Genomic DNA, 72089 nt, shown 5'->3' on the forward strand with positions numbered 1-72089 from the left:
CTTTCATCATTACAGGCTGCCAGCCACAATTAAGGTGAAGACAATTCTACACTAACCAAGAACACATGCCCATGGAATGACCAGAGTGGCCTTTGATAAAGGGGTTCCAGTGTGTGTGATCCAGGAAGTGGACAGTAAAGATTGTCTGCTTAACAAAGACCTTGCTATCGGGGGGTGGGGGGATGTGCCTGGGCTGTGGGATGGAAATCCTGTGAAATCAGATTGTTATGATCATTATACAACTACAGATGTGATAAATTCATTTGAGTAATAAAAAAAATGAGAAAAAGAAGACCTTGCTACCTTACACCTTAGACAATGAACATTCAATGTTAAATTTCCCAACCATGGATTAGCAGTTGTCCATGATTTGAAGATACTTAGATCCAATTTCTTCTCCCCTCATGCCCTCCAGTGTTAGGCAATATTCCAGTCTTTTCTACCTCATTTTCTAAGAAAAGGTGGTGACTGTTTCTCTTATAATGTTCTCCCCACAAATCTGGAGGATCTGTGTAATGTTGTCATGCCTGTGATTATTGATCCTAGACAATAATACTCTTGATGACAATATATCAAATAGAGCTTTGATCCAGTTGGAAATATTTTAGTGTTAATTAGTGGTCATCATTTCATGGAAAAGACATTGTAGACTCACGAGCCTGGATTTGATCTCAACTCAATATTCATGGTCTAATATATGTAGAAATCTTATGAAAATTACTCAATTTCTCCAAACTTCCACTTTCTTCATTTGACAAGTAGTCATAATAATACCAAGGCTATAGGGTAATCAAAAGAATCTATAGTATCTACAAAATGTTTCTTAAAAGGAAGACTTCATAATAGCTACCCAATAAATGATGGTTTCTTTTTTCTAAACACTTTATTGGAATATAGTTGATTTACAATGTTGTGTTTCCAGTTTATAGAAAATTAAATCAGTTATTACATGTACATCCATTATTTTTAAGATTCTTTTCCCATATAGGTTATTATAGAATATTGAGTAGCATTCCCCCTTCTATACAGTAGGTCCTTGTTAGTTATCTATTTTGTATGTAGTAATGTGTATATGTTAATCCTAAACTCCCAGTGTATCCTTCCCCACAATGTAACCATAAGTTTGATTGTGAGATCTCTGAGTCTGTTGTAAATGTTTCTTTTCTTCCATTAGTAAATGTAACAACTACAAAAAAATTTTTTTGCAGTTTTAACATGTATGGATCCATTTTTTTTAAATGTGTAAGATATTTTACTAGTGGCTCAGAGGTTTTCTTCTTTGTGGTCAATGCAAGCATGTCCTCAAAATGGCAGTTTCTATCAGTTGAAAAAACTGTCTTTTCACTGAAAACCACAGAATAGAGAGGTATTGAATGAAGCACAGTTAGAAATAATGGGAAATAATATTCAGCAAATATTTGCTATTAGCATTGGAAAGGGATAATTATATTTTGTTACCTGCTCTATTGTATTTCTTTTGATATGATTGATTTAAAATTAATTTATTTCATACTCTAAGCAGCAATTTACTCTTGCAGAGGTATTGTAATCAAGTCATCTTATGTTGCATCATTTACCTTATTACTAACATTGCCTAATAATTTTCCATTTGAAAAATGCATACCATCAATAGTGACACAGTACTGGAACATGACTTGATGTTCCAATGCCAAGGTGGATTTTAGATCACAGACAATAAGATTAGTGCTCACCTGACAGGTAAGCCCAATAAATTTTGACAAGAAACTCACTAAGAATAAATACATGACCCCACATTTATTCTATTCTGACTATAAATATATTTTTTAAGAATATAGAACACTTTCCTTGACAACATCCTTGACGTTTTAGCTACTAGTTTATAAATCATATAGAAATTTAACAGAGTTACAGTACTAAAGTGCCTGTGTACCGTGTAGAAATGGAACATCCAAACCGAAGATAATAGTTATACAAAATAACATTATTGTAATTTCTTAGAACTTTTTTCCAGTATATAAGAAACTTCCAGAATCAATCAGGCAAGAAACAGAACTCATTCTCACTCTCACTCAATGACTTAGATATATTTTTCCCTTCCTCTTTAGGCATTTCAGTTAATTGAACACTACTTAGTACATTTAGAAATAGGATGCTATTGACTAACACAAACTCATTCTTTAAATCAACATGTATGGGAGTTCCCTTCATGTCTCAGTGGTTAGTGAATGCAACTAGGATCTGTGAGGCTGCAACTTCGATCCCTGGACTTGATCAGTGGGTTAAGCATCCACGTTACCATGAGCTGTGGTGTAGGCCAGCAGCTATACTTCCTATTTGATCCCTAGTGTGGGAACTTCCATATGCCACAGGTGCAGCCCTAAAAAGCAATATATACATGCATGCATACATACATACAAACATACATGCAATAAGTATCTATATGTAAAAGAATGCATAAGCTTTAAATGCACTGCCACATTTTAATATACTTTTCCTCACAGAAGAAAATGCAAGACTTCTGGGTCAGAGAAATATTTCACTTAATACTCATGTAGAAATGAAGCAGTCAGAGAGATGCCTTGCACTAGTTCCCCAAGTCCCAGTTCCCACAAGGTGGTGTCAGGAGGACCAGATGTTTACATGCATTTGCAGCTGGTTGAACCACAAAAGAGAAACTCCAAAATTTGAGACTTGGAATTTACATAAGACAGGCACTGTGCCCATATTCCAATCAGAAGATAGAGAGAGAGACCTTAAACAGAGTCTTGGGTCTTCCTATAGTGGCTCCACAGGTTAAGAACCCAACATAGCATCTGTGAGGACCCAGGTTTGATCCCTGGCCTTGCTCAGTAGGTTAAGTATCCCACATTGCCACAAGCTTTGGCATAGGTCACAGATGCAGCTCAGATCCAGCATTGCTATGGCGGTGGTATAGGCCTCAGCTGCAGCTATGATTGGATCCCTAGCCTGGGAACTTCCCTATGCCACAGGTGTGAGCCTAATTAAAAAAAAAAAAAAAAGCAAACAAAAACTACAACAATAACAACAAACAACAACAACAAAACCAGACTGTCTAAGAAGATAGGGGAAGGTCTTTAGGTTAATATCTTTCAATGTAAGCAAATGTATACAGATGAGAGGGAGAAGGAAGATGGGCTCCGAGTCTCTAGTATTCAAGGTCATTCCTATTCAAACCTCCCCTTTGTTCAGAAGATCCAGACATTACAAACCTGAAATATTCATGGAGATTTGTCTCTCAAGTTTCCCATCTTTCATAAGAAGACAAAGCCTTCCAAAATGAAGCCTTTCCTTTCCTCTTCTTTCTGTGCAGCAATTGCACATACTCCCTGGAGATGCAAATACCATTTGGTAACCACGAGGCTGCAAGCATGTGGGCAAAAGTCAACACACTAGGGATGACCTAAGAAAAAGGTAAAACAAGTTTGAACATGTCACTGTGTCGCTAAGCATCTGAATTAATGTGAGCTACTGTCTGCTTCTGGATTTAATATTATGTGAGTAAAACAAACTCTTATTTGTTTAAGGTATATTAATTTGAGTTTCCTGTTACTTGCAACTGAACACACTTCTAAATCATGAACAAGCAATGTCTTTACCCTAAGTAAACCCATGGAAATTCTGACAATAGAACATTTAGGAAGTACTTATGATTCTTATGAATTCTACATTTAATCCTTACAAACACTAGAGGTGTGTAATTTCCTTGGTTTCACAACTGAGGCAATTTATTTATGTTTTGGCTATGCCTGCCTCAAGCAGAAGTTCCCGGCCAGGCATCAAACTCTTGCCACAGCAATGACCTGAGCTGCAGCAGTGACAATGCATGATCCTTAACCTACTAGGCCACCAGGAACTCCAAGGCAATTTGGTCTTAGCAATATAGGTAACAAGATTTGGAGGAGGATAAAACATGTAAACATGTCAATTCCATATTTTTACCCACCCTACCATATAAAGGCATCTCCTGCCTCCATCACTTTAGAAAAGATGTGAGTAACAAGGGAGAAATAAAAACCTGTGCTCCAGGCTTTGTCATAATACCCCCCCACCATTAACAAATCCTCTTCTCTGTGGTTGCTCCTTTAGACTCACTTACCTTCTGAGTAGCAGTTTAGTTACTGTAGCTCATTGGCCCCTTTGAAAAGTTATCACCACCAGGTAATATATGCAGAAAATACGATCATCCTGAGGCAATGCCATGACCCAGGGGAGTGACACCATTTGTTGGAATATCAAGCTGGTGATGGATTTAGATGTGTTTTGGTCACCTCTAAATCCATAGGACACAAGCAATCGTTCTTTGAATTTGCACAGAAAAATCCATTGGTCCTTATGAACTGAGTGAAGCATTGAATCACCTGTCTCTATATAATTTGATTTCCTACAGGAAACATCTTTCATTACAACAAGAATCTAATCTTTATACTGTATAAAAGCTCTCTAATCCCACTGGGAATTGGGGTGGTCACATATTTCAACAATACAACAGAATGTCAGTGAAACAAAAGAATCAGTCTGTTCAATTTATTCATTGGTTAAACCAATATAGCAGCAGATGAGGTGGATATCGAGAATATTTTTATTTGCTGAAATGTGTGAAGAGTGAGGTGACACAAATGAAAAATACTTAGATACCAGTGATTTTATCCGATGCTTATCTTGGTTATCCAGCCAAAGTCCATGAATCAGTTCTGCCTGGCACATTCAACTAGAATAGTGTTTATATTAAGGGCCTTTTATACTTGTTTGTTTTGTCTTGTTTTTAATTTCTATTATGAACCAGTAGTTTTATAAATGCAATAAATATGAAGTTCTAAAAAACCGAAATTAAAAACCGTAAGCCCCCAATTTTTAATACTATTCTCAGTAGACAAATATCAATAAACGTAGAGCAAACAAAGAGAAAAAGGAATTTCAGGGGGTTCTCTGATGGCATAGCAGGTTGAGGCTCCTGTGTTCTCACCACTGTGGCTCTAGTTGCTGCTGTGCAGCATAGGTTCAATCCCTTGCCCAAGAATTCCCACATACTGCCTGTGTGGTGAAAAGGAAAAAAAAAAAAAAACCCAACAAAAAACAAGAGAGAACCTGAAATAAACATTGCAACTCTCATTTAAAAAGAAAAGTAATTTCAGTATCATTAACATTGTTCATTTAAAGTGTTCGTAAGGGCAATTAATAGAGAAAAATGATATTACACATAACTTTTTGTCATCCTACAACCCAATTAACCAGAAGTTATAAATGAAGTACTAATCCCCCGAGATTAAACACACACAAACACACACACACACACCTATCCTTTGAATGAACACTATGTATATCAATATGTGATGTGACAAGCAAACCTGCTAAATAGTCTAAGTTAGATTGACAACAAAGCCATTTTTTGATAATGTTTATAAGCTCCATTTTTTGTTCTGTTTTAAAAATCATTAATTCTAGAAAATCAGTCTTGCAGCAGTATATCGACGGGAGCTAAGAAAAGATTTTTAAAGCAATTTCAGTAAGCTCAAGATGTTCATATTTAGCTTTCATACAACACAAAGCAAGTGATTTGGTATTTTAAAAAAATTATTTTTATTCCTATATCAGGAATAAAATTATTTTATTCTTATAAATCCAATAATTTATTCTGTAAAATCTTGGTTAAACTTAAATGACTTTTAATGAAAAAAAATGGACTCAGTTTTTCATATACTTGTTAGCTACAGTCAACAAATCCATCTGCAAATATTGCACACAGTAACGAGCTCCTATTGTGTGTAATCACTGCAGAGTTTGTGCCACAAGTGTCTTACAAGCAAGAACTACAATACCTGAAGTTGTCTGGGTTTGTTCAAGCAATGAGTCCACTGGTCCTAAGTCAGACGTCCTAGTAATATCAAATTGCTACTAAAGTTTCTAAATTCTTCTGTTAAATCTTCTATTTATTTGTCAGTAGACCACTGCCAACTCCACATCCACACTGAGAAGCCCTGACTAGAGAGTTCAATGGTCTGGCCAAAACCTATACTTTATGGATGTGAAGAATAGATAGGCTGTGACTTGCAGCACCAATCATCTGTATTTTCTGCAACCACTCCCTCATTTTCCTCGAGATGCACCCCTTTTTTCTTCTTCTTCTTCTTCTTCTTCTTCTTCTTCTTCTTCTTCTTCTTCTTCTTCTTCTTCTTCTTCTTCTTCTTCTCCTTCTCCTTCTCCTTCTCCTTCTCCTTCTCCTTCTCCTTCTTCTTCTTTTTCTTCTTCTTCTTCTGCTGTTGCTTCTTCTTTTCTTCTTTTTCTTCTTCTTCCTTCTTCTTCTTCTTCTTCTTCTTCTTCTTCTTCTTCTTCTTCTTCTTCTTCTTCTTCTTCTTCTTCTTCTTCTCCTTCTCCTTCTCCTTCTCCTTCTCCTTCTCCTTCTCCTTCTCCTTCTCCTTCTCCTTCTCCTTCTTCTCCCTCTCCCTCTCCCTCTCCCTCTCCCTCTCCCTCTCCCTCTCCTTCTCCTTCTCCTTCTCCTTCTCCTTCTCCTTCTTCTCCTCCTCCTTCTCTTTTAATTTAGGGACTCACCTCATGGCATATAGAAATTTCCAGGATAGGGGTTAAATAAGAGCTGCAGCTGCTGATGTACAGCACAGCCACAGCAATGCCAGATCTGAGCCTTGTCTGTGACCTACACCACAGCTCACAGCAACACAGGATCATTAACCCACTGAGCAGAGCCAGGGATCAAACCTTCAACCTCATGGATATCAGTTGAGTTCATTAGCACTAAGCCACAATCAGAATTCCTCTCCTTTCTTCTTATGTCAACTTTCCTTCATCTATATCTTACTCCCATAAAAACCATTTCTACTATTTGCACTAGTATTTTAAATGTTGAACTTTGAATGAGGGACCATGCATTTCAGCAGGAGAATGGGAAACTAGGACTAAGGAAATGACTCATATTTACAGATCATGAGGTGGCAGCAGACAAGATAAGCATGATGAAGACCAGCCATTCTCTCCAACCAGGTGAAGCTATCTTGGCTTTCTTTGATGGTTGCTGCCAGAGAATGGTCCCTTTACAGTCATCCTGGTGAAGATTTAGATTTCTAGATACAAGATAAGAAAACTAGTTTTTTATTGTTATTTCTTTTTCTTGGTTTATTATTCACCCTTCAATTAATGTTGTCCTTCTAAATACTCTCACTGAGCCATCAGACTCCTATTGCAGAATTTGAGCTCTTTATGTTCATGACCTTTAATACTAGCTGGATAATTGAATTGACTGGGGGCTCCACAAAACTTGCTGTGCAAAATGAGTAGGTTCTTATTTTATTACTTTACCTTCTAGATAATGGAATAACACTGCCCTTATCATCACAGGGTTTATAACACCCTATGGCATGTCTTGTCCTTTTAACTGCTAACTCTGAGCTACTTGAGTAATTTAAGCCAGATAGAGGTACAACTGTTTGGTTCCGGTATAACTTTTATTTCACTGTATATTTATCTCTTTGAAATAAATATTCAACCACCGCAGTGCTGGAGTACAATGGTGAGAGTCCTGGTAGATGGAAAAACACAAATCATCATTCACAATATTCAGAAACAAAGCCAAATACCCTGGCAAAGATTTGGTGTCCCTGTGACCTCAGCTTGACAAATGCAGGGTTTAGCCCTGTGGAAATCTCCTCTCTACAATTGTTTTCTTTGTGTGGAGTGATTTGAGCCATCCTGAAGATGACATTATTGATCTTAATTAGCCTGAGCTTCAGAATTATCTAATTGAAAAGGAAGGTAGGCCAGGTTTATACTCACTCATAATTATTCCTTCAGGACTCCTCACATTCTGTAGTATATCTGTAAGTCCAACCTTTTTATCCTTATTTTCTGTGTTGCAAAGGTGTTATCATAGTGTTTAAAAGGCAGTCTCATTATTTGACAGGATGTACCTTGCTCAAGCTAGCTAGTTCTATGGCTCCTGAGAAACCAATGTGCTTTATTTCTTTTGTTTCAAGGTTAAAAATGCACTGTGAAGTAGACATTTGCATTTATTTTCATGAACACAATCCTGGAATAAATTACCTCATATCTGTGAGGTGCAGATGGGACTCCTGGCTTCAAAAACGTTCTTAGAATGCTTCTCTGGAAGCAAATAAATTGTAGTTATTTTACATATGATTCTTTTGCATAAGACATTCATGAAGGTATTAGTTATAAAGGTGTTATAGTTTAATGTTTTTGTATTTATTGTGTATATAATTGTAATCTTCATAGGAACAGTTAATAATTTTATCAAGAAAGTACTATTTTCTGCATATTTTTATACAATGTTGTTTTAATCATAGAAAGTTCATTTCATGAAAGACTATCAATGCAAGATATTTGAGAGGGAAGGTGTATAGCTACTCAATTATAAAAATAAATGAAGCATTCAAAGAACAAGTACTTCTCTTTTATGTATTAGCAAGCCTAATAATCAAGTGTCCACATTAAGTTCTCTATTTATCTAGAATTTTCCACCTCTAAAATACTGAGCCACATAGATGATAAAGACATCTTCCTAGTATAAGAAAATAAAAGATAAAATGGAAGAATAGCTCTCATTAGAATAGGTCAGAAAAAGCAAATGGGAAAATTCATTGATGTTCAATATTAAATCTCCTCCAAGCTATAAATTTATAATTTAGGACTTCAATTAAAATTACTCCACTACTATGATTCTTTAACTTTTGTCACTCTACCCCTATTAACCATTAGTCCTAGGGATTTTTAATCAATGTTAATGGGACAATAAAAAAGGGAAAGTGTAATATAGAAATTTGTATCCTTCTTTCTTCAGAATTGGGAAGCCAAAAATGTACTGTCACCAAGGTGAATCAGGGAATCTCAGGATTTACAAGAGTTGGTAAAGTAGAATAACATTGAATAAAAGGAAGTTCCTCAGAAGAAGATGGCAGTAAACTAACATACCAGACCTCAACTCTTCCATGAAATAAAACAAGTAGGATTAACAAACATTTATAACAGCTATGTGCAAAAGAATGAAATGGTACCACTTACTTACAGCATATACCAAAATAAGCTCAAAAGGGATCAAAGACTTAAACGAAGGACCTGAGATCATAAAAAACTTGGAAGAAAACATAGGCAGTACCTTCTGCATCAGTCTTAGTATTTTTTTGGATCAGTCTCTTTGGGCAAAGTCAACAAAAGCAAAAATTAACCAATGGGACCACATCAAATTAAGAAGCTTTTGCAGTGAAGGAAATCATTAACAAAATAAAAAAGAAGGCTTCTGAATCAGAGAAAATATTTGCAAATGATGTATCTGATAAGGTGTTAACATCCAAGATATACATAGCATTCATACAACTCAATAGCAAAAAAATACATAGGCAAATGAAGAAAGGGGCAGAAGACCTGAATAGTCATCTTTCCAAGAAGACATACTGATGAAAAGACGCTCAACATCATTAGTCATCAGGGAAATAACAATCAAAACCACAAAATCACCTCACACCTGTTAGGATGGTTATTATCAAAAAGATAATGAAAAACAGGTGTTGGCACGGATGAGGAGAAAACAGGACACTTATGTATTGTTGGTGGGAATGTAAACTGGTAGAGTCACTATGGAAAGGAGTATAGAATTTCCTCAAAAAATTAAAAAGAGAACTACCTTATGATTTAGCAATTTCACTTCTGGATATTTATCCAAAGAAAACAAAAACGCTAATTTAAAAAGACACAATGCATCTCTATGTTCATCTCAGCATTATTCATAATAGCCAATGTGAGAAATCAACTTGAGTGTTTGTCAATAGATGAGTAAAGATGTATATATATATGTTTGTAATATTACTCAGCTATAAAAAAGAATGAAATCTTGCCACTTGTGACAATATGAATGGACCTAGATGATATTATACTAAGTGAAATAAGTCAGAGAAAGACAAATACCTTATGATTTCATTTATATGTGGAATCTAAAAAACAAAACAAATAAACCAAAACACAAAACAGAAACAGACACATTGATACAGAGAACAAACTAGTGCTTGCTGAAGAGCAAAGAATTTGTGCAAAATAAATGAAGAGGATTATAAACTTTAGGAGTTCCCACATGACTCGGTGGGTTAAAGATCCTGTGTTTTCTCTGTAGCAACTCAGGTCACTGCTGTTTGATCCCTGGCCTGGAAACGTCCACATGCCAGGGGGCAGCAGAGACAACAAAAAGAAGAGGTATAGACTTTCATTTGTAAAATAAATAAGTCACAGTGATGTAATGTACAGTATAGGGAACATAGTTAATAGTATTACAATAAATTTTCGTGGCAACATATGGTTATACACTTATTGCAGTGATCAATGCATAAAGTATATAAATATCGAATTACTATATTTTACTTCTGAACCTAGTATAATATGGTACGCCAACTCTAATTCTATAAAAATTATATATATAACAAGAAATTACTTATATATATAATTTTATAAATGTATATAACAAGAAATTCTACCCAGTAACATTACTTTACAGATATCTTTTTAAATTCCAACAAATGATCCATTAAATCAATTAATAACAGGGTATTTCACTAAGTAACTAAAAGTGAAAAATTCAGGTCAAGTTAAATGTATGCTTTTATTTTGCAAATAACTTGATGAGAGACAAAAGCTGTGCAGGTAGAACAATAACTTTGGGAATATTAATTCTGGTGCTGTCACGATACAGAAAAGGAGATTCAGGATATATGATGGCTAAATTTCTAAGTAATAGCACAGGCAGAGCTAGCTCACCAATCTATGACTCTTATAGTCCTATTTTCTCTGTTTTGTTTTCTCTTTAATCTCTGTTCTCCAATAAATTAGAAAAAAAATGACTAACTCGTGGACTTAACGTTTTAATCACCGCCACTCCCTCTCAGCCATGATTTAGATGCAACAGTGAAAGGGAAAAGGAAATATCATTAAGTATTTACTGCATGCAGATACTACACTAAGTACTCTTTCACATATTTTACATTATTAAACAATTACATCACCCTGAAAGTTAGGTATATTCCAATTTTTTTTCATTACTGAAGAAAATGAGACTCAGCTAAATTAAACTGTATTTTCCCAAATTATAAAGGTAGTAAATCTTGAACTGGAAATTCAATTTAAGGTCTGGCTGAATACAAAATGATTAAGATTTCCACTAAAAAAGGGGAGGCAGGCTAATACCTGGATCAGGCTTTGTACATTGATCTGGAATCTGAAAAACAATTTCATGGTTCTTTCAAAGACAAATGTCCTTGGTCTTTTTTTTTTTTTTTCCCTCGTAGACATTTATTTTCTTTCTCAATGAATTTATTACATTTATAATTGTACAATGATCATCACAATCCAATTTTATATGATTTCCATCCCACAACCCCAGGGCATTCCCCCACCCGCAAACTGTCTCCTCCAGAGACCATAAGTTTTTCAAAGGCTGTGAGTCAGCATCTGTTCTGCAAATAAGTTCAGTCTGTCCTTTTTTCAGATTCCACATGTCAGTGAAAGCATTTGATGTTGGTGTCTCATTGTATGGCTGACTTCATTTAGCATGATAATTTCTAGGTCCATCTATGTTGCTAAAAATGCTGATATTTCACTTAATAGCTGAGTAATATTCCATTGTGTATATGTACCATCTTCTTGATCCACTCCTCTGTCAATGGACATTTAGGTTGTTTCCATGTCTTGGCTGCTGCAAATAGTGCTGCAATAAACATTGGAGTACATGTGTCTTTTCAAGTCATGGTTTTCTCTGCATAGATGCCCAGGAGTGGGATTGCTGGATCAAATGGTAGTTCTATTTTTAGTTTTCTGAGAAAACCCCACACTGTTTTCTACAGTGGTTTCACCAATTAACAATCCCACCAAGAGTGTAATGGGGTTCCTTTTTCTCCACACCCTCTCCAGCACTTACTGTTTGTAGACTTTTGGATGATGGCCATTCTGGCTGGTGTAAGGTGGTACCTCATAGTGGTTTTGATTTGCATTTCTCTAATAATGAGTGACGCTGAACATCTTTTCATGCATTTTTTTGGCCATGTATTATCTTCTTTGGAGAACTGTCTGTATAGATCTTCTCCCCATTTTTGGATGGGGTTGTATGTTTTTTTGGTATTGAGCTGCAGAAGGTACTCATAAATTTTGGAGATTAATCCCTTGTCAGTTGATTCATTTGCAAAGAATTTCTCCCATTCTGTGGGTTGTCTTCTCCTTTTGTCTGGGGTTACCTTTGCTGTGCAGACATTTTTAAGTTTAATTAGGTCCCATTTGTTTATTTTTGTTTTTACTGTCATTACTCTAAGAGGTGGATCTGAGAAGATGTTGCTGTCATGTATGTCAGAGAGTGTTTGGCCTATGTTTTCCTCTAAGAGTTTTATAGTGTCTGGTCTAATATCTAGGTCTTTAATCCATTTGGAGTTTATTTTTGTGTATGGTGTTAGGGAATGTTCTATCTTCATTTTTTCCTTGTGCCTGTTCTGTTTTCCCAGCACCACTTATGAACAGGCTGTCTTTTCTCCATTGTATATTCTTGCCTCCTTTGTCATAGATTAGTTGGCTATAGGTGCGTGGGTTTAGTTCTGGGCTTTCTATCCTGTTCCACTGATCTATGTTTCTGTCTTTGTGCCAGTAGCATACGGTTTTGATGATTGTTGCTTTGTCTGAAGTCCGGAAGCCTGATTCCTCCAGCTCCATTTATCTTTTTCAGGATGTCTTTGGCTATTCTGGGTCTTTCAGGCTTCCAAACTTTAAAATATTGTTTGAGTTCTGCGAAAAATGTCCTTGGTAATTTGATAGGGATTTCATTGAATCTGTAGATTGCCTTAGGTCATATGGTCATTTTGATAACATTAACTCTTCCAATCCAAGAGCATGGTATATCTTTCCATCCATTTGTGGCATCTTTGATTTCTTTCCTTAGTGTCTTATAGTTTTCAGAGTACAGGTCTATTGTCTCTTTAGGTAGGTTTACTCCTAGGTATTTTATTCTTTTGGATGTGATGGTCACTGGGATTGCTCCCCTAGTTTCTCTTTCTGATGTTTCATTTTTAGTATATAGAAATGCCATTGATTTCTGTGTATTAATTTTGTGTCCTGCGACTTTGCCAAATTCATGGATGAGCCCCAACAGTTTCCTGGTAGAGTCTTTAGGATTCTTTAGGTGTAGTATCATGTCATCTGCAAATAGTGATAGTTTTACTTCTTCCTTTCCAATTTGGATTCCTTTTATTTCTTTTTCTTCCTGATTGCCCTGGCAAGGACTTCCAAGATTATGTTGAAGAGTAGTGGCAAGAGCGGACATCCTTGTCTTGTTCCTGATCTCAGTGGGAATCCTTCCAGTTTTTCCCCTTGGAGAATGATGTTCACTGAGGGTTTGTCATATGTGGCCTTTATGATGTTGAGGTAGGTTCCCGCTATGCCCACTTTCTGAAGGGGTTTTATCAGAAATGAGTGTTGGATTTTGTCAAAGGCTTTTTCCGCATCTATTGAGAGGATCATATGGTTTTTCTTCTTCAGTTTGTTAATGTGGTATATCGCACTGATGGATTTGTGGATATTGAAGAACCCTTGCATCCCTGGGATAAATCCCACTTGATCACGATGTATAATCTGTTTAATGTATTTTTGGATGCTGTTTGCTGGTATTTTGTTGAGGATTTTTGCATCAATGTTCATCAGTGAAACTGGCCTGTAGTTTTCTTTCTTTTGTTTTGTGTGTGTGGTATCTTTGTCTGGTTTTGGTATTGGGTGATGGTGGCCTCATAGAATGAAGTTGGAAGTGTCTGTTCCTCTGAAATTTTGGGGAATAGTTTTCAGAAGGATAGGTGTTAGCTCTTCTCTAAATGTTTGATAGAATTTACCTGTGAAGCCATCTGGTCCTGGACTTTTGTTTGTTGGAAGTTTTTTAATCACAGTTTCAATTTCTGTTCTTGTGATTGGTCCATTCATCTTTTCTATTTCGTCTTGGTTTAGTCTTAGAAGATTGTACCTTTCTAAGAATTTGTCCATTTCTTCTAGGTTTTCTGTTTTATTGGCATATTGTTGCATATAGTAGTCTCTTATGATCCTTTGTATTTCTGTGATGTCTATTGTTACTTTTCCTTTTTCATTTCTAATTTTACTGACTTGAGTCCTCTCTATTTTTTTTCTTGGTAAGTCTGGCTAAGGGTTTATCACTTGTGTTGATCTTTTCAAAGAACCAGCTTTTTGTTTCATTGATCTTTTCTATGGTTTTCTTTGTTTCTATTTCACTGATTTCTACTCTGATCTTTATGATTTCTTTCCTCCTACTAACTTTAGGGGTCTTGTCTGTTCTTCTCTTTTGAGCTGCTCTAGATGTAAAGTTAGCTTGTTTATTTGAGCTTTTTCTTGTTTCCTGAGGTTGGCTTGTATTGCTATAAACTTTCCTCTTAGAATGGCTTTTGCTGTATCCCATAGGTTTTGGAGGGTCCTCTTTGTAGTCATTTGTTTCTAGGTATTTTTTAACTTCCTCCTTGATTTCTTCAGTGATCCATTGGTTAGTAGCATGTTGTTGAGTCTCCACGTGTTTGTGTTTTTTGCAGTTTTTTCTTGTTGATTTCCAGTCGCATAGTCTTGTGGTTGGAAAAGATGCTTGATATGCATTCAATTTTCTTAAAGTAATGGAGGTTGGATTTTTAGCCCAGGATGTGATCAGTCTTAGAGGATGTTCCATGTGCACTTGAGAAGAATGTGTATTCTGCTGCTTTTGGATGGAATGTCCTGTAAATATCTATTAAGTCCTTCTGATCCAATGTGTCATTCAGGGCCTGTGTTTCCTTATTTATTTTCTATCTGGATGATTTGTCCATTGCTGTAAGTGGGGTGTTAAAATCCCCCACCATAATTGTGCTATTGTCAATTTGTCCTTTTCAGGTTGTTAGCAGGTCTATAGATTGTGTCCTTTTCAGGTCTATAGATTGTGGTGAACCTATGTTGGGTACATAGATGTTTAAAATTGTTATATCCTCTTCTTGGATTGATCCTTTGATCATTAGGTAGTGACCTTCCTTGTGCCTTAAAATAGTCTTCATTTTAAAGTCTATTTTTTCTGATATGAGCATTGCTACTCCAGCTTTCTTTTGATTCCAATTTGCATGAAATATTTTCTTCCATCCTCTCGCTTTCAATTTGTATGTGGCCCTCGAAGTGAAGTGGGTCTCTTGAAGACAGCATATATATGGGTCTTGTTTTTGTATCCATTCAGCCAGCCTGTGTCTCTTTGTTGGGGCATTTAGTCCATTAACATTTAAGGTAATTATTAATATGTATGTTCCTATTGCCTTTATATTAACTGCTTTGGATTTGTTTTTGTTGCTCTTTTTTCTCCCCTTCTTCTCTTGTTCTCACCTCTTGCAGTTTGATGACTATCTTTAGTGTTGTATTTTCATTCATTTTTCTTGTTTGTGTATCAATTGTAGATTTTTGGTTTGCAGTCATTCTGAAGTTTCGATATGAGTCTATATGTATATGAAATTGTTTTAAGTTGTTGTTCTCTTAATTGCAAGCGCATCTCCAGTGTCCTGCATTCGTACCCTCCCCTTCTCATTTCTGATTTTGGTGGCATAATTGTATGTGGATGATATCATATCTTTACTGTATATATACCTTTACTGGTGAGCCTTGTCATTTGTGGAGGTTTTGTTTCCTGTTGCTGATCTTTTCTTTTCTGCCTAGAGAAGTTCCTTTAGTATTTGTTGTAGGGCTGGTTTAGTGTTGCTGAATTCTCTTAGCTTTTGCTTATCTGTGAAGCTTTTGATTTCTCCTTCAAATCTGAATGAGAGCCTTGCTGGGTAGAGTCATCTTGGTTGGAGGTTTTTTCCTTTCATCATGTTAAGTATATCATGCCACTCTCTTCTGGCCTGCAGAGTTTCTGCTGAAAAAATCTGCTGATAACCTTATTGGAGTTCCCTTCTAAGTGACTTGTTTCTTTTCCCTAGCTGTTTTCAATATTTTCTCTTCGTCTTTAATTTTGGTCAGTTTGATTAATATGTGTCTCGGTGGATTCCTCCTTGGGTTTATTTTATATGGTACTCGTTGGGCTTCCTGGATTGGAGTGAGTGGTTCCATTCCCATGTTAGGGAAGTTTTTGGCTATTATTTCTTGGAATATTTTTTCTGTCCCCTTCTCTCTCTCTTCTCCTTCTGGCACCCCTATAATATGGATGTTGGTGTGTTTAGGTTGTCCCAGAATTCTCTGAGGCTCTCTTCATTTGTTTTCATTCTTTTTTCTCTTTTCTGTTCGTATTTCTTCATAATTTCTTCTATTCTGTCCTCCACCTCACTTATTCATTCTTCTGCCTCCTATATTCTACTGTTAGCTGTTTCTAGTGAATTTTTTATTTCAGTTATTGTATTTTGCATCTCTTCTTGTTTAACTTTTATATATTGTATCTCTTTGCTAATTGTATCCTATAAGTCATCCATCTTTGCCTCCAGTTTATTTCTAATATCTTGCATCGTCTTCAGCATCAACAGTCTAAAGTCTTTTTCCTGGAAGCTGAGAATCTCCTGATCACTTAGCTGATTTTCTGGGGGGTTTTTTTCTCCCTCATCTGAGTTATAGTTCTCTGTCTTTTCATTTTTGTAGGTTTTTGTGTGGTGATATTTTTACAGATGGTAGAGTTGTATACTCTCTTACTTCTGGTGCCTCCCCTCTTTTTGGTTGATGTTGCTACATGGGCTTGCTGTTGGCTTCCTAATGGGAGGGACTGGTGCCTGTCCACTGGTAGTTGGAGCTGATTCTTATCCCTCTGGTGGGTAGGGCTTTGTCTCTGGATGGGATTAGGTGTGGTTGTGTGCCTGTGGGGACTTTAGGCAGCCTGTTTACTGATGGGCGGGGATGTGATCCCACCTGGATTGTTGTTTGACCTGGGGCTTCTCAGAGCTGACTGATGGGTGGGGCCAAATTTTCCAAAAATGGCCATCTCCAGAAAAAGGCATGCTGCTCAATACTCCCAAAAGCTTTGCTTCCAATGTCCTTCATGCACAACAAGCCACATTCATCCCTGTTTTCCCAGGAGGTCCTCCAAGAACTGCAGACAGGTTTGACCCAGATTCCTCTGGAGACTTTGCTTTGCCTTGGGACCCAGTGCATGTGAAAGTGTGTATGAATCTTACCAGAATGCAGTTTCCATTTCCCTCAGTCCTGAGGAGCTCCTGCGCACAAGCTCCACTGGCCTTCAATGCCAGATGCTCCAGGGGCTCTTTCTCCCAGTGTCAGATCCCCAGGCATGGGGATTTGATGTGGAGCTCAGAACTCTCACTCCTGTTGGTGGGTCTTTGTGCACCAGTCACTTTCCATTTTGTGGGGCTTCCCACCTGGGAGGTATGGGGTTGCTTATATCATATAATCACCCCTCCTACCTCTTAATGTGGTCTCCTCTTTGTCTTCTGGAATAGGATATCTTTTTGAAGGTTTCTGGTCCATTTGGTTGAAGATTTCTCAGTATTTGGTTGTAAATTTTGTTGCTTTTAGGAAAGAAGTTGAGCTCCAGTCCTACTATTCCACCATCTTTCCATCCTTCTCAAATGTCCTCAGTCTTAAAGTGAAGATAGAATATACTTCAACCTTTACATCATTCCATACCCCCTGTTCCCTGGACCAAAAGTCCCTAGATATGTGTGGCTCAGATTGAATGAAAGGTAGAATTATTTGGTCAAAATCCCTAACCCAACATATTAAAAACAATGTAAACAGTTATATTTCTTTCCCATGCCTTTGTCTAAACTGAGACTCTGATGACTACCTATCAATAAGTAGATCCCTGGTATTTTTACCACTTGCACACTATCATTACACACATCAGATTGAATCAATGTCATAAAAGTTACTGTCATAATGTGTTTAAAACAGCAAAACTCTAATAAAATTTGGGGCAAAGGGAAAGTCAAGTATGGGTATTTCTTCATTGTCTCTAACTCAAAGGCAGATTGCAGAAAACTATGCTGAAATCATCAAGTCTAAGCAATCACAGTTTTATTCCATTTTGGAAGTAATTTTTTTTATGGCCGCACCCTAGATATCTGTTTCTGTTTTGTTTTTTGGTTTATTTGTTTCATCCTCTTTCTAAGAAAACATACTGATAGCCAACAGATACATGAAAAGATTCTCAACATCACTAATCATCAGGGAAATAACAATCAATATTATTTTGAATAGAAAAAAGGTGAGTTCCAGTTCTATGGTCTTAAGTTTTGACACAAAATGCAAGGCTACTTTTTGCCAAATTGTAATCCTGGTATTTTTATTAAAAGTAAAATTTGGGATTAAATGGAAAATGAAACTGATCCAGGATAGTATTTTAATGGATTAAATTATTAAAATATATTTGTTCATTAAAACGATAAAAGATAAACTTAAAGCAAACTTCAAATGTAATTTAATTAGCTGGCATATATTTAAAGAATCATCTCTAATTTTTTATTACAATTTTTGTTCTAATAGAAAGATTTCTGTTTTAATAGCATATATAGTAACAAGACTTGAATGCTAAAGATGATCTCTTAGCTTGCAAATATTTATTATAATTATTTATTTTGTTATTGTTATCATATTCAGTTCAAAAATTTGTTAGAGATATGTAATTAGTGAACAAGTGATTCATAAATATTAGAAGCATCTGTTGCAAGAGAATGACATCAAAAGAGCCAGGAGGAGAGTTCATTTTATGGGAAATTATTTATTTTTTTAAATTATCACTACAAGTTGTAAGGACAATATTAATTTTCAAAAGCATGTTGTAGAACTACTAAATTGAAGCCAAAATGCCTGAGCTTTGCAGTTTTGAAGGGCATCTAAAATTAAGCTGGAAAGAGATGTTCTTTGTTTTTTGTTTTTTTTTTTTTTTTTGCTTTTTTAGTGCTGCACCCATGGCATATGGACATTCCCAAGCTTGGGTTCGAGTCAGAGCTATAGCTGCTGGCCACAGCCACAACCACAGCCACAGCCACAGCAATATCAGATCTGAGCCACATCTGTGACCTACACCACAGTTCATAACAATGTCGGATCCTTAATCCACTGAGCGAGGCCAAGGATTGAACCTGAAACCTCATGGATGCTAGTCAGATTCATTTCCACTGAGCCATGATGGGAACTCAAAGAGACATTCTTTATAAGGGCAATTTTCTCAAAACATAGACAAAATCTATTACTGTAATGCACCCAAAGCCAAGGCTTACCCATCATTTGGAAACTGAGTCTGTTTACATGGATGTGAATCTTTTCCTTTTTGCCCCAAAGCTATGTGCACATATTCATTACCTGTAAACAGTCATAGTTTTATGATTTATTTACTTCCTTTGCTTTTTGTTTTATTTTTTATTGGAGCATTATGTAGAAATCAGGGAAGAAAAAAAACCTAAAAGACTCTATTTGAAAATTATTGACAATTAAACAAAAATAATCATAAAATAAAACATTCTAAACTTTCTCTTACTTTCTTCAGTTCAATTCAATCTATTCAAATCAACAAATTTATAATAATTAACTGGTGAGATGTTGTATTATGTCCTTTATTTCAGAAGAATGATCTAACTTTAAGCCATCTTCTTGCAGGAGAAATAATTCTTCCAGGAAAAAAGAAAAAAATACATAAAACCACACTATATCAATTTTTATGCTTTTATATCATGATTAAAAACAGATATAAAATTTGCCATCTTAATCACTAAGTTCCCAACACAGTTGTGTTAACTGCAGTGCAACAGATCTATAGAAACTTTTTATCATACATAATTGAAACTCTATAGCTATTGAATGACTCCCTATACTTTTTTTTTCCCTCAGTCCCAGGTAACCACAATTCCATTTTCTGTTTCTAAGAGTTTGAAACTTTAGAAAACTGATGTAAGTTGAATCATACAATATTTGTCTTATCTGCCTTACTTTATTTAGCATAATGTCCTCAAAGTTCATCCATGTTGTAAAATAATACAGGATTTCCTTCTTTTTTAAGGCTGAAAAATATTTCAGTTTATGTATATTCCACATTTTCCTTATTTGTTAATCTACTGATGAACATTTAGGTTTCTTCCATCTCTTGGCTACTGTGAATAAAGTAAAAATGAATACAGGTGCACAAATATCTCTTCAAGATCCTACTTAGATTCTTTGTGATACATTCCCAGAATTGGGATTACTGGATCATATTACAGTTCTATTTTTAGGTTTTTTTGGTGAACCTCCATGCAATTTTACATAGTAACTGAACATTTTGCATTTCCCCCCAACAATGTAATTCATCTTTTCCAAAACATATTTTCTCCTCTTTTGATATTGGTCATTCTAATGGTATAAGGTGACAGCTTATTGTGGTTTTAATCTTTATTTCCCTGAGAACTAGTGGTGTTGCACATCTTTTTCTCATACTTATTCACCATTTGTAATATCTTCTTTGAAGAAATGTCTATTTTAGTCATTTTCCAATTTTTAATTGAGTTGATTTGGGGTTCTTTGTTAATAATTTGGAGGAATTCTATATATATTCTGGATATTAATACCTTCTCAAATATATGGTTTGAAATATTTTCTTCCATTGCTTAGGTTGCATATTCACCTTGGTGAAAGTGCTTTCATTGTTACTTAGAAATATTTGTTTGATATAGTCCCAATTTTTCTATTTTTGTTTTTATTGCTTGTGTTTTTGGTGTCATATTAAAGAAAAAATTGCCAAATGCAATGTCATAAAGTTTTCCCCTAGGTTTTCTTCTGGGAGTTTAATAGTTGCGAGTCTTACATTTACAGCTTAATCCATTTGGAGTTAATTTTTGTGTAAGATGTAAAGTATGAGACCAGTTTCATTCGTTTACATTTGAATGTCATTTTCCCAGCACTGTTTGTTGAAGATAATATTTTCCTCATTATGTAGTTTTGACACCCTAGTTGAAGATCATATATGTGTCGACTGCAAGTGTGTGGGTTTTTAATTCTGTTCCACTAGTCAATATATATGTCTTTATGCCAATACATCTTAGTTTGATTACTGTAGAATTGTAATATTACTATGCTGCAATATGGATTACTATAGCTTTGTAACATTAATCATGATAGCTTTGTTGTGGCATTTGATCACCAAGGCTTTGAAATCAGGATGGGTAAAGTAAAAAAAAAATGCCATTAAGATTTTTGATAGGGATTACAATCAATCCGTAGATCACTGTTTTTTAAGAAGTGGATTTGTTATTTATTTTAAATTTATTATTATTAAAATATAATTGATTTACAGTGTTTCTTTAAGTTCTGTTATACAGCAAAGTGACCCAATCACATACATTTCCCTGGGCTGTACAGTAACATCACATTCCCCATGCATTCCAAATATTAGTTTGCATCCAAAAAAATTCCCAAAATTCCCACCCATCACACTCCCTTCCCTTTCCCCCTTGCAAATCCCAAGTCTGTTCTCCTTGGCTAGATCTTTTTATGTTTTTTTTTTGATATGATCATCTGTTCCATATTTTAAATTCCACAAGTTGATATGATATCATATGGTATTTATCTTTTGCTTTCTGGCTTACTTCACTTAGTATGAGAGTCTCTAGTTCCATCTATGTTGCTGCAAATGGCATTAGTTTGTCTTTTTTATGGCTGAGTAATATTCCATTGTGTATATGTACCACATCTTAATCCATTTTTCTGTCAATGGACATTTAAGTTGTTTCCATGTCTTGGCTATTGTGAATAGTGCTACTGTGAACATAGGAGTGCATGTATATTTTTCAATGAAAGTTTTTGTATGATATGGATAGTTTAACAATATTCTCTTCCAATTCATGAGCATGTCTTTCCACTTCTGCATTCTTTACTTTCTTTCAGCAATATTTTATAATTTTCAGTGTAAAATTCTTTTGTCTCCTTGGTTAGCCGCATTACCTCTAGCTGCATCCCATAAGATTTTAGCTCCATTTGCCTCAATACATTTTTTTGATTTTCCTGTGTATTCTTATTTTACCTATTGCTTATTCAATACTGTTATGTACAATTTTCACATATTAGTGAATTTTTTAGTTTTCCTTTTACTATTAATTTTCACTTTCATTCCATTGTGACCAGGAGAGATACTTGGTATGATTTAACCTTCACAAAATTGTTAAGACTTGGTTTGTGGTCTAATGTATAATCTATTTTGTGCCCTTGAGAAAAATATGTATTCTGCTACTGTAGAGTGAAGTGTTCTTTAAATATCTTTTAGGTCCAGTTGGTATATGGTGTTGTTCCTGTTCTGTTTCCTTAGTGATCTATTATGAGCTGAACATTTATGGCCCCTCCCCCAAAATTCATGTATTGAAATCTGATGTCCAGCATTATAGTATTTGAGAGTATAGTCTTTGGGAGGTGATTAGATAATGGGGGTGCTCTTATAAAGAGACCCTGCAGAGGTCAGAGTCCTTTCCATGATGTGAGAATACAGTGGGAAAGAAGTTGGCAGTCTGCAACCTGGAAGGGGGGCCTTCAACAGAATTCAACCATGCTGGTACCTTGATCTTAGACTTCCAGCCTCCAGAACTAAGCTACAGTCTGTGGTATTTTTTAACGGCAGTTGAAATAGACTAAATTAGGCACTGAGAAATAAGACTTCTGTTGTAATACACACACACACACACACACACACACAAATGTGGAAGTGGCTTTGGGACTGGATAAAGGGTAGAAATTGGAAAAGTTTTGAAACGCACATTAGAAAAAGCCTACATTGCTATGAAAGATCATTAAAGGCAATACTAGCGAGGGCTCAGAAGTCTTCTACATGAGTAGATTCTCTCAGTAGTCATGTGCAGAAAATTGGTAGTAATATGAATGATAAAGGCCATTCTGATGAGATGTCAGGTGGAAATAAGAAACTGAAAAAAAAAGTGACACTTGTAAACTGGCAGAGAGTTTAGGTGAATTGAAGTGCTTAGGTGAATTGTGTTTCTCTCCTAGTGTCCTGTGGAAGGTGGAACGTATGAACAATAGATATTTGGATAATTGGCTTAGGAAATTTCTAAGCATATACAGAAAAAGCTGTCTGGTTTCTCCTGAGTGTTTATAGTAAAATGTGGAAAGAAATAAAGGAATTAAACACAATTGTTCATCAAAAGGGAATCAAAAAAAAAAAAAAAACTAAGAAAACATGAAGGGAAGAGAACACGAAGGCTGTGGGCCAAGTGACTTTTTGATAATGGGGATAATAGGTGTGAAAGATAAAAATTATATGATAACATGAATAGATGCAAAAAAATTGACAGAATATATCCTTTTGTGATTAAAAATTCGCAACAAATTGAGTATAAAAGGAAGGTACTTCAACATGATAAAAATCATATACGATAAGCCCACAGGTAATGCACTCAAAGGTGAAAGCTTTAAAGCTTTTTCTCTAAACTAAGGATGAAAGAACACACAATGCGACCTTACTTGGAATAAGGCCCTTTGCAGATGGAATTAAGGTAAGGATCTTGAGATAATATAATCTTGGATTATCTTGGGGGGAGTGACCTGATTTAATGATGTGTCCCTATAAGAGACAGATAGTGGAGGCACAGAGATACGCAGAGGGAGAAACACATGGAAAGACAGAGGCAAAAATAGAAGTATGTACTCCAAGCCAAGGAACACTCATAGCCAGCAGCCACAAGGCATGGAATGAGTTCTTCCTTCTAACATCAAGAAAGAATCAACCCTGCCAAATCCTTAATTTCAGATATTGCCCTTTCAGAACTGTGGGACAGTAAATTTATGTTTTAGGCCTCTCAGTTTGTGATAATTTGATAAAGCAGTCCTACGAATCTACCCCATCGCCTGCAGCACTTTAGTCAAAATTACATTTCCTGACTTTGCTACATAGAATTGCACCTCATCTAATTTCTCTTTTGTCTTAACATTTTGTATGTATCCATAATATATGTAGTGAAAACACAAAGTTCATACATGCATGTGTGCATGCAAACACAATTTTAAAAATGAAAAAATGTGTTCACGTGTACATCCACAATATGCATCAAGAAGAAGGAAACCAGGAGTTCCTGTTGTGGCACAGGGGAAACGAATCCAACTAGGAACCATGAGGTTGCAGATTCGATCTCTGGTCTCACTCAGTGGTTTAAAGGATCTGGAGTTGCCATGAGATGTGCTGTAGGTCGCAGACATGGCTCAGATCTGGCATTGCTGTGGCTCTGGTGTAGGCTGGCAGCAACAGCTCTGATTGGATCCCTAGCCTCGGAACCTCCCTATGCCATGGGTGTGGCCCTAAAAAAGGAAAAAAAAAAAAAAAAGGAAACCCCCAAAAGCCAGAAGCCTCTATTAGATGTAATTCTTGTTTGCATTTTGTTTTAATCAGTTTTGGGGTTTTGTTTAGTTTTGTCCACTTATTATTAATCTCTAAGCTATAGTGCCAGGTAGTATATTTTTAAATTTTATATAAAGAGTATAGAATTTGTCCGTTAGCATCTTGCTTCTTTTACTGGATAGTACGTTCGTGCAATTCATTCATATCAACAGATTTAGCTCTAGGTCATTTGTTTTCCATTGCTGAGTGGTATTTTCTCAGCATCTAGCTGACACATTTTAATGGTGTTGGATGACATCTGGTAGGGATAGATGTACATGGACTTGAATCCCAAATAGTGGTTCTGGACCAGGGAATCATCAACATATCAACAGTTATTAAAAGCCACAAGCATGGAAAGATCACTTGGGATAGTGCACAAAGTGGAAGGAGAGGAAAGATTTATCCCATTGCCAGGAAACACCAACAGTTATAGGAAGAAACAGAAATACAATTGTGGCGAGGAGCTGTTAGCAAGGAAGAAGGAGCACCAAGAGATAGGAGTGTTAAGAAAGTCAACAATAACGTCTCAGAAGAGAAGTGAAAACTTATGGAATTATTGAATTGGAATGTACCTAGGCAGTGGGCGATGGGGGGAAGTTACAGCGTATTTCCAGTAGGTTGAGGAATGAACAAAATGAAAAGTGAAAACAAGAAGAGATATGTTTCCCCAAGTAGCTTGGCTATTAAAAAAAGGAGTAATGTAAAGTAGCAACTGAGATATCAATGGAACAGAAGGTTTTTATTTAAGATAGAAAAGCCTAGAGAATTCTTACATGCCAAGGGAAAGGTCCATTAGAGATTAGACGCCATTGTTAGAAGATAAAGTTACAGGCATTATTAGCTCTTTGTAGGTAGAAAGCACAGTGTCACAGATAAGTCTCTTTCCGCAGATTATCTTCTTTTTTTTTTTTCCATAGATTATCTTCTTACAAATTCATTCTGATTTCTTCCAATTTAAATTCTGAAGTCAAAATTTTCAGTGATTGAATTCAGTGACCCTCTGCCTTTTTTTTTTTTTTTCCTCCCACTGTACAGCAAGGGGATCAAGTTATTCTCACATGTATACATTTTTTCCCCACCCTTTGTTCTGTTGCAATATGAGTATCTAGACATAGTTCTCAATGCTACTCAGCAGGATCTCCTTGTAAATCTATTCTGAGTTGTGTCTGATAAGCCCAAGCTCCCGATCCCTCCCACTCCTTCCCTTTCCCATCGGGCAGCCACAAGTCTATTTTCCAAGTCCATGATTTTCTTTTCTGAGGAGATGTTCATTTGTGCTGGATATTAGATTCCAGTTGTAAGTGATATCATGGTACTTTGTCTTTCTGGCTCATTTCACTCAGTATGAGAGTCTCTAGGTCCACCCATGTTGCTGCAAATGGCATTATGTCATTCTTTCTTATGGCTGAGTAGTATCCCATTGTGTATATATACCACATCTTCCGAATCCAATCCTCTGTTGATGAACATTTGGGTTGTTTCCATGTCCTGGCTATTGTGAATAGTGCTGCAATGAACATGCGGGTGCATGTGTCTCTTTTAAGTAGAGTTTTGTCCGGATAGATGCCCAAGAGTGGGATTGCGGGGTCATATGGAAGTTCTATGTATATATTTCTAAGGTATCTCCAAACTGTTCTCCATAGTGGTTGTACCAGTTTACATTCCCACCAACAGTGCAGGAGGGTTCCCTTTTCTCCACAACCCCTCCAGCACTTGTTATTTGTGGACTTCTTAATGATGGCCATTCTGACTGGTGTGAGGTGGTATCTCATGGTAGTTTTGATTTGCATTTTTCTAATAACTAGGGATGTTGAGCATTTTTTCATGTGCTTGTTGGCCATCTGTATGTTTTCCTTGGAGAAATGTCTATTCAGATTTTTTTGGCCCAATTTTCCATTGGGTTGTTGGCTTTTTTGCTGTTGAGTTGTATAAGTTGCTTGTATATTTTAGAGATTAAGCCCTTGTCCGTTGAATCATTTGAAATTATTTTCTCCCATTCTGTAAGTTGTCTTTTTATTTTCTTTTGGGTTTCTTTTGCCGTGCAAAAGCTTTTCAGTTTGATTAGGTCCCATGGGTTTATTTTTGCTCATATTTCTATTGCTTTGGGAGACTGCCTCTGCCTTTTTTAATTTTTAAATGAGCATTCTTGAAATTTGATTTACTTAAAATTCACAAATTTTACTGTACGTTTGGTTGAGTTTTGAAAATGTATATAGTTGTGCAGCCACACTTCACTTGTATAATGATATAGAACATTTTCATTACCTCAGAAAACTTCTGAGGCTGTTTGCAATCAATCCTCTCTATCTACTCCCTGCCCTGGGCCATCACTGGCTTGCTTTTATCTCTGTAGTATTCCTTCCAGAAAATTTCACGTAAACGAAATCTTGAAGGATATAGAATATAATCTCTGGAATCTGGCATCTTTCCTTTTGCATAAGGTCATATGTATCAGCAGTTTTTTTTATTGTTGTGTGGTATGCCATCAAAAAATGTGCTGCAACTTAGTTATCCACTAATCAGTTGGAGGACATTTGGCTTGTTTTCAGTTTCTGGCTATTACTAATAAAGCTTCTATTAACATTCAAATACAAGTCTTCGTGTGAGCATTTACTGTCATTTATCTTGGATAAGTATCTAGAAGTAGAATTGCTACATCCGATGCTACTTGTCTAATTTTGTAAGAAAATGTCTTAAAGTTTTCAAATTAGTTATATCATTTCACATTCCCACCCATTATTTATTAGAATTATAGTTGATGCACATTCTCATCAACACTTTTTTTCAATTGTAATTTTAGCCATTCTAGTGGTTATATGGTTGTATATTTTGTACTTTTTATTTGCACTATGACTAACAATGTTGGATATATTTTCATGTGTTTATTTTTCATTTGCATATCTTCTTGGGTAAAATGATCAAATCATTTGCCTATTTGTTCATCAGGGTGTATTTGTAAAATACTAGTAATTAGATACTCTATTTACACTTTTTCACTATTTATTTGAATTTATTTATATGTGTATATATATGTGTGTGTGTGTGTACAGTTCTATGTAATTTTATCACATGTATAAATTTGTGTAACTACCACAACAATCAAGATACAGTACTGTTTTATCACGACAAAATAAACTCCCTCGTGCTACCCTTTCATGTTAATACCTCCACAATCCTGGCAATAAATAATGACTCTCAAAGGGTGAAAGATTTTATCCATTATGTTATAGCTCATGTTTCTTACATTTAGGAAATCTTTCCCTAACCCAAGTTTACTACAGTTTCCTCCTAAGTCTTCTTGTAGAAGTCTTTTCCTTATCATACTTATGTTTGATTCCTTTCAAGTTAAATGTTTCCCTCTAGATATCTTGTACATATTCTTAAAGTTTACCCTTAAGTATTTTATAATCTTTATGCTATTGAAAATTGCATTTTTTTTTCAAATTACATTTTCACAAAAGGACAGGGTATTTTCCTACAGCACTTTGTTGCTCCAGACATTCTGAAATAGTTTCTTGTCCTCTGTAATGGATTGAATAGTGTGCCTCAAAATCTATGATTACCCAGAAAATTAGACTGTGATCTTTGGAATAAGGGTCTTTGCTGATGGAATTAAGGTAAGGATCCTGAGATGAGATCATCTTGGGTTATGCTGGAGGGTAGGGATGTGGCTGGATCTAATGATGAGTGTCCCTATAAGAAACAGAATTGGAGGCACAGACATACACAGAGGGAGAGGTACATGGAAAGACAGGCAGAGATTGGAGCTATGCAACTACTAGCCAAGGAACACAATACTTTCCAGCAGCTACCAAGAATGGACCAGATTCCCCCTTCTGTCACCCAGAAAGAATCAACCCTGCCAAATCCTTAATTTCCAATGTTGCCCTTTCAGAACGGGGGGACAATAAATTTCTGTTGTCTTAAGCTTCTAAATTTGTGACAATTTGATATGGCAAGCCTGGGAAATTAATTCATTATTGAACTGTGGTGGCAATTTCCTGATGTAGGGAAAAAAAATCTAGATTGCTGAAAGATGAGAGAATAGACAAGGTCCCTTTTTAAGTCACTATAAAATAAATATTATGAGGACAAAATGGAAAACTCAGTTATATAATAAAAAATCATCTAAATCAACTCTATCAAACTTATGAGGAGAATTTTTACAAACTCAGGGTATCTCTCCAATGTGAAGTTATTTAATAATTTGAAAGATTCTCCAGGACTCACTGTTTTCCACATTGAAACTAGAATAACTGCTGCATTTCATTTACGTTGATCTTCCTGGTCCCTTCTTTGATTTCAAGTTTCCTTCAGTTTAAAATAAATAATACTTATTTTAAAGTCAAGATTGCACTTTTATGACATCACTATTACCTTACCATATTATAACATCCTTTATCAGCTCTCATTAAGCTAGTTGAACACCTGACTGTTCAAAACAACTAACAATAGTTCTTTACCCAGGATATTTTTTGAAACTACAAGACAATTGTGAAGGTAGGTTTACTAATACTACTATTAAGAGATAAGAATTAATATTAATAATAACAAGCATTATTAAAAGTTAATATTGAATCCTAACTTTTTTTTTTCATTGAGTCTACTGCTGGATTTTGCCTTCTACATTATGTGAAGTTACAGAAGACAGGATGCTGGTTCAGGCTGACCAACATTGTTACCTGTAAATCTCACAAATCCAAATGGAGGCAAAAATTTAAAGAGTTATTTCCAGACCACCAACCTACAGTTGCAAAGTAATAATAAAACAGTTATCCTGTACCTCAGATCTTTCAAGTTCTGCCATCAGAAATTATTGAAAGACTCTAAAGAGGGAGTTGCATGATCTGATTGAAGGTTGTAAATGATGACTAAGATCAGCCCCACTGCTCCATGAACACGGACTGCAAAGGGCCAAGAAAGGCACACAGAAAATATAAAATAGGAGGCTATTATGTATTACAGGAATGTGTGGGAGAAATGAAGATAACTTGAATCATCAGTACATGGATAGAAATGGCTAAGCTTGAGAGGCATCTGGAAGGCCGTCAATCAGACTTCTTGATATGTTGGTAGATTTGATGGGGGGTGGTAGCAAGGGTAGGAAAGGTGAGAATCCACGATGATACCCGGGCTGGCTTGAATCTTTGCATCAGCACTTGTGCATCAATGGCCTCAGGCTGCTGTTCATACCTGTCTCTTCCAATCTCAGCAACATATTTTGGAGAGCCAACTCTCCATGGGTCTCTCATATTTCTGTGCATTTTAGGAGCACTGACTGCATTTGTTCTGGACTATCTTTTCAAAAGTATTTGTACAGCAAAAGTCCTTGAAAAAAAAAAGACAATGTGCCCCTCAGAAACAAAGAAGAGGTTTGTTTGCTATTTGATTTAATAATGTCTCCTACTTCCCATTATTAAAAACGTTGGGTTCCCTAAACTCACAGACCCCTTCTTATAATGCAACCTGTGGGGCCCACAGAAGCTGTGTAAATGCTGCACCCTGAATACTCCTATTGCTTTGAGTAGTAAAAGTACTATCTCTGACTTAGTCTCGTGTCTTCTGAGAGCATTGGGCACATCCATGAAACCATGATAGGCTCACTTGTTGACTTTCAAGTAATTCAGATCCTTCCTAGTTCTTGAGGCTTATCACCAGGAAAGACTGAAAGAGGAACTCTCTCTTCACCCCTATGTCAGACCCCTGACTTTCTCTAAGGAGTTATTTCTTTGTTTCTACCAGCTTTTGAAAAATTTCAGTTACAAGGGAGTAGCAACATCTTGCTTACCAGACATGTTGAAACCTCTGAGGAAGTCACAGTAAATGTCATCTTTATTTTTAAAAGAATTGTATCTAGATTATTGAGTATGTGTTTCAAGGATAGCTTCAGGATTAGAAGCTTGATTCGGGAAAACAATTTAAAATATTCTTTGTAAGCCAAAAGGACTTATCTGTAACATTGCCTGTGTAATAAATTACATCTTATATTTTTCTATCCATAATTATAGAGAAGCAAATGTTTCCTAATTAGATGCACAACATGTGCCTCTAGATATAACAAGGAATCTTGATGATCTAAAGAGACAGAATGTAACATGGCTTGATAAATGAATTACCAAGAGCTGAATGAAAGTACACATTAAAGAAGGGGAAAACAATAATCACTTGTGGGGAGGAGCTTAAAGGGAGATACATTCAGAAAATTAGGAAAAAATGAGAGAGAGATTAAGACAGAGTAAAAGCAAAGTCAGTTCTGAGAGCAGAGTCCAGTATCTATTTGAGGCAGTTTTCTGTTGGAACCACCTTCTTGGAATGATTGAGAGAACTCCAGAGCTCTTGAATGGAGTCACTAGTTAATTAAGCATGCTGAAAATGAATGCTCTGCTACTGAAGACAGTTACTCTATTTGTTGGCACAGGTTCCTTACAAGGGCTATGGGAGTGCAATTAGCCAATCAGGTTCAACTGTGAGATTCTAGAACAAAGAGAGGAATGAAATGTGAGGAGGATTTCTTAAATTTGGTTTGGGTATGGAATCCTACTGTGCAGTGAAATGTTTTGTGAATCCTTTCCTTTATGGGATGACCAGTGTTATTGGGTGTTTCACTTTCAAAATGGTTGGGACTAACATGGGATCAGATGCAATGATGAGGGAAATGAGTATATCTGAAGGAAAAGGGACATTTTATATATGTTATCACCCACAGCTGGCATCTCTTTTTAGTGAAGCATAATCTATAATCATTTCCTCTGGATTCTAACTTCCTGGCCTTTTAAAATTATCCTTTGAGTTCTAATCATCTTTGCATCTGAATTTTTTAAAACAAGAGATATATATAGTGAGTTTCTATCTTAACAACTTTCTAACCATGGCTTTCCACAAATATGATCTGTTTGGTATTTAAAGAGACATAGATTTCTATTTCAAGTTCAAGCATGTCAAGAATATTGGGAAAGCCATCATCAGAGGCAAACCAGATCAAGATATGAAGCAAAGTTTTCATAGATATACATTCACTTTGAGAGTTTTTTAACCTTCCTGAATTAAGAATGACTCATTTTTTTGCCTGACCAAGTTATAAAAAGTTGGTCATACATTCTGATAAGCTTCTTGGGAAGAATTGATAAATGTTCCCTTTGTGGTCATATTAAATACAATCTTTTTCAATGTTATATTTCATTTAATTAGTTGCAGTAAGTACATGTCTTAATTTGTCCCAACCTACTTATCTGAGTTCTTCTACCTAGTCATCATCTGTAAAACCTGTGGTAAATGAAATGTTAAGAAGGTTCTCGTGAACTTCAAGCCCTGATGTCACTCCCATGATTTTGTTGCCTTATATATCAAAAAGATTTTATCCCTATGGACCTAATCTCATCACACAAGCATTTTTTAAAAGCAGAAATTTCTCTGGTGGGGAGCACAAAAAGAGTATGAGATTGGATCCACAAGTTCTGCTGCCAATGTCAAGGACGAAGAAGTTTTCCTTTGCCCTTCTGGGTTCTTCCAGCTGGTCTAAGAATTAAATTGGCATGAGACAGATTAACAAGAGAAAATCAATCAAAATTTTAATAACATGTATATAGGGGAGAAATCCAGGAAAACTGAGTAACACTGAAATGGCCAAAACCATGGTCTTAAACACCATCTTCAGCTTGAGACAAAACAGGATGTTGGTAATAATGGTTTGGGACTTCAAAGGAGAGGAAGGCAAGTCACATGGAGATGGAAAACAAATGTTTGGTCAACAAATATTTGATGGACCAGGAAGAAACAGCGGGACACAGAGTGGACTTTGATCTCTAAGCCCTGTTGAGTCTTCCCCACAACACCTAGTCGGTAGTCTTTGCAGACATCTCTGGTGATAGTTCTATTCTGGGAAAATACCTTTTAATCTAAATTCTTTTAGGCAGTTAAGGGGGCAGTAACAAGAAAAGCTTTGTATGTCTTCTGTTTCTTAAAAATAATCAGCTTGAATTAGTCTTCTTATCAAAATGACATATTTGGGGTGGCAATTTTTGCTCCCTGCACCAGCCAGATGGAATGGACCATATGTGGGGACCAGTTAGACCTCTCTGGAAAATGACAGTAGCCACACAATAAGCAAGAAAGTGGAAACCTTGGTCCTATAACTGCAGCATATGGAAGTTCCCAGGCTAGAGGTTGAATTGGAGCTGTAGCCACCAGCTTATGCCATAGCCACAGCAATGCCATATCCAAGCTGTGTCTGAAACCTACGCCACACTACACCACAGCTCACAGCAATGCCAGATCCTTAACCCACTGAGCGAGGCCAGGAATCTAACTTGTGTCCTCATTGATCTTAGTTGGTTTCATTAACTGCTGAGCCATGAAGGGAACCCCTTCTTGTGTCATTTTTTAATTACATTCCTCATATAAGCAATATCATATGATATTTGTCTTTCTCTGTCTGACTTACTTCACTTAGTATAATTTTTAGGTTCATCCATGTTGCTACTCCTTAAACGCTACATACAGAACTACCATATAATCCAGTAATTCCACTTCTCAGCATATATCTGGACAAAACCATAATTCAAAAAGATACATGCACCCCAATATTCACTGAAACACTATTTATAATAGAAAGACATGGAAACAACCTAAATAATCATTGACAAAGAAATGGATAAAGAAGATGTGATATATATATATATATACATATATATATGATGAAATATTACTTAATTATAAAAAAGAACAAAATAATGCCATTTGCTGCCTAACTTCTTGATTATGGTCTCATGAGACTCTAAACAAAGGACATATATAAGTCATTAAATAAGCCTGCACTTCTGACCTACAGAACACTGATAATAATTCATATGTGTGAATTTAAGATGCTAGGCTTGTGATAAGTTGCTATGCAAAAATATACAATTAATACAATTAATCATGAAGTTGCCATAATCCTTACCAATATTAGAGACAACATGGACAAAATAATCTTCTGAAATTTATTTTAAAAAGATTTTTTTATATGAAATCTTGCAGGCAAAGTTTAAGGCACATTTTATTTACTCTGTTCTCAAACAGTATATATCACATTTTACTGTTATTTGTCAACTTTTTTTCTTTTTCAGTGAAATATAATTTGATAGTGAATATTTTAGAAAATGGGTAAACAAACCTCAGTGAATAAGGAGGATAGAAGTCCCAGAAATAGCATTATATGTGACACAAAACATTCACCCTTTTATGCTTGGTTTTGTTAGGCTCTAAGACTTGCTAGAAAAGCCTGTTTAATATCCCTGATAACAAATCAGGTGGCAGTTCCAACTACATATAGCAGAAATTAGGCCATGTTCCATAGTGGCAAACTCATGGCTTCCTGTGTAGGTCTGCCTGGTTTCCAAATTTGGTTCTGCCAGTTATTTACTATAACCTTGAGCAAGTGTCAAACTTGATGATGTGTTTCTTTTTCTTCAAAATTGAGAGTGGTGGTGTCTATCTAATATAAAGTATTATAGAGATGTAATAGTTTAGGTACTTCCTGAAACATAGCGAATGCTCAATACATTTTATAATGTTTATTGACACAGGAGAGCTACCCAAAGCTATTGGCAGCTCAGATGCAATCTACTTGATTCTAGATGACATCTACTAATGTCTAGACCAGTCTTTCTTTTGTCTTCCCTCTTTTTGTGGAGAACTTCCACCATTTCCCAAGTTACTCAGACTTAAAACTCAGAATAACTAAAGCAAATATCTTAAAGTTGAATACTTCTGTTTGACCTCTGATTAACTCTATATATTCCTGCTAGAGCAAGCCATAAAGGAGATGTTCCTGCAAAATTTGGAGGCTGGAAACAAAGAAGCAGACATTTTTAGCCCCTATACCATTGGTGTGAGGCACAACTAGGGGTACAACTGCTCCATCAGCCCCTTAGTCCTCCTTTGGCTTATCTGACTCCTGGACCATGTGTGAATGTTTAGCTTTATGAAAAAAGAGTGCCAGGTTATATAGGAGATCCATTTCACCTACATCAGAAGCAAAAAGAATAGACACAAGATTCAGTCTCCTTTGATGGGCCCCAGCTTGTACTTGTGGCTATCAGTGCTCTCCCAACTTACCTCTATTTACCCTTCCTGATTGCCCACCACATGGACTTCAACTTCCAGCATCAGACTCAAAGGCAACAAAGACTACCTAGTTTGCAAAGACTACCTAGTTGGCTCTGTTAGTTGTGCTGCAGAGAAGGGAGAATTGAACTTACTGGCATGAAACCAAATGAAAATAAACATCAAATTAGCACAAAGAGGTCAAAGGATGCATTTTGTCTAACATATGGGAAAACAGTTTAACTCCAGCAGGAGCTTCAGAAGTGGATGAGGAAAGAATGACCCTTTGTTCCAGATCAAGTAGAGAAAGAGGCTGGGTAGGTTGCAAGAGGTTTACCTCTGTCACTCCTATCTTAGAGTTTTGCACAATGGCTGCTTTAAGAAAAATGAAAAACACAAGCCTATAGGAAAACTGATAGTCAACAGTAGCAATAAGATTGGCTTTCATATATATGTGTGTATATAATACATATACTTATATATACATATGCACGCACACACACACACACACACATATATATTGACACTCTTTGTGTGACAGGCTGATGGTGTAGACGTTAAGATGCTTTCAGGTTGATACTTACCTTCCCAATCACCAACAGGAAGAGGTGAAAATAAGAGTTCAAATTTCAGTCAAACTTTAGATAAGCATTTGGCACTGTTGAACTTCTACCTCTCGGGTATGTCTTCTCCTTTTCATACAAAGGACTATTTAAATCCTTTTTCCTTCTACTTAGAAAATTCAAAGATAATTTGGGCTTCAGCAGCTGATGGCACAACAAATAACCTGGCATCTAAGTAACTCAGAGATGTCTTGCTAAGTAGCACAAATCTAACAGGCAGACCAGGGCCTTGATTGTAGGGGAAAAGGAATAGGTTCAAAGTTGAAAGGAAAAATTCTCAGTGTCTTGGAAATGACCCATGGTTGGAGGAGAGAGAAGAGAGGAATAGCAGGTCACGTTCAGGATAATGAAGTTTCTGCCTGAAAGTGACATAGATCACTTTAGTTGAAATATCTTTAGTCAAAGCAAGTTCACATGGCTGCTCTTGAGTCAAGAGTGCAATAAAAAGTCTTCCTATGAGAAGAGGGGACTGCGGAGTGGAAAGCAGACTATTTGGTAAAAAATGTTGAATTCTCCAAAATCTTACCAAACTTAGAATGAAATAAATCTGCGCTTATGAGTCCTCAAATTAGTAATCAGTTCTTTTTTTTTTTTTTTAAGTAAGAAGAAAGAGAAGAGACAGGTAAACTCTTGAATGAGCTTTTGTTTATTTTGTTCATACTTGGTGCCATAAAAGGGCAGGAAATAACTATGCTTTAAGATGATCAAGGCAGGGATCTCAAACTAGAGCCTCAAAGCTGCTGGAAACCATTACAATGGTGCTAAGCAGCTTGAGTTAAGAACCCAACATAACACTTGCCTATGTTTATTATCTTCTAAGACATGAATAAAAACAACCAAATATATATTTGGCCTATGGACCACCAATTTTCAAAACTCTAGTCTAATGATAACTACATTAAAATATCATGGTAATTGACTGGATTATTTTCACTAAAGCGGGCAGGTAACAGTTTACCAATGTACATAAAAAAGATGGTACAAAATTCCATTGATCTTCCACTATCAAATTGTTATGTAACCATAAGTACATAACTAAACCTTCTTCATATTGTTTTCAGCTTAATGGCGAAATAGGGTCACTGTGTCTGTGGGGACATTATGGTGTATACATACATCATATGTGGATAGCTCTTTAAGTTGGGTACAGATCATTCCACAATGAGATCAAATGTAGTAAATCATATGACCACTCTACTATTAGGACGATAGGGGACACCTATTAGCTATTAATGACCCCAAGGGAAGAGAAGGACCTGAACAGCCAGCGTTAATGTTTGACATGTTGAGAGCAATCATTCAGCATTGTGTATGAATAAATTTATTTTTATTTTTTCTGCATAACAAGTATCCTGCCCTCAATAGCAATTAAATATTTGTTGAATGGATGAATAAAATGCAATGAATCTTCTGACAATAAAGTATATCAGAATGTTCTTTCTTTTTTTTTGTCTTTTGTTGTTGTTGTTGTTGTTGTTGTCGTTGTTGTTGTTGCTATTTCTTGGGCCGCTCCCGCGGCATATGGAGGTTCCCAGGCTAGGGGTTGAATCGGAGCTGTAGCCACAGGCCTACGCCAGAGCCACAGCAACGCGGGATCCGAGCCGCGTCTGCAACCTACACCACAGCTCAAGGCAACGCCGGATCGTTAACCCACTGAGCAAGGGCAGGGACCGAACCTGCGACCTCATGGTTCCTAGTCGGATTCGTTAACCACTGCGCCACGACGGGAACTCCAGAATGTTCTTTCTAAATTAATACACTATTATAACAGTTGTATTCATCCTAAACACTTCGATGTCACCTGACAAAAAATAAAATCTTCAGAAAAAAAAAAGGTGCAATGAAATATATTGTTACAAATGGTAAGAAATTTTCATGTGAGCTATTTTTAGTAATTCCATAAATCCAATGTTTTACATATTTTAATCATGTTAATATTACATAAATAAATGGGGCAGTCAGTTTGAAATATCTCATTGTGTCTTAGATACTGACAACCCAGGAACAGATATTTTTTGGCCAGAAGTAATGAGCTCACACTTCATGCTCTAATATATCCTAAGTCAGTAAATGTTTCAGAGTTCTCCATAGCGTTTTGGTGGATTCTTTTTTTTAAGTTTATTTTCACTTTCTTCTATATCAAAACATATTTTTTAAAAGGATAAACAACTTATAAATAAGACAAAGGGAAGACTGCCATCATGATGTATTAAGATTCACCCAAGGATAATTTAATTTCTAAGGGAAAGTTTCTTTGTGTGACTTGCTCTCTATTATTGACCAAAGTCCTAGATGTATGAAGATACTTATTAAATTGTAGTTTTTTCCAGTAAAGATGCAAATATAATCTCTGCACAGAAAGAAAACTCCTATGATTATATTTTGATTGTCTTTGGGGATACTAACCTATAAATTATAGGAATTAGAATGTCCTATAGAATAGCAATATTAATTTAACATTCCTTTTCCTTTTTAAATGTCCATACATACACTGTTCCTCAAATATTCTTTGAACCAGCTTTTAACAGCCCTGAGAGCTCCCTCATTTATGAATAAAATAATTTTGGAAACATGTTCATTTTTTAACTTTCAAAAAGTAAAATCTGACTCATCCTTTGAACAACAAAAAATAATTTTAGAGTGAAAAAAAAACCTAAAACTTTAGCCACCAGCCACCATAAGTAATTTGAAATTAGCTTTTTCAAAGAGAAAGTGTTTAAGATTCCAAGGCAGTCATAAAATCTCAGAATACCATCCACAAGTTTTAGAATTTAAATGCAATAGTCCATGGCTGGGTGGTATCTAATGTAAGGGGCTGAGAATTCCATCATTTCTATAACCATAAAAATGTACTTTTCGATGAATTCTTGGTATTTGACAAATAATATCATTTAGCTGCCTGTGCTAGAGAGGTTTGACTTTCAAATCATAATGCCAGTATTTTATAACAATAGATACCTCTCATGCTTCTTTTCCTTTAGCAAATTTTCTGAAAGAATTTTAGCCTCACAAATATATCCCATATATCAGTCTGGGCCATGGTAGAGTCAGACAGGTAATAGTGGTAGGTAATAAACTGAAGAAGGTAATAATTTGAGGTAGGTAATACTGTGGAGCTGGTGGAAACTGTGTCACACATAAGTCACCTCTGCTATGTATATCAGACCTTCCCACTGATGGGACCAGGCCCGCACATGCTCAGGATCCCAGTCAATCTCCATTAAAACAACTTTTGAAAAAACACACAGGACATCATCTGAGTCTCATATTGATATAAATCATTATCTCGTCAGTTCTCCAGGCCATTTTTAAACCTCACTTAATATGTTGAAAGGAAATGCTTACTTTTTTCTCATTAAATGCAGTTGGGAGTAACTAGGTCCTAGGTGAAAGTTTTCCAATCTCAGGCAATTACAAAGCTGAAAATCACCCACTCTATCTATGCACCTATTCTTTTGTCTTCACTCACACTCCAACCTGCTTTTCCCTAGAATGTGATTTGAGATTTAAGTTGAAGCTTTTACATAATTCTACATTTATAAAAACTTAATTATGGTCCTTCATGCTTTATGGCTAATAAACCTTCACGTGAGGTTGCTAAGTGATCATTCCCTTATCAACTTTGATGAAAATAAATCCTACATATGATTAAAGGGCTGTTATGTTATCTAAAGTCCATACGAGATGGGGTGAAATTTGGAATTCAGACTTTCCATGCCTTTCTGTTTCCCATTGCCTACAGTTATTTCTAAATTAATATTTATGGCTATATCATCTTATTCAATAGTTACCATTTCATTTAACCATTAACTGGATCTGAGAGGATGGGCATAAATCGGTTGTCTTTATTTTCTATTTTTTAAGTTTTCTTTCTATAAGAAATTCTTCCAATTAAAAAATGTCAGGCAAGGTAAAATGTTCAGGGGTGTAAAATTATAAAGAATCAATTTATATGTAAAAAACAAAAGCAATAACCAATGACTCTAAGATTGTTGGACAAAACGTTATCATTTTTGGCTTTATTCAACTTCACACAATTTGGAGGTATCTTCGCTTTAGGAATCAGGAATCCAGCTGTGTGTGTGTAAGATTCTTCGCTTAATATTTTACAAATCGCTTCTTTCAGGGAATTATTGTCAAATAAAAATAAATTACAGTCGCAGTAACACAGGTTAGTGTGTTGTCCTTAGTTATTTCGATAAGATGAAAATTGCAAAAAATACATGCAGTTTATTTAACAGTTGTACAAACTCTAAGTTTAGAGGTTAGGGAATATGACTTAGTCATGAAAAAAAAATCAATGTATGAAATGGTAGCATTTTTACCGAGTTTCTAAAAGAACATAAGAATTTAGTATGTTTGAGTTAAAATAAAAAATTCATGGAATTCCCATAGTGGCTTAGTGGAAATGAATCTAACTAGGATCCATGAGGATGCAGGTTCGATCTCTGGCCTCGCTCAGTGGGTTAAGAATCCAGCATCGCTAGGAGCTGTGGTGTAGGTCACAGATGTGGCTCAGACAAGGCATTACTGTGGCTGTGGTGTAGGGCAGCAGCTACAGTTCTGATTCAACCCCTAGCCTAGGAACCTCCATATGCTGCATGTGCACCCTTAAAAAGACCAAAAAAAAAACAATTTCTTTGTGCATTTAAATTATTCTCAGTTTTGCAGTGATCTAGCCCAAATAAAGAGATATTTACATGTCTTCTTATGATTTTTAGGTTTATCTTTATCATGGATTTCTTTAGCAACATCATTTCTAGAGCTTCTCTTGCTGATGGAAAAAAAATGTTCTAGTATTGTACTCATTTCACTTCCTTAATGAATGACAAATTCCTCCACTTACCCAATTAAACAGTACCTTTTATTTTCCCAGAGAGTACTCAAAAAATAAAAAGCCTTTTTCATTGCCTTCTTCTGCAGCATGATATCCCAAATATCCCATAGAGAAATGAAAACTATTTAAGCAATCTTGTCATGTGTGCTTTAGTAACTCCAAGAAAGAGAAGGATTTGCCATCTACCAATGCTCCTTTAGCATAGAGTTTCTATACTATTTATCTTGTTGCTTGTCAACAGATTTTTTCAATAGAGTCCCTATAATTACCAAATGACAATTGCGGTTTTAATTGAGTGTGGAAATGTTGAAAGACAGTTGCTATAAATGGGTTGAACTTTTCCTGAAAGACCTATATTGGTATTTTGTACAGGCAAAAGTGTGCCTGTGAATTTGGCACATTAAGTGTGGTCAGAAGCAAGTTATCTTAATAAGGGATAGTAACTTTTCTCCAAATCAAGGTGGTATCCAGAGCTAAGCTAATGGAAGACAAACAATCAACAAGGAACTGAAGAAATAAATTGATTTTTGGTTAATGGACAATATCTGTCAGTAAATAATTAATCTAGGCCCACAAGAGAGAGGAAGCTTTGGGAGCATAAAGGCCATTATCCAAAGCCCAGCTCTAGCAACAGGCTGCATGGTGTTGGGCACGTTGCATACTTAAGCAATCATTTTCTGATGTTTGTACCAAATACCAAGTAGGATTCTCCGGCTAGTTATCATCAAATAATAATCATGTGAATATATGTTACTGGGGTCACCAAGAAGGGGCTCGTAATGGCCTATTCTGGGAAAATGCAGAATTTGATCGCTCAGAAGTCCTTCCTTATAACTGAGGTGAAGGCAACTACGACTGATTCTTCTTACTTGAATCTCTCTCATCTACCACCTAGCCCCTCACACATATACCTAGAGTCCCTATCCTCATGTACCCTGAATCATGTACTCCTGGTATTTATTACAACTTAAAAATACTCATGTATGTGATTTATTGATAAACATCAGTTCTTCTCCACAAAATTAAAAGCCATTTAAGAATTTGGATCATGTCTGTCTTTTTGTTTATCACTGTATCTTAATTACTAACCAGAAGGCTGGACACGTTAAAGAATTCAGTAAGGTTTTTCGAGCGAGAAAGCAATGGAATGAATTACTGGATAAAAGTCAATGGCTTTGCATTAAAAAGCCTGAAATAATGTCATTTGCAGCAACATAGATGGACCTAGAAATTATCATACTAAGTAAAGTAAGTCATATAAAAGGAAGACAAATATCATACGAGGTCACTAATATGTGGAATCTAATAAGAATGTTACAGTAGAACTTACAAAACAGAATCAGACTCACAGACAGAGAGAACAGACTTGTGGTTGCCAAGGGGGAGGGGAGGGTGTGGGATGGATTGAGAATTTGGGGTTGGTAGAAACAAACTATTGCATTTATAATGGCTAAGCAATGAGGTCCTACTGTACAGCACAGGGAACTATATCCAGTTTCTTGGGATAGAACATGATGGAAGATAGTATGAGAAAAAATTATATACATATATATATGCCAATGGGTCACTATGCTGTACAGAAGAAATTGACAGAAAACTATAAATCAACTATACAATTAAAAAATTGGTCGAAAAATAAAGTCTGACACAGTTACTTGACAGCTTGAAGGCAAAGCAGCAATAAATGTCCAACAAAAAGCAAGGAAAAAAGAAAAGGCATTGTTATTTAATTTCCCTTTGCTGTCCATAGCCATGCTGCTTTCCATTCCCAGCCAAAACTGGATGGGAGCTCTCCTTTGATCTTCTTTCTATTACTACAGTGACCTCCTAATTTTTCTTCTTACTTCCAGTTTGCACACCCTCAACTTCCAATGACTGCCTGTTTAACTCTTAAAAAAAAAAAAGTTTTTGAATGTATTACTTTCTTGCTCAAACTATTTTGCCTGCTCCCAGTTTCCTGCCAACTTCACAACCACATTATGGTATTCCAAACCAGCCAAAATGTGGTCCCAATTCATCTTTCTGATCTTATCTTCTTCCTCTTCCATGTATATACCAAGAATTTTAGTTATTTTATTTGGAAACATTTGTTGAACATAATCTCTCTTCTCCATTGTATGGGTTTTCTCATAATCATCCCTCTTTCTAGAAAGCCATTCTCTCTCCACTTGTTAATGTAGCTCTCTGGTTTAAGAGTGTACTTTTAATCTGACCTCTTCTTTGAAACTTACCTTGGTAAATCTTTTCAATGAATCAAAATTCATCTCTACCTCCTCTAGAAAATTTTGTTTAACCCTCAAATATGTATTTCACATAAGTATAATATATCCCTGTTAATATTTAATATCTGAAATGAAATTCTGTGATTTTATAAGTAGGAACTGCATGTCTGAATCATTTTGAAACCCCTGGTTCAGTGCCAATCACATAGTAGATAGTCAATGAGCAGTGATTAATGCAATAAACAGTTGATAAATAAATGTGATTATGTAAGAGAAGGAGGTTCTCATCCTTGTAAAAAAAATTGTTGGACCAAGCAACCCCAAATTTTCTAATTAGTTAAGTAATCTTGGGGAAGTCAAATAAATTAAATCAATTAAATAATCTTTATTTTTATTTATTTTTTGCTTTTTAGGACTGCACCCACAGCATATGGAGGTTCCCAGGCTAGGGGTCGAATCTGAGCTACAGCTGCCGGCCTACACCACAGTCACAGTCACAGCAATGCCAGATCCAAGCCATGCCTGTGACCTACACCACAGCTCACGGCAACACCAGATCCTTAACCCTCTGATAAAGACCAGGGATTGAACCTGCGACCTCATGGTTCCTAGTTGGTTTTGTTTCCACTGAGCCACAATGGGAACTCCATTAAATCTGTTAATTAAGTTAAATCATACCCTAAGTGCCTGCTAGAATTCTTTGTCTCAGATTGACTAAGATTGATTGGCTCTCTTTAAGGTAGATGCTTGACCTTATAAGAAACCATGACAGGTATTTGAGAGCCAAACTTATTCTTCCTCCCTTTGATCTCTTCTGACAGTCCCTGATGAATTAGTGCTAACATCAGTGCAACACCTGCCCCGACATAAAGACTTCAATGCTCTATTTCTCCTGGTTTACCAGCCTCCCAAAGCAAGGGTTAAGTGCCAAACCCAATTCATTATGATTTTATAATATCAAATCACAACCATAGTAAACTTGATGTAAAATTACCTAGCAAAATACAACACATAATTATAGGTATATATATTTTAATGTAATATATATTTTTCAAACTCTAAAATTTTTGAATATAAACTAATGCATGGACTTACCCAAATTTCAAGAGCTTCTCCAAGCTTTCAAGCTGAAGGAATAGCTAAAAACAGATACCTATGTAGGAAATACAACATATCTTTTCTTTACCTATGTCGCTTTCAACATGGACATTCTATGTTTCTTGTGGGACTCCCAGAATTTGATCTATTTTCAGACAGATAGAAGTTTCCTGAAATTTTCCATCTCTAACATTTTAATTCAGCAATATATCCCAGCATCCTAAAATGACTCCAATTGCAAAGTTCAAAACTGAACTAAATTTTAAGCAGTTATCCATAACTCCAAATATTGCTAATATTAAATAAGTCCAAAATTAAAGAATGTGCCAATCTTTTTAAAGATTATTTTATAGAGCCTATAGTTAATTATACATATCCATTCATGACTTTACTATAGAAATTCAGAGTTTGGTGGTTAGTTCTCTGGAGAATGTAGTTCTACTTCCAGAAATTTTTGAAAGGAAAAAAAAGGAGGTATATGATTTATAAAAAAATATTAATATAATATTATCTGAAACTTGAATATATGGCTAAAATTGATGCACCTTCAATATTATACTTATGTCTTGTCTAACAGGCCCAAGTATTATTAATTACCTAGTGTACTATTGGTTGACTTATTGTTGATCAAGTCAAGACTCCAAAAAGTTACACTTGTAGAAAATTAATAGGTTATTAATGATTTTGGCTCCTAGAGATCCAAACCATTTCCATATGAAAGAAAAGATAACAATAAAGGTTATAATTTTATTGTTCTGCAGGACATGAATGGTTTTAGATTTCATCTAGCAGTCTTATTCCAGCATTATTTATTCTGGTGACCATACATAATATGTCTATTAAATTTTCTTCTAAATTGGGTTTACCATCCTTCTGGTTTCTTCTTTTATATACTAAATAACAATATTAAACGTGTTCTGTATATTTGAAAGCAAATCATATTGTTAGTTTTTGAAATTTATACTTTAATACAGTTACTACAAAAAGTTATCTAGGGAGTTCCCGTCGTGGCGCAGTGGTTGACGAATCCGACTAGGAACCGTGAGGTTGAGGGTTCAGTCCCTGCCCCTGCTCAGTGGGTTGACGATCCGGCTTGCCGTGAGCTGTGGTGTAGGTTGCAGACGCGGCTCGGATCCTGCGTTGCTGTGGCTCTGGCGTAGGCCGATGGTTACAGCTCCGATTAGACCCCTAGCCTGGGAACCTCCACGTGCCGCGGGAGCGGCCCAAAGAAATAGCAAAAAGACAAAAAAAAAAAAAAGTTATCTAAAATTTAGACAATTCTAATGGGGCAAGTCATATTAGACCATTGAGTCTACCTGAACAACCACCTCCTCTAGTCATCAACCACACCTGCAAACACAACCACAACCACAACCACACCTGTCCATTCATTAGCCTACTATGGAAATAATTATCAGACTCTACAGAGATTCCCCTCAACTAGGCATACTTTGGTGAGAATGGGTTTTATTTTCGTTGTAGGTAAATCATTCCCTCTCCTAAATTAGTCAAAACATAAGTAAATTTTAAATCAAATGAGTAGATAGTGTGAATATTCCACCCAATGGACACACTCTTATCAGGTGATGGGAAGAAGTATTGCTGGGTGGTAGTGAATGAGATGAGCAACACAATGCCAGACTCTTCTAAGATTAAGCCCTGGAGAGACAAATGAAAGATTTGGCACCTGTTTCAAAATTAATGTCAAGAGAGTTCCTGTCATGGCTCAATGGAAATGAATCTGACGAGCATCCATAAAGACACAGGTTTTATCCCTGGCCTTGCTCAGTGGGTTAAGGATCTGGTGTTGCCGCGAGCTGTCATGTAGATCGCAGACACAGCTTGGATCTGGTGTTGCTGTAGCTGTGGCTTTGGCTGGCAGCTACAGCTCCGATTGGACCTCTAGCCTGGGAACCTCCGTATGTCACAGGAGTGACCCTAAAAAAACAAAAAAAATTTATCTGTTAAACTGACATTTTTAACTTTATGATGATATGCATAGCTTTGTTACCTAGCTGGGATCATTAGAACTATATTAGTGATTCCATTAATGCATAATCACAACCCATACTTAGCGAATAAGAGAAAATTTATTGGAAAAGTTTATAAATTTGAGTGAACATATAGTTTTTTCACAAGCCTTTTCTTTGTTTTTGTTGTTTAGTTATTTCATTTTTTTCTTCCACTTTCTATTCTTTTCCATTTTTATTGATATAAAATGCAAAATTGTAAGACAGGAGACATTTCTGTTTGGCTCAGTAACAAACCTGACTAGGATCCATGAGGATGCAGGTTTGATCCCTGGCCTCTTTAACTGGGTTAAGGATCCAGTGTTGCCATGAGCTGTGGTGTAGCTTGCAGGCATGGCTTGGATTCCGCATTGCTGTGGCTGTGACATAGGCTGGCAGCTGCAGCTCCAGATAGATGCCTAGCCTGGGAACTTCCATATGCCATGGGTGTGGCCCTAAAATACAAATATAAAAATTATAAGATTGGAGTTCCCTTGTGGATCAGTGAGTTAATGATCTGATGTTGTCACTGCAGTGGTCAGGCCACCAGTGAGGTGCAGGTTTGACCCCTGGCCTGGGAACTTCCACATGCCACAGCCATGACCAAAAAAAAAAAAAAAAAAAAAAAAAATCATAAGACATTTTCAGGGTTATCATGATGATTTGATATACATCTACATTGTGAAGAGATTCTTGCCATCTAGTTAATTAACATATCCATCACCTCACATATCCATCACTTTTTTCTATATGAGGGAAACTTTAAACTCTACTCTCAGCAAATTTCAATTATATATAATACAATGTTATCAACTATACTAGATCCTCAACCTTATTCATCTTATAGCTAAAAGTTTGTGGCCTTTTACCAATCTCTATTTCTCCCACCCTAGGGACCCTGGCAATCAAGTTTCTACACCCCATCTCTAAGAATTTGGCTTTTTTTTCCCTTTTGTTTCACATATAAGTGATGTTGTGGAGTAGTTGTCTTTCTCTGCCTGGCTTATTTGACTTAACTTCATAACTTCATGATCTATCCATATTGTCAAAAATGGCAGGATTTCTTTCTTTCTTATGGCTGAATAATACTCCTATATATGTGGCATTATATATATAGATATATAGATATACATATACACACACTACATTTATATATATATATACCACATTTTCATATATAAATATATATACATATTTTATTTCATATATACATATGAAATAAAAACACTGGGGGTAAACTCGTTGACATAGGTTTCAGCAAAGACTTGTAGACACACACACCATGTTTTCTTTATCCATTAGACTGTTAATGGACACTTAGGTTGCTTCCACAGATTGGCTATTATAAATAATGCTGTAATAAATCCTGGAATATATATTTCATTTCAAATTAGAATTTTTTATCTTCTTCAGGTAAATACTCAAAAGTGTGATTGCTGCATCATACAGTAATTCTAATTTTTTAAATCTTTTCAGGACTCACCTACTGTTTTGTCTAGTGATGATACCAATTTACATGTCTGCCAAAAGTGCACTAGTTTCCCTTTTCTCCATGTTCTCATCAACACTTGCCATTTGTTGGCTTTTCGATGGCAGCCATTCTAACAGGTGTGAGGTATCTCACTGTGGTTTTGATTCACATTCCTCTGGTGATTAGTGATGTTGAGCACCCCTCCATGTACCTGTTGTTCTTTTGTATTTCTTCTTTGGAAAAATTATCTATTCAGGTTTTCTGCCCCCTTTTCAATCTTGTTGATTTTGGTGGTGGTATTTTTTTTTAATTTATTTGTATGAGCTCTTTATATATTTTGGATACTAGCCGCTATCAGGCAAACCATTTGCAAACATCAAAATAGAGAGCCCAGAAATAAACCCACACACATATTGTCAATTAATCTACAACAAAAGAGATAAATGTACAGTGGGGAAAAGACAGTCTCTTCAATAAGTGGTAATGAGAAAACTTGACAGCTATGTGTAAAAGAATGAAATTAGAACGATCATGTCCTCTGCCCATTTTTAAATCGGATTATTTGGGTTTCTTTTTTTTTGAGTTATATGAGTTATTCATATATTTGAGATAGAAATCCCTTATCAGATATATGATTTGCAAGTATTTTCTCCAATTTTGTATGTTGTCTTTTCATTTTGTTGATGGTTTACTTTGCTGTACAGTTGTTTGTTTGTTTGTTTAGTTTAGTTTAATATCTTGTTGTCTTTGCTTTTGGTGTCAAATCCAAAAAAAAAGTTTTTTCCAAAACCTATGTCAAGGAGTTTACCCCCTGTTTTTCTCTAAGAGTTTTATGGTTTCAGGTCTTCTGTTCAAGTCTTTAATTAATTTTGAGTTGATTTTGTGTGTGGTACCAGATAGGGGCCCAGTTTCATACTTTTGCATATGGCTGTCTAGTTTTCCCAGCAACATGTATTTCTATTTTCTATATTCTTGGCTCTGATAAATCTTTTTTAAATGTAGGGTTTTTAATAACAAATGTATTTTAGCATCAAGGTTAATAGTCTTTAATATTAATATTTATAACCATTAAAACAAATATTTTTCTTTTATAAACAAACCTCCTTGCCTTGCTTGGTAAACAGTCTTAGAAAAATAACTCAAATTTATGATGACAAGATATATAACAAGTAGATACAGTTAATTTTTTTTCTCTTTTTAGGGCTACACCTGCAGCATATGGAAGTTTTCCTCTGTCTTTTTAGGGCCACACCTGCAGTGTAGGGAGGTTCCCAGGCTACTTGGAGCTGTAGCCACTGGCCTACACCACAGCCACAGCAATGCCAGATCTGAGCCAAGTCTGAAACCTACACCACATCTCACAGCAACGCCAGGGAACGAACCTACGTCCTCATGGATGCTAGTCAGATTTGTTTCCGCTGAGCCACAATGGGTACTCCCCACAAACAAAAATTTTATTTAAATCATTTGTGACAAATTCTGATAAGTGCTGACATGAACTTACAGGCTTACCATTCTTTCCATTAATATGATATTCATACATTTCACAGCAAAAGTATTAATGTGTTTGATTATAGTGTGCTGCCCCAAGCACTTCTTAAAACATGAAATAACATGGTATTACTTTTGTAAAATATAAACTTTCAGAATTTTGAAATGTATCTGGTCCCAGGGATTTCAGATAAGGGATTGTTGGAGTAATATATGATTACACATATAATTTTACATAATTGGATATTGTTATAACTGATTCTTTTCGCATTTTTTATTCTTCTGGGATATTATCGCTAGTCTTAGCTATTTGTGAAAAGTGCCATCCAATATCAGTACATTTAAATTTTTTGAATGTTTTTAAAATATTTCTTTCTGGGACATATTTAAATCTAGTCATTGTAATTACTTTTGTCATATACAATGGACAAAGAAAAGCAACTCTGGGATGTTTCCCCTACTAGAAGAATATTATAGCTATATGTCTGGGTAAATATGGATTCTAAGTAAATTGTGAAAATCTAGTAGGAACTCAGCAATTCTTCAGATGAAAATCCAATATTTAATAAAACACTTGATTATCTTTTCTTTAAAAGAAGTAGTTCAGGATAAAAATGGGCAGGGTTTGCAATAATGATGACATAAACACATCTGGCAATTCAACCATTAGATCATAATTATAAAACTTGAGTAATATGCTAAGCAATGATTTGAAAACAATAAAAATGACCAAAGTGAGAAGAGACTTGAAAAGTGTTTATATGTGAAAGATCCCTATTTCACTAAGAAAGAATTGTGGGTTTATGGCTTCTTAGCCTGGAAGTACTCCCCATTTCACCCAGCTGTGACAGCAGAAAACTGTACTCTTACACACTTTGAAGTGGTAGATGATAAAGCTCAGGGCATCAAAACAGATGAAGAGAATATTGAAGGAATATATCCTATAAGCCAGAAAAACCTCAGAAGCGCCGAGGTGAAAAATCAGAGTACACTCAGCCTGAGTCCCCAGCCCTCTCCACCCTACCCTGCCCTGCCTTCTCCCTAACTGAATGTTAAACACATCTGCACAGGAAATTCAGAATCTCCAGCAATGAAACAGACAGAAAGCAGAAAACAGTCAATCCTTTAAAGACAGACCAGCTCCTGGTTATATTTTCCTGATTTTCCAGTACCCAGCACAGTACCTGGCACAACAGTTCCTCAATAAATAGCTCAGGAATGAGACCATCACCAGTGTATCTAGAAAACATGAATTCTTCAGTAAACACACAAAGGAATTTGTACCAACAAAGCTGTAAATAACAAGACGTATATATAGTAATTGCAAATGATAATAATGATATAAGAATAATAATATGCACTTGAAAAAATAACAACCAAACCCAGCGTATAAAATCTGTTTGAACCCACAATGTTAACACAAAGAAGCATTATCTCCCAGCCATTTTTAAGCACTCCACTGACTTGTTAAAGGAACTGGACCACTTGTTCTTAGAATATTTCACATCATTGATTTGTCTATTTGCTCCCTTATGAGTTCCTCTGTTCCAGCGTTTTCTATAAACAGGAAATGAGTTTAGAAAGATTGTTAGATTCTGGTACTACCATTTTTTTTAAGCATAGGATTTGCTATATACTTCATGTCATATCGTATCAAGAGGAATACAATGTCTAGTTATCCTACCAAAATGAAGATCCGTTGGTACCTTCACGTAGGTAAAGCCTGGTCCCTCATTATAACATTCCCATTAACATTTCACAAGTGGTTTATTCATCCATGATCATGGATAAGGCCAAAGTGATGATTTTCTCATTTGAGCAATTCTTTCTCATTTATTAGAGGAAATTGTGCTATAGAGAAGTAGTTTTTCTAATCAGTTGGATTATTCAGCCACATTTACAAACAATTCTAATAGAAAAGTCAGGGCAAATGGTTAAACTTTCTCTCTACAACTGTAATTGCCAAATTGCTAAGTCAAGTGTTGGTTTCCTTGCCTCTCCATTTATTTGTCGTTCCATTTTTTTCTGCACCTACAATTCCTGTGCTAATCTGACATGCTTATTCCATCTTTTAGTTCTGCAATTAGATATATTCACTGATTACCTCCAGAATTTATGCTAAAGTTTCTGCAGTTATTTTGCCATTGGCTGAAACTCATTCCTGGTAGAACTCTAGGGAGGGTCTCACATGAAACTCCCTGAGTTCTTAATTGCATGTTTTCTTATGATCTTTAAACTCAAAATTGTGACTAGATAAAAAAATCTTTGGTTCACATTTTCTTCCTTCGCATATCTTTTTTAAGTGCTGCCCTTTTAGATTCCAGTAGAACATTTCATTTTGATATTTTATTTATAAGTTACTTGATTTTTTTTTGCCAAAAGATCTAAAGATTTTTTAACCTATAATGTTCAACAAATTCTCAGTGTTGGCCAATCAGGGACAGTATAATCAATTACTAGATGTATCTTGTGACTATGCAGTTGTTTTATGGCAATAAATTTTGGTCTGGGTAGTTGAATAGGAATATATATTTGAAACATGATTTTGTACCTGGTAGGGGGTGCTCTTAGTAAGAGAACCAAAGTTTAAAGCAAACTTTTCACTTTTCAATGAGCATTTGTGGAAAATGGAAAAGCTCAAGGATAGTCTTTCATTCCATCAAAATATTCTCAAAGAAATAAATGGTCTTAGACTAGTGCTTTCCAGCCTCAGTTCTACTGACACTTTGGGATGGATAGTTTGTTGGTGGAAACTGGGTGCATTGTGAGATGTTCAGCAAAATTCATTCTATCTCCAGATATGCCAGAATCTCCCCACTGGGAAACCAAAAATGACTCCAGACAGTTCCAAACGTCCTTCTCCTCCTCTACTGAGAACCACCAGCCTCAGGGAATCAGGAGTGTGCCTTTAAGATGGCTGTTAAGACCTAAGAACCATGTAAAGCAATATCTCACATACCACCTCAGTAAAATATAAAACCATCTAATAATCCTAAGGATATGCGTCTTAGTCCTTCTGGGGTAGACAATACTGCTTCAGCTTCCAAGACTCTCAGCTTATTGTCCTACAGGAGCTTCACAGAGAACTCCAGATTGAGAAGGACTTTTATTCGTGGATATGGTTTTTGTCTAATCTAGTGGATTATTAATAGATATATTTCAAAAATACAGTGATCTAAAGTAATTGTACCAGCTTGGATGGAAAGTGATAAAAATGTAATGAAGTGAAAAGTAGAGAAAATGAAAAAAAATAAAATAAAAAGGCCCATGGAGCTGCCATTTCCTTGTTGTAGCAAGTATACCAAGCAAATTACTCATTTTCAAACATGAAAATGAAAGAAATAGGTGAACAAAACCAGAGAATTACAGGACGGAAGCAAGAGTCCAGAGAACAGAGGTAAGAATGACAGGAAATGTTTACCAGGGAGCGGGAATGAACCCCAATCAAGTAACTGGTAACATGTCCTATGGATTTCAGAACGTTATAGAACAATGACTTCTATGTGTCCTGATTCCCCCCATTTTCTCTGGAGTTAATATGGACAGTTAACTTCTATCTATTCCATCATTGTGTACTGGATATATTTGTGTGGCCAGAGAAAGTTAAGGTCAGATAACTTATCTCCTTAGTTCATGGTCTTCCGATTGAGGGGGACTGAGCCTGAGGAGCCTCATTTGCACCCGAACTTAGTCTTCATGCTGAGATCTTTGACCTCAAGCTAATGTTGTAAAGAAATGTAACTTGTGGCAGGGTGGGGGGGGGAATCTTGGGAAGGAGCATTTGTATTTTGCATTTGAAAGAATGTAAATAATTTATGGCCACAAATAGACTGCGGTGGGTGATTTTCAAATAAGGCTGCAAATTTATTGCAATTGCTGCGTAGGGTCTATGTCCCCCACTTTAATACTGGAGAGGTTTTGACTGCTTCAACAAACAGATTATGGCAGAGTAACTACATGACATCTGAGACCAGGAATTGTCTGCATTATTCACTGAAGCACTCTATCTAAGAACCCTGAGCCATCAAGTGAAATGTGTGACTTGGAGTCCTGAAGTCTCTGTGCTGGAAAGGCCATGTGTAGGTGTATTCCTGCCATGACTTAGTGGAAACGAATGACTGGTATCCTTGAAGACACAGGTTTAATCCCTGGCCTTGCTCAGTAGGTTAAGGATCTGGCATTGCCATGAGCTGTGGTGTAGGTTGCAGATGCAGCTTGGATCATGAGTTGCAGTGGCTGTGGCATAAGCCAGCAGCTATAGCTCCTATTTGACCCCTAGCCTGGGGAACCTCCATGTGCTGTGAGTATGGTCCTAAAAAAGAGAAAAAAAAAAAAAAGTGCCAGCTAAGGAGATCCCACTGCAGAGCTATCATCAAGGATCTGTATTTTCTCTGCAGTGGCACAGGTTTGACCTCCAGCCTGCCACAGTGGGTTAAGCATCCAGCATTGCCACCACTGTGGCATAGGTCACAGCTGCAGCTTGAATTCAATCCCTGGTCTGGGAAATTCCACATGCTGTGGACACAGCCAAAAAAAAAAAAAAAAAAAAAAAAAAAAGTGCCATCTAAGCCAAAATTTTAGCCATCCTTGACACAAATGAAACCACGGTGAACACTCCAGACCAGCCTAGTGAACTTTTCTGATACCATGCGATAAGGAAAAATTCACACTACTCAAACTTAAAACTCAAAAAATGATAACATATAATGTGGTCATATCTTGTGGTCTCAGCTCTGGGGGTGGTTTGTTTAGAAGCTATGAATATTCAGAACTCCAGGGAGTTCTGTCACCTATTTGTATATAAGATGTTCTTTGCAGGGTTTTAAATTAATATTTCCCGATTGGTCTATTTGGTTTTCAAGAGGAGTTTTGAGAAAATACAATATTTATGCTGCTATCATTTTCTTGCTGTAACCTAAATTTTCTATTTTCCTTAAAAATTATTAATGATTTTAATAGGAATAAAAATGGTATACCGTACAAATTTGCTGATGATTCAATGCTCCATTAAAAAAAGGAGAGAGAGAGAGAGAGAGAGCTAGTGTACTACAGAACAAGGTGGAATAAAATGGTGGAATTAGCCTAATGCAAAGAAACCTGCAGCTCCGACTCAACCTCTACCCTGGGAACTTCCATATGCCACAGGTGTGGCCCTGAAAGGATAAAGAAGAAGAAGAAGGAGAAGAAGGGGAAGGAGGAGGAGGAGGAGGGGGGGAGGGGGAGTGGGAGGAGGAGGAGGAAGGAGGAGGGAGAAGAAGAAGAAATTATAACTGCTATTTTAATTTGGAAGAAAATATAAAAGCCAGCAATTGGACATACACACATACACATATATTTATTTATATGCAAACATAGTTTAGTATCTGTGGAATACTCATTAAATTAAAAATATTAATAAATACACCCAGTGTGTTTCAAGAAAGTGAAGAAAACTGAATCAAAAGATACACAGCAAAGTGTACTAAGTAATATATATATATATACATATATATATATTTATTATTATTATTATTAACCTCTATTAAGGAAAAAGCAAATTGAATTAGAAATACCATATACTAAGCTTGTTTGGAATAAAAGTCTACTTGACAACTGAGCAAACACAGTTAAGGACTTGCCAGAGAAAATAAATTAAAAAAGTATCTAACACGTCTCATAGGGCTTACTGTTAGCTGCAGGACACAGCAAATTACATAGGTGGACTATAAATTTTCCTTAGCTGGAGAACTAAGGTGAATGTGTTGAGTTGTTTTTATATAACATGACAAAAGAGAAGGAAGCCTGAGGAGCAGTGTTAACCAAGGATAATCTGACATAAGAGATGGAGAAGAGAAGAAATCTTTAAGATAAGGGGTAAAAGGATCTTTAGCTAAAGAGCTGGATTAGTCTGTGGCATTCTGGTAAAAAATCTTTCCCCTCTAGGAGCTCTCCTTAAAGATTAAAAAACTGCTTGGAGTGCACAGAGATATACAAATATTATCAAATCTTTTCGAGACTCAAAATAGGACTCACACCTCCTAAGAAAAGAAATTGACATTTTCAATAGAATAGTGGCCAAATGCAATTGTTTCTTAATGTTTAAAGAAAGAATTAGCCCCACATATGGATAAAATGTATGCATAAAATTAGCTAAATTCCAATGGCATGATGCAGACTCATTCAACTTAAGCTGCATTTTTAAGAAAGCTATTGATCAGATGAGTCTATACTGAGTAGGAAATGCAATATGCAACAGGGGATGGGAAAAATAAAAGAGATGGATTTCAAATCTAACTGCTCCAGGGTAAAAGTCCCAAAGTCCCAAATCTGCTTCACAGTAGCTGCAAGATCTCGCTCGTGTTACATAATTTCTCTAGCTTGGGTTCCTCATCCATGCAATGAAGAGAGGGGCACCTACATTATATAGCTGTCATGAGTATTTAATGAGCTAATATTTTGCAGGATCTCTTATTCCACTAATATAAGTTCAGTGCGAAATCTTATTAGTTGCTGTATAAATATGTATTGATTTTATATTTCCTCCCAGCTGTGTTCTATTACCTTCTACTTCCTTGCCTTTGGAAAAAGCAAGCTCCATTAATGTAATTTCAAGGTATGTATGTATGTTATGGTTGTGCCTGTAGCATATGGAAGTTCCCAGGTTAGGGGTGGAATTGGAGCTGCAACTGCCGGCCAGAGCAATGCCAGACCTAAGCTGCATCTGCCATTTATGCTGCAGCTTGTGGCAACACCAGATCCTTAACCCCTAAGTGAAGCCAGGGATCCAACCCACATCCTCATGGACTCTTAAGTCAGGTTCTTAACCTGCTGAGCCAAAACAGGAATATTTTATTGTAGAGTAGGTGACTTAAAATGTTGTGTTAGTTTCAGGTGTATAGCAAAGTGAATCAGCCATACATATAACATATATATCAATTCTCTTTCAGTTTCTTTCCTGATATAGGCTATCATGGAGTATGAAATAGATGTCCCTAGGAAAACTTTCCTAATACTTTTGCCAATGAAGCAGTAGTCACTCCAGGTCTTCAGTGATGCTAAATTTCTCTCTTTTCATCACATCTCCACCCTTCAACTCATCTACCCCTAGGTGAGTGAGATTCTAAGAGCTTGGAGAAGTCATCTATTTTTTTCATATACACCCCTTCCCTCTTGGGATTGTATCTGACCCCAAAGAAGAAGGGAACTTGTTGCTTATGGTGAATCCACTCTGTTGTACTTGCTTACCCAGCTAGATATCAGGGAGGAATTCAGTGTGAAAGACTGGTTCACTGGATCCCACGTTGCTGTGGCTGTGGTGTAAACCGGAAGCTGTAGCTCAGATTCAACCCCTAGCCTGGGAACTTCCATATGCCTTGGGTGTGGCCCTAAAAAGCAAAAATAAACAAACAAACATTTTGCAAGACCAGATTTAAGCACTTGATCATCAAATACTAAGAAAATATCCCTTCATATAAAGATTATTTGGGTTGAATTCTGAAGCTCTGATTTCTAGTTCTATTCATTGTCTTTAATCAATTACAGGATGTAAATCTCAGCTTTATTTTATAAATGAAAAAAAAGTACCTGGCAGTGTTGCTGTGAGGATCAAGCAGATGCCAAACACCTAAGGGCTTTGCAAAGTACCTTACAAATAGTAAGAAACTCTACTGCCCTCCATCTCACCGAAGAAAAGATTAACTGTTTTGTATTGATCAAAAATTGTGTCTTGGACAAGTATTATAACTTCAGTTTAGAGTCAAAGCTATTCATGATCCTTCAAATCCTGTACAATGACATCATTCTTCAGCCAGACTCAGAATGAGTAAGATCAATGTTTTGACAAATAGAATTCCCATTCAAAATGCAATAAAACAGGGCTGAGTTATAGCCTGCCTCCTCTTCTCCCACATGTGCATTTAAATAACAGACAGTGCATTCCATGAGCTCAGTGGGTGATTAACTGTCATTACTTATAAGGAGACAAGCACGGTCTCTGCTGAGGGTACTGTTTAAGTACCATAAAAAAGGTGCTACCTTAAAGAAGCAGTTAAACCTTTTACCCAAACATTGTCAGAAAGAATAACTTAGCATCAATTACCTAAGCTCTGTTTTCATTCTTCAATTTTTAAAAGGGCAGTGTTAAACAGTTCTGCCATGAGTCAATTTATTGTGATTAACTCATAGCATGTCAGGAGAATTGCACTAAGTTCCATTCAAAATCAGCAGTTCTTTGAGGGACATTTTGAGATTTATTGTCATGGGGGAATCTTGCTTGCTCACATGTTCTTTTGAATTTTTAATGCCAAAATCAATGTTTCACGTGCAATATGAAGAAGAAATGTGCATATCCCATGTTTTAAAACAGATTAAAACTACTTTTTTGATTAAAAGAAATGTAGGTCTTATTTGCCGGTAATCTTTGTACCCATCTCCCTATAAAAGTAAAATGGTGTTACTTTCAGACAAGAATATTAATTAGGCTTCTTAATAGTCAATTCTGTAACTCACTCATCTGATAAATAAAGCATATGGTGATTTCTATCTTTTATGAAAATCACAGAGGATTAACAGATCAAGAGCCCATTACAAAATCAAATGAGTTGTCTCAATACAGGACTTAACACACCCTTTCTTGAGACATATTAAGATATACAGTAAAGAACGTAATAACTATTGATCTTTCTATGCTACATTATATTGCTATATTAAAATGAGAAGCATATTAGTTTCTATGTCTTCTGTGGGTCTAATATTGTCCCTTTGTGAACAACACATTGGGAAACCTTCAATCACTTTCTGTCATGTCAAAAGCTCCTCCCCATGGTCTCAACCCAAAACTTCTTACTATCCCAGTTAAAGGAGAATGACACTACTCCTCCAGAACTTGAGAATCCTAGTCTACAGTAGACAGATCTTCCTACAATACAAAGCAAGAAGATGAAAGGGTTAGCCCATCCACAGAATCTCAGGGGAAGAAAAAATTAGATGTGGGGAAAGAAACACAAGCATTGAGACCACGTGGAGACTGAAGAAATTAGGGAGTTTCCATTGCGGCTCTGAGTGATGAACACCTGACATGGTGTCCATGAGGAAGGATGTGGATTCGATCCCTCGCCTCACTCAGTGGATTAAGGATCTGGCATCGCTGCAAGCTGCCGCATAGGTCACAGATGTGGCTCTGATCCAGTGCTGTCATGGCTGTGGAATGGGACCCAGCTGCAGATCCAATTTAACTCCTATCTTGGGAACGTCCATATGCTGCAGGTGCAACCGTAAGAAGGGAAAAAATAAAAAAGACTGAAGAAATTTGAGTTGAACTGAGTTAGCCTGGAAAAAGGATCAGATTGGGAATCAGATGAGGAGGGTACAGGTGAACAAAGAAGCAAAGACACTCTCTCCCCAGCTTCTATCACAGTTCCTGGTAAATGACGGGGAACCAATGAATATTTGATGAGTAAAGGAAAAAAATAAATGCCTCAGTGAATGGATAGAAGTTCAACTGACTAAAAATGTGATGGTGATTCCCAACCAGTACTTAATACACCTGGTCATGCCATATAAACATAAAATTGGAAAAAGCAAAAGCAACAATACTGAGTTATGACTTAACAGTCTTTGGAATTATACCTCATGAGTCTCTCTGCGACAGAACGCCTTATTTTTCAGCCTCTGTTTTTAGATTCCCTTTTAGGCTTTGTCTGCCAGAGTCCTGGTCAAAGCCACTAAATTCCTAAATCCAGCATGTTTAGCTTTAGACTGTGTCCTTGACATTCAATGTCCTATGGCATTTGTGTAGCACGAAAATATGGCAACTTCCTTTCTGACACATCCTGACTCTGCTCTCCTGCCTTTTACCAGAACAACTTTTCCTCTATCTTTAATGTCCCCTTCCTCAGTTTCAATTCAATTTCCAGAAATGCCCCACCACCACCACCTCTGTGAGCCTTGATTTATAAGGAAGCGCTGGAAGGTAAGTTTCTAGAGTACAAAAGAGCTACTATAGCCCCACAGCTTCTTCTTACCACTGGACACTTACAGCCCCAGCTATTGGAAAAGGCAAATCTCCCATTTTCAGCTGTGGTGAAATCTACCTGCTGTATTTTCTGTACATACTTATTGGATATTTTGTGATTTTTTTTTTGGTCCCAGTTTCAGCATATGCTGCCTGCTCCTTCATCTTCCTTACACACACATGCTGACACCATACAGGTCTTGGGGCTAAGAGTGATTTGTCCCCACTCATTTGTATCTTTGCGGTTCATAAGGATATGTTTTATAGAAGATAGTACTGTTCGAATATGGCTGCAGCAGTGTTGTTATTCTATATGCTCACATGATAATATGACTTTGACACCATTCCCACCGAGAGGCAGGGTCTGTTACCTCTATCCTTGAAAGTTGATGGGCTTTTTCAACTAAATTTTTAAGCAGAGTATGGCAGAAATGTCTTCTGAAGCTGGATCATGAAGGACTAGACAGTTCCCACCTTGCTGGATGCAATACTCTTGAAGCTTTTAGCCATAAAGTAAGCATTCGGTCTAACTTCCTAGAGGATATGGTGCTCTGAGGAAACCCAAACTAACTTACTTAAAGAGATGGCATGAAGAGTTCCCACAATGGCACAGTGGGTTAAGGATCTGACTGCAGCGGCTCAGGTTGCTGCAGAGGCATGGGTGAAGTACCCCCTGCCTGATGCAGTGGGTTAAAGGATCCAGTGTTCCCACAGCTGTCACGTAGGTCTCAGCTGGGGCTGGGATTCAATCCCTGACCCAGGAACTTCCACAGGCCATGGGGCGAGAGAGAGAGGGAGAGAGACTATATGAAAAGGTTCTGGCACCACATGAGTTCCTTCATGTTCATGTTCCTTCATGTCCAAGAGATTGGTTCATCCTCAGCTGCTTCAGCACCTTACTGTTCCAGTCCCAGCAATCACCTGACTGCAGCTTCATGAGCCACTTAGGGCCAGAACTGCCCAACTGAGCTATTTCCAAATTTCTGGTCTAAAGATATCATAAGGGGCAATAAAAGTTATTGCTATTTAAAACCACTTAATTTGGGGGCCATTTGCTATCCACTAATAAATAACTCAAACAGCTGGACACCTAGTTTTGTTGTAAATATTGGCCATCAGTTTTCAGATTTGTCATTGAATTGCTCTTGCTAGTTTTACATGGAGATCTGGAAAGATCATAAAACTATACTACTATCACTGCCACTCTTTTCCCAGAATTCCAGTCGGAGAAGGTATACACCCTCCTTGCAGTGCTTCTGAAAATTTACCTGCTGAGAACTTGATTGGTACTCAGCATAATTTTCTGTGGGCAGTGACTGGCCTCTTCTAGTCAATTTTCTTCCTATTGTTTTGTAGTTGATGTATATCCCAAGTGAATTAATGGGGGGAAAATCTATATGTGATAATATAAACATTTTTCTCCTATGTACATATTTAGAGTGGAGTGCATCCTGTTTATTTAAAATCATCCCATCATCCATAAATCACCTTGATAAGATAAACAACTTCTCTTGTGCAGTACATTTCTAGGTCCGAAAAAATCGATGGTATTCCCATTGTCACTCAGCAGATTGAGAACCCAACAGAGTATTCCTAACAACGCAGGTTCAATCCCTGGCCTACCTTAGTGGGTACAGAATCCAGCCTTGCTGCAAGCTGCCACATAGTCACAGTTGTGGCTTGGATCTGGTATTGCTGTGGCTTAGGCCAGCAGCTGCACCTCCACTTCATCACTTCATCCCCTAGCCCAGGAACTTCCATATGCTGCAGGTGTGGCTACAAAAAGAAAAAAAAAAAAAAAAACTGAGAACAATTAGGAGAAATTGTTATATCTTTTAATTTGACCAGGTATGTTTGTTTGGATTTTTTTTCTCTAAATATTCACTTCTCTCCTTTTCTCGCCATAGATAGGGTATGCTTCATCATGTTACTTTTGTTCAGTCTGGTCCTATGACTATTTTAGTGAATGGGAATTTACTAGATGTGGTAGATGTTACTAGATGTGCACAGAGGTGTGGTTTCATCTTCCATTCCCACTATTCACTTCTCTCCTTTTCTCGCCATAGATAGGGTATGCTTCATCATGTTACTTTTGTTCAGTCTGGTCCTATGACTATTTTAGTGAATGGGAATTTACTAGATGTGGTAGATGTTACTAGATGTGCACAGAGGTGTGGTTTCATCTTCCATTCCCACTATTCACTTCTCTCCTTTTCTCACCATAGATAGGGTATGCTTCATCATGTTACTTTTGTTCAGTCTGGTCCTATGACTATTTTAGTGAATGGGAATTTACTAGATGTGGTAGATGTTACTAGATGTGCACAGAGGTGTGGTTTCATCTTCCATTCCCACAAACCCCCTAAGCAGATCTTGCACCAGGTGATCATTGATGTTTACTGTGGCAAAGCAGAGCTCTGATACATTCATCTTTGGTCCCAGTTCTTCACTCCTCCCTGTATCTACCTTCTTTGCTTTCCAACTTTTCAATTTTTCCCACTAAAAGTAGAAAGAACATATTTTTCCCTGTGACTTGGACCATGTGACTTGCTTTTGCCAATGAAATGAAATGAAGAATAAGTGACTGATACCAGAAGTACTCGTTCTGAGCCAAGTTCATAAGAACCTTGCATCTTTCTTCTTGCTCAGCCATCATCATATGCAGCTAGCCTGCTGATCCAAGGGAGAGGGCAAGAGACACATTTATTAAAGCTTTCCCAGCTAAGGTACCTGTTAGATCAACTGACCACCCATTCCACCAAGACACAGACATGTGAGGCAAATAAATGCATAAGGCCACGTGCTATGAAATTTTAGTGTGGTTTGTTGTACAGAATCATTGGGGCCACAGTTAACTGATTGTACTAGGCAAAATTTTAAGATGGCTTCTAAGATTTCTCACACCCTGGTATACCTGCACTGCATAAATCGATTCTCTGAATATGATGAATTGAATTTCTATAGTTATATTATAAGGTACAGTTGTCTTTAAGAAAGGAAGGTTATATGGATAGGATTAACCTAATCATATGAGCCCTTTAAATCTGATCTAGAAATCAGAGACTGCCAGAAGTCAGAGATTTGAAATATGAGAAGGATCTGATATGCTGCTGTGGGCTTGAAGATAGAGTAAGCCAGGTCCTATTGTGTCTCAGTGGGTAAAGGGCCAGACGTTGTCTCTGAAGATGAGAGTTTGATCCCTGGCCTCAGTCAGTGGCTCAAGGATCCAGCATCACTGCAAGCTATACTGTAGCTCACAGGTATGGCTCAGATTGGGTGTTGCCATGGCTGTGGCATAGGTCACAGCTGCAGGTTCAATTTGACTCCTGGCCCAGGAACTTCCACATGCCGTAGGTAGGGCCATTTAAAAAACAAACAAACAAAATAAAAAGGATGGAGGGAAATTAAGGTGGTCTCTAGAAGCTGAGAGTGGTTCCCTGGCTGGCAGCCAACATGGAAACAGAGACTTCAGTCTTAAGACCACAAGGAACTGGATTCTGCCAACAACCTGGACACGTCTAGAAGAAAATTCTTCACTAGAGCCTTAGGATGAGAACTCAGCCAAAATGACACTTTGATTCCAACCTTGTGAGAGTCTAAGCCCATAGTAAATACCCTACTGTTTTTATTGTTTTTAATCACTTCATTAGGAATTCATAATGCAATCTAGTCATCAGTGTTGAAGCAAATAATGAAGCAATGATAAACTAGAATATGCAATAAATATTTGATGAATAAGTTAATTAATTAATTCATCTGGGATCTGGAAAGTGGGTCTGAGCCTGCAAGAGGCAATAATTTCTATCTCTGGGGAGGAAAAGAGATGAAACCTCTAGAATCTAGCCTGTGGTCATGGGAAATAATATTACTTGATTATGTAGTTAGACTCCATATTCTGGACAGTTATAATTGCAAACTTCAACCATAACTCTACCATATAATATAGCACAATGTATACCCAATAATGAAAATACTGGATTTCAATGAGAAAAAATCATCTCCAAGATTATATTTATAAGTCAATATTATGGATTAAACTTTATCTTCCCCCACCCCAATGTCATGTTAAAGTCCTAACACCCAGGGCCTTAGAAACTAACTGTATTTGGAGGCAGAATTTTTAAGAGTCCAGTAAGTTAAAAGGCGGTCATTACCATGACACTAAACCAAAATGACTGGCATCCTTTAAAAAGGAGGAAATCAGAACACTTATGTCCACTGAAGGAAGACCATGCAGCCAGCCACAGAAGAAGGAGATGTCCACCTATCTACAAGCTGAAGATAGAGTTCCCCTCCGAAATGACTCCCAGCCTCCAGAAATATGAGGAAATTAACTTCTATTATTTAAACTGCCACCTGGTCCATGATACTCTGCTATGGCAGTGCTAGCAAACTGTAAAGATTCAATTTAAGTGTATATTAGTCTTATTTGGGGAATTTTTCACCTGAAAAAAAAAATACCGCTTTCTATCCTAATAATAATGCCTTATTCCTCCTGCAAGAATGCTACTTTAGAATGTTGAAGTCTCTTATATTTCAGCTTGAATATGTCCAAATGTTAAAACTCTCCCTATAGAAAATTTTCAATCTCTTAGGTTTAGAGCCATATAATAACCCTTTGCTGAGTATGGCCTAGCGTTAAGCGTTCTCCCACTACATCAAATATACTAAACAGTGCCTTATTAATTTATACATATGCATGCATATATTTAAGTGAATATTAAAATGGAGCTTGCTCGTTACACATTAAACTAATGGTTTTCATCATTTTCACATAATAGCCACACAAAAATTTGTTTCCCAATCCACATGTCATGTGATTAGCATATTACATTTGTGATCAGTTCCTTTCATCTTCCTTTACTCAACTACACTTGCCATCTGCTGGCTCACTAAAAAATCATCAGTCCTTTCAGCCAGCCTACTTTGTGCTTTGTTCTTGCCCTCACTTTGAAACACTGACAATACAAATACTCTATTTTCAATGCCATTGAATAAACCATTATGTAGGGGCCCAGGAATTCACCAGGTTTGAGGTATTTCACCAAATTTCTTGACAACTGGAAATATACAACCTTGTGTCCCACTCAATCAGATTTTTTTGGTGCGTGAGTCAGTGTTTATTGATACGCTCATGATCAAGACTGAGAAGGAACATGTCAGACTTGAGACCAACTCCTGCATTTAAGTCTCTCAACCACAGTCGGGCACATAAAGAAAGTCAGGAAGCTAAAGCTCAGGAAATAATGAGACTGAGTAAAAGGCTGAGACAAGAATACAAGGGTGTTCGAGGACCATGTATATCCATATCTTTGCTTTTCTGTGCCTCAAGCCCCATGTCTATAAAACTAGAGCTGTCTATAAAATTAGGGATTGAGGACCCTTCCAATTTAATATTGGAGGATTTCAGCATTCAGAGAATGGGAGAGGATCAAAATTAAAAATGCAGATACTATTCAGGTTATGACCCAACACCTAGCTCTCCTATGACAGCATATTCACTGAATTCATGCTCTTCAGGGCCAGGCAGACCTGTGTCCAAATCTTGACTCCATTAATCTGTGATTTACTGATTTTGGACAATTTAACAGTATCTCTCAGTTATAGTTTCCTCATCTATAAAATGGAGATGATAATAGGCCATTCTTCATAGTATTGTTTATTAAATTAGATAACCCACTTAAATCCTCATAAATATAATGTGTGATAATATTTAATATAATTATTACTGTATTATTACTTTTGTTACGTTCCCTTCTTATTATTATTGATGAGAGGGATTGCACTCAAACAGAACTGGGTCTTATTTGGGCACAATTTTATTTATTTATTTATCTATTTATTCTTTTTAGTGCAGCACTTGAGGCATATGGAAATTCCCAGGCTAGGGGTCAAGTTGGAGCTGCAACTGCAGGCTTATACCACAGACACAGCACCACTGGATCTGAGCCACATCTGCAACCTATACCACAGCTTGCAGCAACACCAAATCCTTAACCCAGTGAGGGAGGCCAGGGATCAAACCCACATCCTCACAGATGCTATGTTGGGTTCTTAAACCCATAAGCCACAACAGGAACTGCTAGGCACAATTTTATAAAGAACTTTGTTTACCTTTGGTTTCATTTTACTGGTTCAAAAGACAATGATTTCACCCAATTCAGGTCTTTTCATAAACAATACACAAGGCAACTATTCTATTATAGGGCTTATAAAGACAGGAATGTATTAGTCGATAATGAACCTATTCAAAGGAAAACAATATGTATAAGGATAAATATGTAATGCAATTAACTTAAACAGAGAGAGATATAGTTTGATATATATATATATACAACACAGAGGGTCACAGGAACTATAGCTAAGAGGCAATTATGGTGCAGAGCAGTTCTGAAGCTAATCAGCAATTTCTCCCAGTTACTCTATTACAAAGTCCTCTATCATAAAAGGAGAGGGTGGAGTCTCTGTCCTTCTGATGGTTTCTGCATTGTCCTCTAATTCATTATCAGTGCCAATATTAAAATATCTATGTGAGTCACCCTTCTTGATGCAGAATTAGTCACTTGAAAAATGAGAACTTGCACACTAACTGCAGAGATTCCAAGGTCCCCTGGGCTTATCCCACACATCTTCAGAGTCACTTCTCTGCCTCTAGATAGTTCTCTGTTTTCTCTTTCATATGTCAGGGAAGCACTGGCATGGGGTGGGAGTGGGGGAAGGGAGTTCTTTGTGTCACTCTCCATCCATGTGAATTCATGCTGTTGATTTGTTGTTAACAAAGCCTACTACAAAAAACACCTAAAGAAAAATATCTATTGGGTTTTTCTTGCTGGCTTTAGACAGGAAAAAGGATAACTTTGAACCTCAGAAATATTAGCACATTACTCATATAACCTTTGCTTCATGGCATTCCATCACTTTCAGAGTCACCCTCTCTCACTAGCTGCAGGAACTCAGTTTAAAGATTATCCATTGGGGAAGTTCTAGTGTGAAGCAGTGGGTTAAGGACCCAGTGTTGCCACAGCTGTGGTACAAGTCGCAAATGTGTTGTAGGTTCGATCCCTGGTTGGGGAACTTCCACATGCTCCTGGTACGTCAAAAAAAAAAAAAAAAAATTATCCAATGGCTACCAAAGTAGAGATTCTACTCAATATGTCTTTGTGTCAATCTTTTGCTTATGCTTGTTTTTCTTTAAATAAAAAAGTTTTGTTCTAAACTTTAATAGTAAGAGCCAAGGTACCACTTTCCATTTAGCCCCATCAAAGAGTCAAGCAAGTGGTGGGTGAGCCGCATTGTCCTGCCATAACAAAACTGAAACATTGATTATTTGTAACTGTGCTTTTATCCTGACCCAACCTGAACACAGTTACCAACAAGAGTATGCAAGCTTGATGACTTATACCCATTGCTTCTCTTTAATAACGCCTCTAGACTATTGCAAGTCACCCACTCATTTATACTGAGCTATATTAGACACTGTCAATGTCTCTAGATTAGGGTACATAAAAAAGTGGAAACTTTAGATAGCTAAAAGCCATTTGGAATGGCAATCTATGGTTCTTTTATTCTCTTCTCAAAACACTATATGCAAGTCAGTATATTACCAAACTGAATTTTACCTCTTGTAATAGATTTCTACGGATACTCTAACAAATTATCAAAAGCTTTTTCTTTTTAAACAGCACATTTTATTTATCTTTACAGTTCTGGAAATCAGAGGACTGAAATAAGACTTACAGGGCTAAAATCAAGGCATTGACAGGTTACATCCTTTCTGGAAACATTGTATCCTTTTTTTTTTTTTTTAATTCCACATATCAGGGATCTCATATGATGTTTGTCTTTCACGATCTGACTAACTTCATTTAGTATGATAATTTCTAGGCCCATCCATGTTTGCTACAAATTGCATCATTTCATTGTTTTTTATGACTAATATTTCATTGTGTACATGCACCAGATCTTTTTTATCCATTCCTCTGTTGGTAAACATTTAGGTTGCTTCCATGTCTTGTCTCCTGGGGATTCACCACCATTTATCCAAGGAAAATCATAATTTGAAAAGATACATGCACCCTAGTGTTCATTGCAATACTATTTTCCTTCCTTATCATAAGGGCTGCCCACATGCCTTGACTCATTACCCCTTTCTCCATTTTCTTTCTTTTTTTTTTTTGCTTTTTAGGGCCACGCCCATGGCATATTGAGGATCTCAGGCCAGGGGTCAAATTGGAGCTGTAGCCACTGGCCTACGCCACAGCCATAGCAACATGTCATCCAAGCCTCGTCTGTGACCTACAACACAGCTCACAGCAATGCCTGATCCCCAACCCACTGAGTGAGGCCAGGGATCAAACCCACAACCTCATGGTGCCTAGTCGGATTTGTTAACCACTGTGCCACGACAGGAACTCTGCTTTCTCCATTTTCAAAGCCAGTAATAATTGGGCTGAGTACTTCTCAAGTTTCCATGTCTCTGGTTCTTTTCTGCCTCTCTCTTCCCCTTTTAAGGATCTTTGTGATCACCTGGGACAAATCCGAATAATCCAGGATAATCTCCATATTTTAAGGTCAGTTGTTTAGCAAACTTAATCCTGTCTGCAACCTTAATTCCCCTTTGCCTTGTCACCTAACATACTCACAGTTTCTGGGGATTAGAATGTGAACATCTTTGGGGGCCCATTATTCCCCACCATATCTTTTTATGTGTGTGGTTAATTATTTTAAGAGTTTAAGTAGTTTTGACACCCCAATTCTAGGAAGAAGCAGACACAAATGAACGAACTATTTCAAAAAAAAAAAAAAAAAAAAAAACAGTGCAAGAGGCCTGGTTCCCTTTGGACAGAAATGATTTATAGAGATGAAGTCAAATTATAATTTCATTTTGTCAATGGTAATGGATTCAACAACCTGATTGCTCTCTCCCTATAGAAATATTAAGTTATCATAATTCCTGAAAAGGAATTTGCAAGGTTTTAATAATTGAAAAGTTTTATCAATTGTACTAAAGTGACAAACATTTTTCTTAAGAAAGTAACAGTAGGTTTCAGTGTGACTTGCTTGAGAACAATAGCCTGTCAAAGCTTATTCCTATCTTTATCTTATTCCTTATTCTTTATCTTCCAGAAAAAAATTTAAAAACACTTTAATAAGTGTTGGGTTTTCAGGGAGAGTATAAAACTATAATTTCACTCTACTATAAGGTAGAGTTTGAGTGAGACTTTCCAAATACGTAAGAAAAACTTTTAAAGTACTCTAAAATTAGTACTGTCCGTTGGAATAAGAGCAGACTTTACAGCATAAAACCTATTAGCAAAGACTGAGGCTTCTCGATAAAAGCATAAGATACATAACATTTAAAAATCTATACTTCCCGGGAAACTTTAATTTTGAAAGTAAAAAGGAAATTGCAAATTATTTTAAAATACTGAGGATTAGCACCCTAATTCAGACCATAAACACATGAACTTCAAATGTGGGCCTACTAATCACTCTTTGCATATATAGAGAGTATATTTAAAGAAGTTTTGTAGTTTGAAGAGAAATTCAGAAGATTTGAAATTAAAAAAAAAAAAAAATCACTTTCTTATTTACCAACTTCCACACTGAAGCAGTCCAGTCTGGTTAATGAATTTATGCTCAGTGGTTTGGCATTTGTCAAGATCCTGAAAGTGAAAGTAGTGATCTTACACTCATTTTGGTCCACAATTTGAAAGGCACACAGGAAATATTGTTGTGATATCTATTGGAATATTTTTATATTAAAGTAAAATCTACAGCAGAATAGGTGGTACATCTAGAAAGAAATGTTTGTACTGTCTTCCTATTCACAATGTATGAAGGGATAGGACCTTTCTGGTCTCCTCTGCATCCCATACCTGATATTTGCCCAAAACAAATAGATGTCTTTGAGTAAGTATGGTCCTCTAGGGAGCACCCTTTTTAAAACATAATATTCCTGGAGGAATCAGGCTCCCGGACTTCAGACTATACTACAAAGCTACAGTCATCAAGGCTGTAACACTGGCACAAAGATAGAAATGTAGATCAGTGAACAGGATAGAAAACCCAGAATTAAACCCTTGCACCTACAGTCAACTAATCTATGATAAAGGAGGCAAGAATATACAGTGGAGAAAAGACAGCCTGTTCAATAAGTGCTGTTGAGGAAACTGGACAGCCACATGGAAAAGAATGAAATTAGAACACATCCTAACATAAAACACAAAAATAAACTCAAAGTGGATTAAAGAACTAAATAAAAAACCAGATACTATAAAACTCTTAGAGGAAAACATAGGCCAAACACACTCTGATGTAAACCACAGCAATATCTTCTCAGATCCACCTCTTAGAGTAATGACAATAAAAACAAAAATAAACAAATGGGACTTAATTAAACTTAAAAGTTTCTGCACTTCCTGCAAAGGAAACCCTAAACAAAACAAGAAGACAACCGACAGAATGGGAGAAAATCTTTGCAAATGAATCAACTGACAAGGGATTAATCTCTAAAATTTATAAACACCTTCTGCAGCTCAATACCAAACAACCCCATCTAAAAATGGGCAGAAGATCTCAACAGACAGTTCTCCAAAGAAGACATACAGATGGCCAAAAAACACAGGAAAAGATGTTCAACATCACTCATCATTAGAGAAATGCAAATAAAAACCACTAAGAGGTACCACCGTACACCAGCCAGAATGGCCATCATCAAAAAGTCTACGAACAAGAAGTGCTGGAGAGGGTGTGGAGAAAAGGGAACATTCTCACACTGTTGGTGGGAATATAATTTGGTGCAACCACTGTAGAAAACAGTATAGAGATTCCTCAGAAAACTGAAAATAGAATTACTATTTGACCCAGCAACCCCACTCCTGGGCATCTATGCAGAGAAAACCATGACTTGAAAAGACACATGTACTCCAATGTTCATTGTCACACTATATAATAGCCAAGACATGGAAACAACTTAAATGCCCATCAACAGAGGACTGGATAAAGAAGATGTGGTACATATACACAATGGAATATTACTCAGCCATTGAAAGGAAAGAGATAAAGGTATTTGCATCAACATGGATGGACCTAGGAATTATCAGGCTAAGTGAAGTCAGTCAGACAATGAGATGCCAAATCAAATGCTGTCACTTACATATGGAATCTAAAAAAAGGACACAATGAACTTCTTTGCAGAACTCACAGATTCTGAAAAACTTACGGTTTTCAAATGAGAAAGGTTGGGGGGTGGGGGAATACACTGAAGGTTTGGGATGATAATGCTATAAAGTTGGGTTGTGATGATCGTTGTACAACTATAAATGTAATAAAATTCATTGAGTAATTAAAAATAAATAAATAAATAAATAAAGTATTCCTGAGATTATATAATTATTAGATGAATGATATAATAATAAATTAATAACAGTAACAATTAAAACTTGCTGAATGGTTATTGTTTAACTGGCACAGTTTTCATACAATAAACATGTTCTCAGATCTTCCCTATTTTCTCCATGAGACAGGTTTCATTAAGGCTTTTGGTTGCAAATAAAAATAAGTAAATAAATCTAAATGGTTTAAATAGGATAGCCATGTTCATAGAAACTACTCCTGGGAAAGTACAACCAACAACACTAGGGAAAACTTCTTTAAAAACATATTTGAAAGGTATTTATGAACTGGTTGGAAGTGACAATACAGAACAAATCCATAGGTGACTGATCAAAATGAGTCACTATTCATGACAGGATTTATATTGATTTATAGTGACATAAAGGTTGTTTATAGAAGGGATATGATGGGGGAAAGAAAGGAAGGAAGGGAAGAAGGAAGAGGACAAAAAGAGAAAGAAAGGAGGGAGAGAGGAAGCAGGAAAGGAATTAGAAAATATTTATTGGCCACTGATATAACTATCTCCATAGAAAACGCAAATTAATCTACATATTAATTCGTAGACAAGTTATTAGAATAACAATATATTTTAAATATATGATAAATATAATTCTATGTATAATGAACTTATATATATGAATATTACTCAACCATTAAAAGTAAGGAAATTTTGTCTATTCTAGGTACCTCGAATACGTACATTAGTGGAATCATATAATATCTGTCCTTCTGTGTATGGCTGATTTCACTTAGCATTAACATTTTCAAGGCAGTGGAGAAGCCTAAGAACTAAGGAGTTCTGGGTTTTTCTTTGTCTTCAGTGGGGAATCATCTTTTTATTATAGCAGAAGATCTGTTGCTTTCTAGAGCAATTTCTACTCCCACAATCACACACTAAGCCCATCTCTCACATATGCTATTAGTTCACACAACGGCCCTGATACACAGAGGACAGGGAGAGACCAAAGAAAGACACAGATGGCTCCAGACTGGTAGGCGGCAGGTAAGCAAGGAAATCACATAGGAAATTTGTCTTGGGCAACTGCAAGAGGAGGGATCTCCACACCTGCCACTGGACTCTTAAAAGTGTGTATAGTGACCTTTAATGGGTCCAATCACATAGACCATCCAGATGGTCTCAACAACACATTACTCTCTCAAGGTTGCACCCTTGAAAATGGCTCCCACTGTGGGAGCAATGGACAGAATGTACATTCCAAGGAGGTCGGGTGGGAGCGGCGGGTGAGAAGCCATTGATGGCCCGGTGGGAGTGGGGGGTGAGAAGCCATTGATGGCCCAAATTCTGCTCTTGGGTCAACTGGCAGTCACAGTTCCTCAGTGACTTCCTCCAAAACACACACACACAAACAAAAATTTTTTGCTGATTTTTCGGTTGGGTGCCTATTGTTTTTGTTTTTGTTTTTTTTTTTCTATAATGGTAGAGATGCTGCCTTTGAGGTATTATGTGAAAACATTGGTTTCTTAACTATATCTCTTTTTTACATGCAGACATTTGAGATGTTACAAATTATAGAAAATAGCATCATCTGTACTATGTACTATGTAATGTGTATTATATAATATGTTACATATATATATGTATATATATGCAGCCATATATATTTGTTCATGTACATATTATCAGCACATATTGGGCACAAAGTGATTAATGGGAGCTTCTAGATGAGCAACACCTTGTTGCTGGTAGTGATGTCATCTTGTAAGCATTGTGAAACTGCAGCATCAACATGTATATTAGAGGGTTGATCCCAACAAAGATACAGAAGGAGCCATCCTTGAGTGAGGGAGTGGCAGCAACCCACACCCTCAGCCAGGTTTTTACTGGAGTGTTATGGAAGAAAGTCAAAGGCTTGCTTGGAAACCAGTTGCTAAAATTTTGTGAAACTCAAATCATACTCCAGAAAAATTCGTAAACCAAGACTAATACTTCATAAAAAAGTAGACCCAATTTATGACACCTACAGGCCACATATCATGATAAAGGAATATCACAGACAACCTGAAAATCTCCTTGTCCATTGTCATCCCCAGAAAGGAGAACCTGGATCATGTCATCAGAACTGACTGCACAGCTTTTTCATTCCATTCCACTTAAACATGGTGATAAAAAGCATGTCATTCAATTATGGAGTAGGGACAGCATTATACATCACATGAGCAAAGCCTCTTAAAGTGGATTTATTGTATTTAATTAGACACTGAAATAATAAATAGCCCTTTCTGAGAAGTGTCAATTTACCACATCTTCCCACTTAGACTCTGCAATAACTAACCTCTTCCAGTCATATAAAATGACACAGCTAAAACCAAAGCTCGTTCTTATTTATGACAACTTTAGAAAGAAAAACTGCATAATATTAGAGATATAGAAACCAGTGAATAAATTCCATTTGAGAAAAGTCACTGAAAATATTTTTAAAATGAATGAGAAAATCAATATTTTTAAAATATGTTCAAAAAAGCAATGTGACAACCAGTTGAAACAAGTCATTTATTTTAGCTTCTC

This window comes from Sus scrofa, chromosome 16 (genome assembly GCF_054392235.1).
Source record: "Sus scrofa isolate SSC_HxYL_T2T_F1_AM1 chromosome 16, Sscrofa_HxYL_maternal_Yorkshire_Landrace_v2.0, whole genome shotgun sequence".
Lineage (NCBI taxonomy): Eukaryota > Metazoa > Chordata > Mammalia > Artiodactyla > Suidae > Sus > Sus scrofa.